This window comes from Nerophis ophidion, linkage group LG24 (assembly GCF_033978795.1).
Source record: "Nerophis ophidion isolate RoL-2023_Sa linkage group LG24, RoL_Noph_v1.0, whole genome shotgun sequence".
Lineage (NCBI taxonomy): Eukaryota > Metazoa > Chordata > Actinopteri > Syngnathiformes > Syngnathidae > Nerophis > Nerophis ophidion.
In genome coordinates, this window is record NC_084634.1 from 37,341,456 (window position 1) to 37,403,955 (window position 62,500).

At 41.8% G+C, this 62,500-nt stretch overlaps 2 protein-coding genes and 1 long non-coding RNA gene across 4 annotated transcripts in view; 2 read left to right on the top strand and 1 right to left on the bottom strand.

Annotated features, from left to right (window-relative positions):
* Positions 1–10,456, top strand: part of LOC133541917 (protein EFR3 homolog B) — a 126,800-nt gene extending 116,344 nt beyond the window's left edge. For both annotated transcript variants that reach the window (XM_061885640.1, XM_061885641.1), the window contains exons 21-23: positions 6,962–7,068; positions 7,150–7,199; positions 7,298–10,456. In XM_061885640.1, coding sequence (XP_061741624.1) covers positions 6,962–7,068; positions 7,150–7,199; positions 7,298–7,403 — 263 coding nt within the window. In that variant the 3' untranslated portion in view covers positions 7,404–10,456. The remainder of the gene's footprint in view (positions 1–6,961; positions 7,069–7,149; positions 7,200–7,297) is intronic.
* A 7,987-nt stretch (positions 10,457–18,443) lies between these two features.
* Positions 18,444–43,717, bottom strand: LOC133542125 (pro-opiomelanocortin-like). Its single transcript, XM_061885984.1, has 3 exons — positions 43,497–43,717; positions 19,419–19,551; positions 18,444–19,348 (listed from the first exon to the last, which is right to left on the bottom strand). Exons 2-3 carry the CDS (start codon positions 19,527–19,529, stop codon positions 18,686–18,688), a joined length of 774 nt encoding a protein of 257 aa, XP_061741968.1. The 5' UTR covers positions 19,530–19,551; positions 43,497–43,717; the 3' UTR covers positions 18,444–18,685.
* A 13,739-nt stretch (positions 43,718–57,456) lies between these two features.
* The window catches only part of LOC133542590 (uncharacterized), an 18,889-nt gene continuing 13,845 nt past the window's right edge, over positions 57,457–62,500 (top strand). The window contains exons 1-2 of the long non-coding RNA XR_009804193.1: positions 57,457–57,558; positions 61,982–62,052. This is a non-coding gene — a long non-coding RNA (uncharacterized LOC133542590). The remainder of the gene's footprint in view (positions 57,559–61,981; positions 62,053–62,500) is intronic.

Sequence of the window (62,500 nt, forward strand, 5' to 3'; positions counted from 1 at the left end):
CCTTCTGTGTGAAGCTGAAATGTTCCCACCATGAGACATTTGGTTTGAAATCATATTTTTAGAGATGTCCGATAATGGCTTTTTTGCCGATATTGTCCAACTCTTAATTACCGATACCGATATCAACCGATACCGATATACACAGTCGTGGAATGAACACATTATTATGCCTAATTTTGTCGTGATGCCCCGCTGGATGCATTAAACAATGTAACAAGGTTTTCCAAAATAAATCAACGCAAGTTATGGGGAAAAAAAATGCCAACATGGCACTGCCATATTTATTATTGAAGTCACAAAGTGCATTATTTTTTTTAACATGTCTCAAAACAGCAGCTTGAAATTTGGGACATGCATGAGGAGGTTGAGGGGCCGGGGTTGGGTAGGGGGTAGCGGGGGTTGTATATTGTAGCATCCCGGAAGAGTTAGTGTTGCAAGGGGTTCTGGGTATTTGTTCTGTTGTGTTACGGTGCGGATGTTCTCCCGAAATGTGTTTGTCATTCTTGTTTGGTGTGGGTTCACAGTGTGGCGCATATTTGTAACAGTGTTAAAGTTGTTCATACGGCCACCCTCAGTATGACCTGTATGGCTGTTGACCAAGTATGCGTTGCATTCTCTTGTGTGTGTGCAAAGCCGAACATATTATGTGACTGGGCCGGCACGCAAAGACAGTGCCTGTAAGGTTTAATGGCGCTCTGTACTTCTCCTTACGCCCGTGTACACAATGCCGTTTTAAAAAGTCAGAAATTTTACTTATTGAAACGGATACCGATAACTTTGAAACTGATACCGATCATTTCCGATATTACATTTTAAAGCATTTATCGGCCGATAATATCGGTAGACCGATATTGTCGGACATCTCTACTCATGACAGACTTCTCGAGAGCCAAAGACGACTACTCTGGGACAAAGATGATCCAGAACCTTATATATTTGTGGTGGCACAGCTCGGTTGGTAGAGCGGCCGTGCCAGCAACTTGAGGTTTTCAGTTTCAATTCCCACTTTCGCCATCTTCGTAGCTGCTGTTGTGTCCTTGGGCATGACACTTTACCCACCTGCTCCCAGTGCCACCCACACTGTTTTAAATGTTACTTAGATGTTGGGTTTCACTATGTAAAGCACTTTGAGTCACTAGAGAAAAGCACTATATAAATAGTGTCCGCATTGCCGGCAGTAAGTCAGACACGTTTCTAGTGAGGGTTGGACTCCGCCAAGGCTGCCCTTTGTCACCGGTTCTGTTCATAACTTTTATGGACAGAATTTCTAGGCGCAGTCAAGGCGTTGAGGGGATCTGGTTTGGTGGCTGCAGGATTAGGTCTCTGCTTTTTGCAGATGATGTGGTCCTGATGGCTTCATCTGACCGGGATCTTCAGCTCTCGCTGGATCGGTTCGCAGCCGAGTGTGAAGCGACCGGAATGAGAATCAGCACCTCCAAGTTTGAGTCTATGGTTCTCGTCCGGAAAAGGCCGGAGTGCCATCTACGGGTTGGGGAGGAGACCCTGCCCCAAGTGGAGGAGTTCAAGTACCTAGGAGTTTTGTTCGGTCCGGCGTCTTCAGTAATGCGGACACTGTATTGATCCGTTGTGGTGAAGAAGGAGCTGAGCCGGAAGGCAGAGCTCTCAATTTACCGGTCGATCTACGTTCCCATCCTCACCTATGGTCATGAGCTTTGGGTCATGACCGAAAAGACAGGATCATGGGTACAAGCGGCCCAAATGAGTTTCCTCCGGCGGGTGGCGGGGCTCTCCCTTCGAGAAGAGGCAGATAAGGTGGTTTGGGAATTAGGTCAGGATGCCACCCGAACGCCTCCCTAGGGAGGTGTTTCGGGCACGTCCGACTGGTAGGAGGCCACGGGGAAGACCCAGGACAGGTAGGGAAGACTATGTCTCCCGGCTGGACTGGGAACGCCTTGGGATCCCCCGGGAAGAGCTGGAAGAAGTTGTTGGGGAGAGGGAAGTCAGGGCTTTCCTGCTTAGGCTGCTGCCCCCGCGACCTGACCTCGGATAAGCGGAAGAAGATGGATGGATGGCATTTCACTTTTTGAGCCTGAATATAAGGGGGAAGAGCTCAAAGGACAATGTATTTCATCCATTCATTCATTCTCAAAATAATCTTACTTATCTCATCATATGTAATATAACTTAATTCTCCATGTATTATTTATTTATTTATTTATCTTCATTGTGATTAATTATGGAGTATATTGTGATTAAATTGAGAACAGGAAGTGAACACAAGTTTTAGCAACTGTTATGTAAAAGAAAAGAGGTAGTATTAAATAGGCTCTGCTTCTTCCTACTCCTTTTCGAACATGTTGAAAAGAGAAACTGGAAGTTGTGATGTATCATGTTGTATGCATGCAGGTTCCAAATCAACTCAAACTCAACTCAACAAGTTTTAGAAGCTGATTGATAAGCAGATCTAACAAGTTGCATTATTGCTAAGTGCTAAAGAAGAAATACAAACTACGAACATAATAGAACAATAACTTAACTGTCAGGGGTGTAACGGTATACAAAAATTTCGGTTCGGTACGTACCTCGGTTCAGAAGTCACGGTTCGGTTCATTTTCGGTACAGTAAGAAAACAACGAAATATAAATTTTTTGGTTATTTATTCAACAAATTTGCAAAATCTTCCACCAAAAATATTTTTCATAGTGGAATATTTGATGTGAAGTAATGGGAACCTTGGATAGGTCAATAATTCATAATAACATTGATTTTGATTCAATATTATGTTTTGAGCAATGACAGTTTGAAAGAAAAAAACAACAACTTTGTTTTATTAGTCAACATTGCAACTTTTTCTAAATTACATTTAACCTTTAAGCTTTTTTATTTCACTTTATTTTTTTTTAGTTTTTTATATTGTATTTTTAGAATGTGCCGTGGGCCTTTAAAACATTAGCTGTCGGCCGCAAATGGCCTCCGGGGCACACTTTTGACACCCCTGCTATAGATAATAAAAAATAAAATCTGATAAATCTATGGGTAAAAAGCAGAGCCTGGCGACGCATGCGCGTTTATCGTAACTCTCTCGCTCTCTCTGTCTCTGCCCCTCCCTCACGAATGCTGCTGCACACACAATTTGTTTTGTTTTTAATCCTTACTTAACCCTGAACGTACATTGAAAATACACGCAACCCTAACTTAAAATGACGGACATTTGAGGCATTTAAGAAACTCCACCCGGACAGCCCCGCAAAAGAGGATATATCTGGTAAAAAGAGGAGGTATGCTCAGTCTATCGTAGCCCGGTCGCTGCTAGCATGCCGTGTTTTGTGCCTCGGTGTGCATTGTTTACACAACGTGCGGTACGTGTGGAAACTTGTTCAGTACACATCCGAACCGAACCGAAACCCCCGTACCGAAACGGTTCAATACAAATACACGTGCCGTTACAACCCTTCTTACAGTACAATGTCTGCTCTCACTGGGATGCCGACTGATGGGATGTTTATGTTTTCCTGTTTAAATGTAGAATTAATCATAATTCTAAGACAGGGGAAACTAACTAATTTCTTTTTGTGTTTTTCTCGCCATTTCTGGGTCTGAAATGAATGTCAAAGTTGACCCAACTTCTCCGTTTATGGCAGGGGTGTCCAAAGTTTTTCCACTGAGAGCCGCACACTGAAAAATAGGAGCAAGCGGGGGCCATTGTCATAATTTTTATTTTTAAAACCAATACAATATATGTATAAAAAATATACATTTAGGCCTCCACTCAGTTATGATCCCGGGGACCCCAAAGGGTTTTGGTAAAAAAATATATAAAAAATATGTCATTATTCAGTATTATAATTGTTATTATTATGCAAGTTTTAAATCTCTAGATCAACATTAAAAAAAAAATGGAAAAAACACAAAATATGCAATATTTTCACCCAATAACTTTTTTAGTGGAATATTTGAGATCATATAATAATTGGAGCCTTAATTTTTGATTTTGGTTCATTATTATTTTTGAGCAATGACACTTAAAAACAAAAAACACTAAAATAATTGGGGATCCGAAAGTGTCCTACTTATTAAAGTATTAAAAAATAAATTATACATTTTTTAACTGTTTACTTTTAGCACAATAATCTCGAGATCAACTTCAGATACATCCGTCAATTTTAAGTGTTATTGTTGTTTATGTTTTGTTTGTTTGTTTTAGGCCCCTCTTAAAAAAAAACAGCTCAGTTTTTTATATGGCAAAACACAAAATATGCAACATTTCCCCCCAAAAAATATCTCAAAGTGGAATATTTAATGTGACGTAATCGAAGCTTTGAATAGGTCTATAGTTCAAATTGATTCATTATTATTTTTTAAAGAAAGAAACAGCCTGCATGGCAGCTTTGTGTTATAAGAGTAAGCATTGCAACAATTTATTGTTACATTTCATCTGTTTGCTCTTTTATACCACTTTTTATGTTTTTTTTTTTTTTTCAATTGTATTCTTAAAATGTGCCGTGGGGCCGTTAAAAAATTACCCGCAGGCCGCACTTTGGACAACCCTGGTTTATTCCAACAACCTCCTACTATCCAGTTGAGAGGTTCTTAAATGTAGAAATAACTTTCACCAACTCCAAGGCAATGCAGCAGCTCAGTGTGCTAATAGCTCCTGTGATCAATGGCGTCACTAATGATAGTCCCTCGGCACTAGCGTGTATGATAAATGGAGAATGATTGACAGTTTTTGGATGTTTTTAAGATAGGATAGGATAGGTCTTTATTGTCATTGCACGAGTACAACAAAACTGTGTTTCAGCACAGATTAGACAAACAAACAGTGTACAGCAGGGGTGTCCAAACTTTTTCCACTGAGGGCCGCACACTGAATAATAGAAGCAAGCAGGGGCCATTTTTTTAAAAAACAGATACAATATATGTATAAAAAATATACATTTAGGCCTCCACGCAGGATTGGTCCCGGGGACCCCAAAGGGTTTTGGTAAAAATAAAATGTTAAAAATGTGTCATTATTCAGTATTATTATTTGTATTATTATTTAAGTTTTAAATCTCTAGATCAACATTAGGTCTATCTGTCAATATGATGTTTTTAAAGATTTAAGTTGGATGCTCTTTTTGTCAAAGAAAACCATGTTTTTTTATTGAAAAAAAACACAAAATATACAATATTTCCACCCAATAAAATTAGAATATTTGAGATTATATAATAATTGGAGCCTGGTAAAAGGTCAACAACTCATAACACCATTGATTTTAATTCACTGTTATTTGTTGTACAATGACACTTAAAAACAAAACACATTGATCCAAAAGGGTCCTATAAAAATTAAAACATTTTTTTTTATTATATACTTTAAACACAATGGTCTCGAGATCAACTTCAGATCCATCCGAAAATTATATATATTTATTTTGTGTATGTTTTTTTTTTTGTTCGTTGTAGGCCAGGGGTGTCAAACTCAAATACAGAGTGGGCCAGAATTTAAAACTGAACGAAGCCGCGGGCCGAGGTTGAACAAATTAATCCTTTAATAGGGACTCAAACAAGTTTTGCATTGAATATTGACCAAGCGAAGCTTATATAACTTTATAGTGACATGCAAAATCGAGTTTAAAATAATAATAATTAAAAAATATCAATGGCATATCAAATAAAATAAAAATACAAATTGAATGCCTATTTTCAGTGGCGGGTTTGAGTTGGGGCGGGGTTTGGTGGTAGCGGGGGTGTATATTGTAGCGTCCCGGAAGAGTTAGTGATGCAAGGGGTTCTGGGTATTTATTCGGTTGTGTTTATGTTGTGTTACGGTGCGGATGTTCTCCCGAAATGTGTTTGTCATTCTTGTTTGCTGTGGGTTCACTGTGTGGCGTACATTTTTAACAGTGTTAAAGTTGTTTATACGGCCACCCTCAGTGTGACCTGTATGGCTGTTGACCAAGTATGTCTTGCATACACTTGTGTGTGTGTGTGTATGAGCCGGCACGCTGTTTGTATGGAGGAAAAGCGGACGTGGCGACATGTACAGAACGCCAAAGGCAGTGCTTTTACGGCCCGCCCCCAATATTATTGTCCAGGAGGAAATCGGGAGAAATTCGGGAGGGGCACTGAACTTTGGGAGTCTCCCGGGAAAATCGGGAGGGTTGACGAGTATGAGTATTAGTGGTGAATGCGGTGTTCTAGCGGCGGGCCAGCTCTAATGTTAATTTGATATTGCCTCAAGGCCCAAATTAAATTACAGGCCGGGCCAAATTTGGCCCGCGGGCCAGAGTTTGACACCCATGTTGTAGGCCATTCTTTAAGGAAAAAAAACAGTTCAGTTTTTTATATGGCAAATATAAAATATCCTACATTTGCCCCCGAAAATATCTCAAAGGGGATTATTTAAAGTGACGTAATTGGAGCTTTGAATTGGTCAATAATTCATAATTGATTTATTTTTGTGTTATTAGAGTAAACATTGCAACACATTCTTGTTACATTTCACCTGTTTGCTCTTTTATACCACTTTTTATGTTTTGAATTTTTTTCCATAGTATTTTTAAAATATTCCGTGGGGCCGTTAAAAAATGACCTGTGGGCGGCAAATGGCCCCCGCACTTTGGACACCCCTGGTGTACAGGGTTACAGAACAGGAATGCTGAAGGGTCGCCACAAGGCGCCCCGTAAAAGATGGGAAAAAGGTAAAACGCTGGGGAAGAAGATGAGTCAAAAAAATACGATCTAGACTGGGATCTAAGGGGGCCTAGTCTGGTGTGGGGGAAAACCTCCATGCCATGCACACATAAACATGTTACATTTAATCACAGCAACTCGTAGAAGGCTTTATGTGTGCAATGGAGTACTCCCATTAGTTGCATTGTCATTATTTGTCATACAATACGAATTAAAATGCATAAACAAAGGAAAAGCATATGTGTGCTAGTCTTACATAAGGACTGTGAATGATTTAAACGTGACGTCCCTCTGAGCTGATATTGTTTTTGAATCCCCCTAGTGGACAGTGTTGGCATGGAGGAGCAGGAGCGAGAGCGGAGGAGGCTGGTGGTGGAAAAGTTCCAGAAAGCTCCCTTCGAGGAGATTGCTGCCCACTGCGGTGCTCGGGTAAAGCAGGCGATCATTTCCTCGCTCGCCACAATCTCGTCGGCTTTTTAGTCGTTGATGTGTTGTTCCTGTCTTGTTTAGGCCACGCTGCTGCAGAGCAAGCTAAACCAAATTTTTGAGATCACAATCAGGTGGGAGACTGACAAAATGGCTTCATTGCATCAGTAAATCCAAAAGGATGCTGACAATGCAAAACATCTCTTTCTCTCTCTCTTTCTCTCTCTTCCAGACCCCCTCCGAGCCCATCTGGAACCATTTCATCCGGTTACGGCCAGAACCAGACTCGATCCGTGCCCATCTACGAGATGAAGTTTCCCGACCTTTGTGTGTATTAGACTGTTTGTTTATTCTCCTTGTCGGGGAGGGAAACGTCACAGCCAGAACTCTTAAGAACAGGACACATTTTTTTTGTTGACCCGAGAGTGTGATTACACCCGGCGAAGGGAGCTCTTCATTATGTAGAAACGTTCCTCGGACTGTCTTTTTTCCCGTCTGCACTGATTTTTGTTATGCTTTTTTTTTTTTGCCAAAAGTGCTTTCCTTCCCCAAATTCTTATTTTATTAGTCAGATAAAAAAAACTTACACTAAACAGTAGGTGTTCTTATCCTTTAACATTGTCCTTCCCATATAAATGTGTATATACAGAGGAGATATATATATAAATATTTAATATACAGTGGAGAGGTGTGTGTGTGTGTGTGTGTGTGTGTGTGTGTGTGTGTGTGTGTGTGTGTGTGTGTGTGTGTGTGTGTGTGTGTGTGTGTGTGTGTGTGTGTGTGTGTGTGTGTGTGTGTGTGTGTGTGTGCGCGCGCGTGTGTGTGTGGGGGGGGGTGTGTCGGTGTGTGTGTGTGTATGCAGATTGTATGTTTCAAATTTGGCCACTATTTAGCTTGTACATTTTCTTCAAATGAATAACCAGCAATGAATGACATTATCCAAATTACAAACCCCGTTTCCGTATGAGTTGGGAAATTGTGTTAGATGTAAATATAAACGGAATTCAATGATTTGCAAATCCTTTCCAACCCATATTCAGTTGAATGCACTACAAAGACAACATATTTGTTGTTCAAACTCAAAGTTGTTTTTTTTTGCAATTAATAATTAACTTAGAATTTCATGGCTGCAACAGGTGCCAAAGTAGTTGGGAAAGGGCATGTTCACCACTGTGTTACATCACCTTTTCTTTTAACAACACTCAATACACGTTTGGGAACTGAGGAAACTAATTGTTGAAGCTTTCAAAGTGGAATTCTTTCCCATTCTTGTTTTATGTAGAGCTTCAGTCGTTCAACAGTCCGGGGTCTCCGCTGTCGTATTTTACGTTTCATAAAGCTCCACACATTTTCGATGGGAGACAGGTTTGGACTGCAGGCGAGCCAGGAAAGTATACGCACTCTTTTTTTACGAAGCCACGCTGTTGTAGCACATACTGAATGTGGCTTGGCATTGTCTTGCTGAAATAAGAAGGGGCGTCCATGAAAAAGACGGCGCTTTGATGGCAGCATATGTTGTTCCAAAACCTGTATGTACCTTTCAGCATTAATGGTGCCTTCACAGATGTGTAAGTTACCCATGCCTTGGGCACTAATGCACCCCCATACCATCACAGATGCTGGCTTTTCAACTTTGCGTCTATAACAGTCTGGATGGGTGGCTTCCCCTTTGGTCCGGATGACACAATGTCGAATATTTCCAAAAACAATTTAAAATGTGGACTCGTCAGACCACAGAACACTTTTCCACTTTGCATCAGTCCATCTTAGATGATCTCGGGCCCAGAGAAGCTGGCAGCATTTCTGGATGTTGTTGATCAATGGCTTTCGCTTTGCATAGTAGAGCTTTAACTTGCACTTACAGATGTAGCGACCAACTGTATTTAGTGACAGTGGTTTTCTGAAGTGTTCCTGAGCCCATGTGGTGATATCCTTTAAAGATTGATGTCAGGTTTTGATATAGTGCCGTCTGAGGGATTGAAGGTCACGGTCATTCAATGTTGGTTTCCGGCCATGCCGCTTACGTGGAGTGATTTCTCCAGATTCTCTGAACCTTTTGATGATATTATGGACAGTAGATGTTGAAATCTCTAAATTTCTTTCAATTGCACTTTGAGAAACGTTGTTCTTAAACTGTTTGACTATTTGCTCACGCAGTTGTGGACATAGGGGTGTACCTCGCCCCATCCTTGGGAAGCTGTTTTTATACCCAATCATGGCACCCACCTGTTCCCAATTAGCCTGCGCACCTGTGGGATGTTCCAAATAAGTGTTTGATGAGCATTCCTCAACTTTATCAGTATTTATTGACACCTTTCCCAACTTCTTTGTCACATGTTGCTGGCATCAAATTCTAAAGTTGATGATTATTTGCAAAAAAAAAAATTGTTTTATCAGTTAGAACATCAAATATGTTGTCTTTGTAGCATATTCAACTGAATATGGGTTGAATTGTATTCCGTTTATATTTACATCTAACACAATTTCCCAACTCGTATGGAAACAGGGTTTGTATGGATTCATAACCATTTATAATCAAGCAGGTTTGGAGACCGGTCCTTTTCTTGTGTGGTTGCCATAGTAGCATTCTGAGGGACTGTGCCGTACTGGCGCTGCGGACCACCCCCCCCCCCCCCCCCCCGAACGAGGGCCTGCCTGGCTCAGCATCTACAGTATAAGCCATCTTGAGTACGTACAAAAACACACACTGGCATATTTACAGTTTGGGATTTTTAAAGAAAGCAATAAATTAGCACTTCCCCAGCCAACTACTGCCGGGAACAGTGGTTGCTTGTGTTTGGATCGGGTGTGTGTTAGTGTGTGTGTGTGTTCTCCGACGTTCAAACCACAGCCTCTTTGTTGTGATGCTCCCAACGTCTTATTATTCTGTGAATTTCACGGCGATGCGTTTTAAAAAAAAACACTGCTGTCCTAGATGCTTGGTCTCTACCACGTCAGCTTACGTCTTTTGACTTCATGCTAGTTTGCAAATGTCCTCACATGTCAGCGTCGTGTGCGTGAATCAAGCCCTTTGTTTTAATACTTTGTATGTCTTTGTTGTTATGACCCGAGACCAAACCCATCCGCTCATTAAGGTCATTCTCTATTTTTGGAGCACAGCTCCTTGAAACTTGTGAATCTTCTAGTGTCCCAATAAGTGGCGGCGATCCCATCTTACTTTTTGTCTGGTTCTAATTGTAGCTCAAAGATGCTTATTCTGTGAACTCTGCACTTTAAAAACAAAAGGATGATTTAGTGACAAAGGCAGCTTGTTTTTGGATTTTGGAATGAAAGGAATTTGAAAAAAAAAAAAAGCCTTACCGGTGTCCTCCATGATATTGCATGCATCGTGATGTTACCGTCTTGTACAATAAAGTTGCCCGTAAGTTTACATTTTCTTCATCATCTTCTTTGTCAGTCAAACCCACGCTCGTTAAGACGCCATTCCCAAAAGTTGCCAGAAACTACAAACCCCGAAACCAGTGAAGTTGGCATGTTGTGTAAATGGTAAATAAAAACACAATGCAATGATTTGAAAATTATTTTCAACTTACTGTATTTCCTTGAATTGACGCCGGGGCGCTAATTAATTTAAAACCCCTTCTCACTTCGGTGCTTACCAAAGGCATGCGGTAAATTAAGGCCTGCGCTTATAAATTTGAGTGTGATGTAAGGATACCATCATGAAAAGCACATTTAATAAAAAAACATTATTATGGTCTTACCTTTACTTATAAATTAAGTCCATGCGCAGCTCCTTCTGATCAAAAGCATTGATAACTTGTTTACAGAAGTCTTCCTTATCTTTCTTCAGTTTTAAAAGTCTCTCTGTCTCGATGGAGATCTTCCTTTATTACCTCCTGCTTCGATTGAAAGTCCAGTTTAGAAAACGGTTTTATTTTAGATATGTAATCCTCCATGTTAAAAGTGCAAGCGAGAGGAAAAAATAAACACATGCTGCTCACTCTTGCTGCTTGTTGTCACTTCTTCTGCAGCCGAGTAGTCGCAAGAAGGATCACTAGCGCCCTCTACCACCAGGAGGCGGGAATCATTTAATGACTCATATTTGACACACGCAGCTACGGTATATTAATAAAACATAGATGCTTACTGTTCTTTTTAGCATATTCAATAGCTTGGACCTCAAATCCTACTGAATAGCTCTTAATTTTCTTCCCTTTATGCAATTTCAAATTATTGAAATCAGCCTCCTCCGTTTTGAAAATGATGACAGGTGAAGTGTCACTCGTGACGTGACGAGTTTGACCCGGCGGAAATTCTAGGCATATGCTAATTATTTGGCGAAACGAGTTTGACCCGGCGGAAATTCGAGACATGCGCTAATAAAAAAAATATTTTGCGAAACGAGTTTGACCCGGCGTTAATCCTGAGCCGGCGGTAATGCTAAGCATACGCTAATTATTTTGCGAAACGAGTTTGACCCGGTAGTAATTCAAGGCAGGCGCATACTATATACCTGGCAGGAATTCAAGGAAATACGGTACATTCAATTGAATAGACTGCAAAGACAAAATACTTAATGAGCCAACCGGAAAACTTTATCTGTTGCAAATATTAGCTCATTTAGAATTTGATGTTTGCAACATGTTTCAAAAAAGACTGAGAAAGTTTGAGGAATGCTCATCAAACACTTATTTGGAGCATCCCACAGGTGAACAGACAAAGTGTAAATATGTTGGTGCCATGATTGGGTATAAAAGCAACTTCCATGAAAATGCTCAGCCATTCACAAACAAGGACGGGGTGTGGGTCACCACTTTGTGAAAAAATGTGTGAGCAAATTGTCAGCATTTCTCAACCAGCTATTGCAAGGAATTTAAGGATTTCACCATCAAAAGGTTCAGAGAATCTGTAGAAATCACTGCACGAAAGCGATGATATTACGGATCTTCGATCCCTCAGGCGTTACTGCATCAAAAAGCGACATCAGTGTGTAAAGGATATCACCACATGGACTCAGGAACACGTCAGAAAACCACTGTCAGTCACTACAGTTTGCCGCTACATCTGTAAGTGTAAGTGAAAACTCTACTATGCAAAGCGAAATCAACTTATCAACAACACCCAGAAACGCCGCCGGCTTCGCTGGGCCCGAGCTCATCTAAGATGAACTGATGCAAAGTGGACGCCCCTGCTTATTTCAGCAAGACAATGCCAAGCCACTTTCTGCACGTGTCATAGTAAAAGAGTGCGGGTACTAGACTGGCCTGCCTGTAGTCCAGACCTGTCCCCCATTGAAAATGTGCAGCACAAAATGAAACCTAAAATACCACGACGGAGACTCCGGACTATTGAACAACTTCAGCTGTATATTAATTAAGAATAAGAAATAATTCCACTTGAAAATCTTCAAAAGTTGGTCACCTCAGTTCCCAAACCTTTACTGAGTGTTGTTAAAAGGAAAGGCCATGCAACACAGTGGTAAAAATGCCTTTGTGGCAACTTTTATGCAATGTGTTGCTGCCATAAAATTCTAAGTTAATGATTATTTGCAAAAAAATATGTTTCTCAGTTTGAACATTAACTGTCTTGTCTTTGCAGTCTATTCAATTGAATATAAGTTGAAAAGGATGTGTATTCTGTTTTTAATTAGCATTCACACAACGTGCCAACTTCACTGGTTTTGGGATTTACACATCCTGCCGCTCGCTAATGCACGGCTTCAATGTGTCCTACCACAACTCTGCAGATAACACATAAATCTACAAACCCCGTTTCCATATGAGTTGGGGAATTGTGTTAGATGTAAATATAAACGGAATACAATTAACCCAGGGATCAATAAAGTACTTTCAATTCTATTCTATTTGCAAATCCTTTTCAAGCCATATTCAGTTGAATATGCTACAAAGACAACATATTTGATGTTCAAACTGAGAAACATATATATATTTTTTGCAAATAATCTTTAACTTTAGAATTTGATGCCTGCAACAAGTGACAAAGAAGTTGGGTAAGGCGGCAATAAAAACTGATAAATGCTCATCAAACTCTTATATGGAACATCCCACAGGTGTGCAGACTAATTGGGAACAGGTGGGTGCCATGATTGGGTATAAAAGCAGCTTCCATGAAATGCTAAGTAATTCACAAACAAGAATGGGGCGAGGGTCACCTTTTTGTAAGCAAATTGTCGAACAGTTTTAGAACAACATTTCTCAACGAGCTATTGCAAGGAATTTAGGGATTTTACCATCTACGGTCCGTAAAATCATCAAAAAGTTCAGAGAATCTGGAGAAATCACTGTACGTAAGCGATGATAGACATGCCCGCCGGACATTCCCAAATATTTTTTTTAGATTTTTAGGATCGACATTTTAGCCGCCATTATGATGTGCAGTGATTTTTTTTCTAAATGACCTTAAGTCTTGAACTATAGAAAGTATTTCAATGGTGGGAATCTGCGCTTTTGCATGATATACTAGTTACTATGGTCATCTAGTTAGTTACTATGGTCATCTAATTAGTTACTATGGTCATCTAATTAGTTACTATGGTCATTTAATTAGTTACTATGGTCATCTAATTAGTTACTATGGTCATTTAATTAGTTACTATGGTCATTTAATTAGTTACTATGGTCATCTAGCTAGTTACTATGGTCATCTAATTAGTTACTATGGTCATTTAATTAGTTACTATGGTCATATAATTAGTTACTATGGTCATCTAATTAGTTACTATGGTCATTTAATTAGTTACTATGGTCATCTAGCTAGTTACTATGGTCATCTAATTAGTTACTATGGTCATTTAATTAGTTACTATGGTCATCTAATTAGTTACTATGGTCATCTAATTAGTTACTATGGTCATTTAATTAGTTACTATGGTCATCTAATTAGTTACTATGGTCATCTAATTAGTTACTATGGTCATCTAATTAGTTAAAATGGTCATCTAATTAGTTACTATGGTCATCTAGTTAGTTACTATGGTCATCTAATTAGTTACTATGGTCATCTAATTAGTTACTATGGTCATCTAGTTAGTTACTATGGTCATCTAATTAGTTACTATGGTCATCTAAATAGTTAATATGGTCATCTAATTAGTTAATATGGTCATCTAATTAGTTACTATGGTCATCTAATTCGTTACTATGGTCATCTAATTAGTTACTATGGTCATTTAATTAGTTACTATGGTCCTCTAATTAGTTAATATGGTCATCTAATTACTTTCTATGATCATCTAATTAGTTAATATGGTCATCTAATTAGTTACTATGGTCATCTAATTAGTTACTATGGTCATTTAATTAGTTACTATGGTCATATAATTAGTTACTATGGTCATCTAATTAGTTACTATGGTCATTTAATTAGTTACTATGGTCATTTAATTAGTTACTATGGTCATATAATTAGTTACTATGGTCATCTAATTAGTTACTATGGTCATTTAATTAGTTACTATGGTCATTTAATTAGTTACTATGGTCATCTAGCTAGTTACTATGGTCATCTAATTAGTTACTATGGTCATTTAATTAGTTACTATGGTCATCTAATTAGTTACTATGGTCATCTAATTAGTTACTATGGTCATGTAATTAGTTACTATGGTCATCTAATTAGTTACTATGGTCATTTAATTAGTTACTATGGTCATATAATTAGTTACTATGGTCATCTAGCTAGTTACTATGGTCATCTAATTAGTTACTATGGTCATTTAATTAGTTACTATGGTCATATAATTAGTTACTATGGTCATCTAATTAGTTACTATGGTCATTTAATTAGTTACTATGGTCATTTAATTAGTTACTATGGTCATCTAGCTAGTTACTATGGTCATCTAATTAGTTACTATGGTCATCTAATTAGTTACTATGGTCATGTAATTAGTTACTATGGTCATCTAATTAGTTACTATGGTCATGTAATTAGTTACTATGGTCATCTAATTAGTTACTATGGTCATCTAATTAGTTACTATGGTCATCTAATTAGTTACTATGGTCATCTAATTAGTTACTATGGTCATTTAATTAGTTACTATGGTCATCTAATTAGTTACTATGGTCATCTAATTAGTTACTATGGTCATGTAATTAGTTACTATGGTCATCTAATTAGTTACTATGGTCATCTAATTAGTTACTATGGTCATCTAATTAGTTAAAATGGTCATCTAATTAGTTACTATGGTCATCTAGTTAGTTACTATGGTCATCTAATTAGTTACTATGGTCATCTAATTAGTTACTATGGTCATCTAGTTAGTTACTATGGTCATCTAATTAGTTACTATGGTCATCTAAATAGTTAATATGGTCATCTAATTAGTTACTATGGTCATCTAATTAGTTACTATGGTCATCTAATTCGTTACTATGGTCATCTAATTAGTTACTATGGTCATTTAATTAGTTACTATGGTCCTCTAATTAGTTAATATGGTCATCTAATTACTTTCTATGATCATCTAATTAGTTATTATGCTCATCTAATTAGTTACTATGGTCATCTAATTAGTTACTATGGTCATCTAATTAGTTACTATGGTCATCTAAGTAACAGCATCTTAGACGAGGCACCGAGCAGTGTGGGCGGGGAGCGTTTCCACAGAGTGTTTCCAGAGCGGTCAGGGACAGACGCGGAAGGAGATTTTTACAACAAAGTTATAAAGCTTAGTGATGTATCAGATATATCAGATTGCAGGTGGGTTTATATTTTACCATTTACCTATTTCGCTGTGTTTGTTGCATTTCGCTTGATTGTACAAACCCCGTTTCCATATGAGTTGGGAAATTGTGTTAGATAGCATTAATGGTGCCTTCACAGATGTGTAAGTTACCCATGCCTTGGGCACTAATGCACCCCCATACCATCACAGATGCTGGCTTTTCAACTTTGCGTCGATAACAGTCTGGATGGTTCGCTTCCCCTTTGGTCCGGATGACACTCAATCAATCAATCAATGTTTACTTATATAGCCCTAAATCACTAGTGTCTCAAAGGGCTGCACAAACCACCACGACATCCTCGGTAGGCCCACATAAGGGCAAGGAAAACTCACACCCAGTGGGACATTGGTGACAATAATGATCCAATAATGATTATGAGAACCTTAGAGAGGAGGAAAGCAATGGATGTCGAGCGGGTCTAACATGATACTGTGAAAGTTCAATCCACAATGGATCCAACATAGTCGCGAGAGTCTAGTCCAAAGCGGGTCCAACTCAGCAGCGAGAGTCCCGTTCACAGCGGAGCCAGCAGGAAACCATCCCAAGCGGAGGCGGATCAGTGGCGCAGAGATGTCGAGGCGGATCAGCAGCGCAGAGATGTCCCCAGCCGATACACAGGCAAGCAGTACATGGCCACCGGATCGGACCGGACCCCCTCCACAGGGGAGAGTGGGACATAGAAGAAAAAGAAAAGAAACAGCAGATCAACTGGTCTAAAAAGGGAGTCTATTTAAAGGCTACAGTATACAAATGAGTTTTAAGGTGAGACTTAAATGCTTCTACTGAGGTGGCATCTCGAACTGTTACCGGGAGGGCATTCCAGAGTACTGGAGCCCGAACGGAAAACGCTCTATAGCCCGCAGACTTTTTTTGGGCTTTGGGAATCACTAACAAGCCGGAGTCCTTTGAACGCAGATTTCTTGCCGGGACATATGGTACAATACAATCGGCAAGATAGGATGGAGCTAGACCGTGTAGTATTTTATACGTAAGTAGTAAAACCTTAAAGTCACATCTTAAGTGCACAGGAAGCCAGTGCAGGTGAGCCAGTACAGGCGTAATGTGATCAAACTTTCTTGTTCTTGTCAAAAGTCTAGCAGCCGCATTTTGTACCAACTGTAATCTTTTAATGCTAGACATGGGGAGACCCGAAAATAATACGTTACAGTAGTCGAGACGAGACGTAACAAACGCATGGATAATGATCTCAGCGTCTTTAGTGGACAGAATGGAGCGAATTTTAGCGATATTACGGAGATGAAAGAAGGCCGTTTTAGTAACGCTTTTAATGTGTGCCTCAAAGGAGAGAGTTGGGTCAAAGATAATACCCAGATTCTTTACCGTGTCGCCTTGTTTAATTGTTTGGTTGTCAAATGTTAGAGTTGTATTATTAAATAGAGTTCGGTGTCTAGCAGGACCGATAATCAGCATTTCCGTTTTTTTGGCGTTGAGTTGCAAAAAGTTAGCGGACATCCATTGTTTAATTTCATTAAGACACGCCTCCAGCTGACTACAATCCGGCGTGTTGGTCAGCTTTAGGGGCATGTAGAGTTGGGTGTCATCAGCATAACAGTGAAAGCTAACACCGTATTTGCGTATGATGTCACCTAGCGGCAGCATGTAGACACGATGTCAAATATGTCCAAAAACAATTTGAAATGTGGACTCGTCAGACCACAGAACACTTTTCCTCTTTGCATCAGTCCATCTTAGATTATCTCGGGTCCAGAGAAGCCGGCGGCGTTTCTGGATGTTGTTGATAAATGCCTTTCACTTTGCATAGTAGAGGTTTAACTTGCACTTACAGATGTAGCGACAAACTGTATTTAGTGACAGTGGTTTTCTGAAGTGTTCCTGAGCCCATGTGGTGATATCCTTTAGACATTGATGTCAGTTTTTGATACAGTGCTGTCCTAGGGATGGAAGGTCACGGTCATTCAATGTTGGTTTCCGACCATGCCGCTTACACGGAGTAATTTCTCCGGATTCACTGAATCTTTTGATGATATTATGAACCGTAGATGTTCAAATCCCTAAATTTTTTGCAAATGCACTTTGAGAAACGTTGTTCTTAAACTGTTTGACTATTTGCTCACACAGTTGTGGACAAAGGGGTGTACCTCGCCCCATCCTTTCTTGTGAAAGATTGAACATTTTTTGGGAAGCTGTTTTTATACCCAATCATGGCACCCACCTGTTCCCAATTACCCTGTTCCAAATAAATGTTTGATGAGCATTCCTCAACTTTATCAGTATTTATTGCCACCTTTCCCAACTTCTTTGTCACGTGTTGCTGGCATCAAATTCTAAAGTTAATGATTATTTGCACAAAAAAAAAATGTTTATCAGTTTGAACATCAAATATGTTGTCTTTGTAGCATATTCAACTGAATATGGGTTGAAAAGGATTTGCAAATCATTGTATTCTGTTTATATTTACATCTAACACCATTTCCCAACTCATATGGAAACAGGGTTTGTAGTTTGAATTATAAGTGTTTTATGATTCGTTTATTTTTTTCCTTCTTTTGTGTACAAATTGTGCTCTATAAAAAAAACATATAATATTAATCTTTTTTCCCTCCTCCACTCTCCGGGCAAGAGCCCCATGTGGCTTATATCTAAAACTGTTAGTGCTAAAACAAAAACAGTACTACCATCCATTTGCCACGCACGAAACCATCTTTTTAATATTTGTCATTTACCACAGCATATTCTGCCAATAATCAATCTTTGAAAGAACATTTACAACATAAAATATGATATATAACCAATGCAGTCAAGGTGGAGGTGGGGGGGGGGCACAGCAACCAACCACTCCTTCACATGCTGATGACAAAGTGAGTTATTGGTGGTAACATGCAGTGGATACAAACATAAACACCCCCTTTCCACTCCCAAGCTCAACCCACTATTCTCTCCACGTCTTTTAGAAGAATGTCCCTGAAGATGTCGGCCAGCACCTCCTGAGGTTTCTCCTCGTTTATGTCGGTAGCGGCGAGCGGACTTCCCCTTTGAAGTGGCGAGCCTGTCTTTGTTTCCGAAGCCTGGATCTGATTGGGGTTTAAATCCTCACCTTTACTGTTCAGATGCCTGCGAGCCTGAGGGAGGAAAACCAGCTCGGAAGAGACCGGGGGTTCCTTCATGGGGAAGGCAAAGATCTTGACGGGTCTGCGTTTGCGGCCGGAGGGTTTCCCCCAGCGGAAATGCTCCATGGCATAGGGGCTTCTCTTGGACCCTTTGTGTCCCAGCTTTAGTCCGGGTGTCATGTTCCCGGGCGGTTTCCCCCAGCGAAAGTGCTCCATCGAATAAGAGCTCCGTTTGTTGCCTTTAGTGACCGGCCTGGCGTCCTTCGACTTGTTCCCGGAGGGTTTACTCCAACGGAAGTGCTCGATCAAGTAAGAGCGCCGCTTGTCCTTGCCGGCCTTCGATGCGGGGGGCTTGTGTTTGGTCCTGTCCCGGGAAGGGTTGGCTAAGAGCTTGTTGTCATCGCTGATGTTGACGACCGAAGTGCTTGGATCTGGACGCTCAGTTTGGCTGGCCGACCTGCAGAGCTCAATGCAAACCTGCGTGGAAAGGAAAGATGGATGTCAAAATGTCCGGTTTTTAGGAAGCTTTCCAAACACGGGCACCCACCAGTATCCTCCCCTTGTTGCTGAGGTTTTTGCAGATGGAGCATTCCGATCCAAACACTGGGGTGGAAATGCACACCATCAGTGCTATGGAGACCCAACACGGAAACACCATGGTCAGTCAGCCTGCTGCTCAGCTGAAAGGAAAGCAAACCATGCAGCGTTTAGGAAAAATATTTTTTGGCCGTTTTATGTTTTTTCTGTACTTTTTGGCTGTGGGATGAGCCCCTACTGCCTTCTCGCGAAGCATTAAAGGTCCCCTGCGAACAAAGCATACTTTAAAAAGAATGTTCTAGCTACGATTTTAAACGAAAGCCACTGGTGGTTGCTTCAAAAATCCGGTGGTTACAGTGAGCGGGGGAGAGCATAATACTACATATTGATGGTCAATGACTTCAAGTACTTGGGTTCCTGGATGAACTCCACAAAACAAGACCTTAAGGTCAGGAAGGCACTAGCCTGGAGGGCCCTGAACGGTATGTCAAGAGTGTGGTGCTCTAATCTCCCCCGATACTTAAAGCTGAGTCCATTCCACACCACTGTGGAGTCTGTCCTCCTGTATGGCTGCGAAAGCTGGACCCTGACACCCAACCTGCACAATTCCCTGGATGGGTGCTACACCAGAATGATACGAGCTGTTCTGAATGTGGACCAGAACATCCACATCACCAACAAGGACCGGAACGGGCAACTGCCGAGGCTCAGCAAGAAGGTAACAGCTAGTAGGATGAGGCTGGCAGGCCACTGCCACAGACATCGGGAGCTCCCGGCCAGCAGGCTGGTCCTATGGGAACCAGCGCACGGGCATCGATCACGAGGGCGTTCCGCGCTAACGTATGTGGACATCCTGAAGAAAGATGCGGGAGCTGAAAGCCCTACAGAGCCGGCCGGGTGTATGGAGAACCGGAATGATTGGAGACCTCGATGGAAGGTCGTCTGAGGACGACTGAGAGAGAGATGTATGTATACCTCCGCGGAATAGATAGATAGATGGATGGATAGAATTTTATTTATTCCTTCAGGAGAGTTCCTTTAGGAAAATTAACATTTTCAGCACAATCCTAATCAAGATCAGACAAACATTACAGGGAGACAGAACAGGATCGCTGACGGGTCTGCTGGCTTCCAGCGCTCCTTACAAAAAAGGTGAGATACAGGTAAACAAGTGGGGGGATAGAAAAATAAAATAAAGTAAAAAAATCGGTCTAAGCCTGAGCCCTGGAGAGGGGGTCCAGACTGAGGCCAAGGGGAAAAAACAACAATTCATAGCCATAGTACACATCCCTCTCTCATGTGTGTAAGAGGGAAACATCAAAGAACACAAAGGACATTAAAGCAGCGGATACAACCAGACACTTCTACATACAGCTATGAATAAAAAGTAAATGAAACATATACACTGTGGTGGCCTCTGCGGTGTTCCACGCCATCGTCCGCTGGGGTGGAGGGAGCATGGCCAGAGACAGGAGCAGACCCAACAAAGCAACCAAGAGAGCCGACTCCACTATGGCCGCCGACCAACTCCCGGCCAGTGTCCAGTCCGCATGGATACGTCCAAGGAGACTGAGGTGTCCGAACCTGCTCAGCCAGCCAAGACACCGCGAAGCTTCTCCGTCCCGGCGTTTAGTGCCAGCTCCGCAGTCCTGTCCCCTCATCCGCATCTCCTCCAGTCCCTCCAAACAGACTCCGGTGTGGCAGACACCCAGCAGCTGGTCTCCATGGCCAAAAGGCTCCCGGGAGGTAGATGCAGAAGTCCACAAAAAAAGCACCGCAGAGGTCACGAAAGTGCCACCCCTTGTCACACAGTCCCAAAGGGTCCCGGACCAAAAGGCACAAAAATCACAATAACACATGAAAACAAGAGGGAAACACAAAAGGATGACACAAGAGCACAGAGCTCCTGCCTACAGCAGCCACTACAGCAGCGCCATCTTGGGGGAAGGCAAATGAATCCAACCGCAAATGACTGAGCATGTATCCATGAAAATATACAGAAGCTGCAGGTCCTGTGTTCGACGTGTTTCAGTTTGATCCTTCTTGTCCGGACTCGAAGAACAGTTTTGGTTTGTATTTGTTTATGTCCGTGTGCAAAGTAAACAACAATTTCCTAGTTCAGTTCATTTATTTATATATATCCATTCATCCACCCATCTTCTTCCGCTTATCCGAGGTTGGGTCGCTGGGGCAGCAGCCACTTAGTCTAGCTCTTGTCGGGGAATCCTGAGGCGTTCCCAGGCCAACTGGGAGACATAGTCTTTCCAACGTGTCCTGGGTCTTCCCTGTGGCCTCCTACCGGTTGGACGTGCCCTAAACACCTCCCTAGGGAGGCGTTCGGGTGGCATCCTGACCAGATGCCCGAACCACCTCATCTGGCTCCTCTCCATGTGGAGGAGCAGCGGCTTTACTTTGAGTTCCTCCCGGATGGCAGAGCTTCTCACCCTATCTCTAAGGGAGAGACCCGCCACACGCCGGAGGAAACTCATTTCGGCCGCTTGTACCCGTGATCTTGTCCTTTCGCTCATGACCCAAAGCTCATGACCATAGGTGAGGATGGGAACGTAGATTGAGCGGTAAATTAAGAGCTTTGCCTTCCGGCTCAGCTCCTTCTTCACCACAATTGATCGATACAACGTCCGCATTACAGAAGACGCCGCACCGATCCGCCTGTCGACCTCAAAATCCACTCTTCCCTCACTCGTGAAGAAGACTCCTAGGTACTTGAACTCCTCCACTTGGGGCAAAATCTCCTCCCCAACCCGGAGCTGGCACTCCACCCTTTTCTGGGCGAGAGCCACAGACTTTTACTTGGAGGTGCTGATTCTCATCCCGGTCGCTTCACACTCTTCCGCGAACCGATCCAGTGAGAGCTAAAGATGAAGCCATCAGGACCACATCATCTGCCACCAAACCGGATCCCCTCAACGCCTTGACTGCGCCTAGAAATTCTGTCCATAAAAGTTATGAACAGAATGGGTAACAAAGGACAGCCTTGGCGGAGTCCAACCCTCACTGGAAACGTATCCGACTAACTGCCGGCAATGCGGACCAAGCTCTGACACTGATCATACAGGGAGCGGACCGCCACAATTAGACAGTCCGGTACCCCATACTCTCTGAGCACTCCCCACAGGACTTCCCGAGGGACACGGTCAAATGCCTTCTCCAAGTCCACAAAGCACATGTAGACTGGTTGGGCAAACTCCCATGCACCCTCAAAGACCCTGCCCAGAGTATAGAGCTGGTCCACAGTTCCACGACGAAAACCACACTGTTCCTCCTGAATCCGAGGTTGGACTATCCGGCGTAGCCTCCTCTCCAGTACACCTGAATAGACCATGGATAAAACAAGAAATCCTAACATGTGTTTTTAGCCTAGATTTAAATCGGCTCAGAGACTGAAAGGATCTAATACACCGATGTCAAACCCAAGGCCCGGGGGCCAGTTCTGGCCCGCCACATCATTCTGTGTGGCCCGCGAAAGTCTGCAAAAAAATGGGTTTCAATAAAATATTTGTTTTTTACTAAAAGCATTCGTTCTTCAATTTGGACAGAAAAAAAAAATGCATATTTTAATTTTTAATGTTATCTGACCGTGCCAATTATATTATTATATACTGTGTAGCAAAACTATTTTTGTGAGATAGTCCTGGGTGTACCCCGCCTTCCGCCCGAATGCACCCCTCGCCAGCCCAAAGGGGACAAGCGGTAGAAAATGTACGGAAAAACTCAAACTTAAATATCTGCTTGTCACCTTTATTTATGATTTTAAAGCAAATTATACATAAAAATATCTAATATTCAAATACATATGGATTTTGATGAATCATAATTCAGTGGCCTTGTGGTTTAAGTGTCCGCCCTGAGATCGGTAGGTCGTGAGTTCAAACCCCGGGCCGAGTCATACCAAAGACTATAAAAATGCGACCCATTACCTCCCTGCTTGGCACTCAGCATCAAGGGTTGGAATTGGGGGTTAAATCAACAGAAATGATTCCCGGGCGCGGCCACCGCTGCTGCTCACTGCTCCCCTCACCTCCCAGGGGGTGATCAAGGGTGATGGGTCAAATGCAGAGAAATATTTCACCACACTTAGTGTGTGTGTGTGACAATCATTGGTTCTTTATCTTTACTAATTAGTTACAATGGTATGTGGACAGTGTCAGCAACCTGAGGGTTCCTGGTTCAATCCCCACTTCCTACCGACCTCGTCATAGAGCCATAGTGGATCTAACATAATAGTGAGAGTCCAGTCCATAGTGGATCTAACATAATAGTGAGAGTCCAGTCCATAGTGGATCTAACATAATAGTGAGAGTCCGGTCCATAATGGATCTAACATAATAGTGGGAGTCCGGTCCATAGTGGATCTAACATAATAGTGAGAGTCCGGTCCATAGTGGATCTAACATAATAGTGAGAGTCTGGTCCATAGTGGATCTAACATAATTGTGAGAGTCCAGTCCATAGTGGATCTAACATAATAGTGAGAGTCCAGTCCATAATGGATCTAACATAATAGTGGGAGTCCGGTCGATAGTGGATCCAACATAATAGTGAGAGTCCAGTCCATAGTGGATCTAACATAATAGTGAGAGTCCAGTCCATAGTGGATCTAACATAATAGTAAGAGTCCAGTCCTTAGTGGATCCAACATAATAGTGAGAGTCCAGTCCTTAGTAGAGCCAACATAATAGTGAGACTCCAGTCCATAGTGGATCTAACATAATAGTGAGAGTCCAGTCCATAGTGGATCTAACATAATAGTGAGAGTCCAGTCCATAGTGGATCTAACATAATAGTGATGAGTCCAGTCCATAGTGGATCTAACATAATAAGGAGAGTCCAGTCCATAGTGGATCCAACATAATAATGAGAGTCCAGTCCATAGTGGATCTAACATAATAGTGGATCTAACATAATAGTGATGAGTCCAGTCCATAGTGGATCTATCATAATAGTGGATCTAACATAATAGTGATGAGTCCAGTCCATAGTGGATCTAACATAATAGGGAGAGTCCAGTCCATAGTGGATCCATCATAATAGTGAGAGTCCAGTCCATAGTGGATCTAACATAATAGTGATGAGTCCAGTCCATAGTGGATCTAACATAACAGTGAGTCCAGTCCAAAGTGGATTTAACATAATAGTGTGAGAGTCCAGTCCATAGTGGATCTAACATAATAATGAGAGTCCAGTCCATAGTGGATCTAACATAATAGTGATGAGTCCAGTCCATAGTGGATCTAACATAATAGTGATGAGTCCAGTCCATAGTGGATCTAACATAATAGTGATGAGTCCAATCCATAGTGGATCTAACATAATAGGGAGAGTCCAGTCCATAGTGGATCAAACATAATAGTGATAGTCCAGTCCATAGTGGATCTAACATAATAGTGATGAGTCCAGTCCATAGTGGATCTAACATAATAGTAAGAGTCCGGTCCATAGTGGATCTTACATAATTGTGAGAGTCCGGTCCATAATGGATCCAACATAATAGTGATGAGTCCAGTCCATAGTGGATCTAACAAAATAGTAAGAGTCCAGTCCATAGTGGATCTAACATAATAGTAAGAGTCCGGCCCATAGTGGATCTTACATAATTGTGAGAGTCCGGTCCATAATGGATCCAACAAAATAGTGAGAGTCCGGTCCATAGCTCCCAAGCGGAAACAGGTCAGCAGAGCAGAGATGTCCCCAACCGAGGAACAGACTCTGGACAGCCAGCACTTCATCTGTGGCCACCCAACCAGTGCAGAGGAGAATAAAAAAGATACGGCAGATCAACTGGTCTAAAAAGGGAGTCTATTTAAAGGCTAGAGTATACAAATGAGTTTTAAGGTGAGACTTAAATGCTTCTACTGAAGTAGCATCTCGAACTGTTACCGGGAGGGCATTCCAGAGTATTGGAGCCCCAATAGAAAACGCTCTATAGCACGCAGACTTTTTTTGGGCTCTGGGAATCACTAATAAGACGGAGTTTTTTGAACTCAGTCGTCATTATAAGGAGAGAAAAACTTGATAACTTACTTGCAGCACGAGCTTTCCTGCCAAAGCAAACATTGAACGTGACATCTGTTCACTTATAGAGGATTAAGGAAACAATCGGCTGCACAAGTGAAGGCTCAGATTTTATTAGGGTGCATAAATCCTACTGACGGGCAGGTTCCGAGTGACCTGTTTAAGTGGAGATGATTTCATTTGCGAACACAAAAACTGCGTCTAAAGCGTACAAATATAAAGTCCTTTGAAGTCGGACTTTATCAGACGCTTTCATGCAGGAAGCAAGAATTTACGAGGGTTCCACGTGAAAAGCAACGGTCGTTAGAAGCTGTTCTTCATACGCTAAGACCAGGCAATGTCTGATAAAATACAGCTTGTTGGAGGAGCATTTGTGGACTCAAACTGTGGTAAATCAGGCGACTTTTGCCAGAAAAATGCCTGTAAATATGTCATTGGTTATGTTTACGGCCGACTCTTCTGGGTGCTGTTGACTTTTTACGGTGGTTAACTTCTTTTTCGGGGCTAAATTGAGGTCTTTAGCAGAATGAAATTAAACAATGGATGTCCACTAACTTTTTGCAACTTAATGCCAAAAAAACGGAAATGCTGATTATCGGTCCTGCTAGACACCGACCTCTATTTAATAATACAACTTTAACATTTGACAACCAAACAATTAAACAAGGCGACACGGTAAAGAATCTGGGTATTATCTTCGACCCAACTCTCTCCTTTGAGTCACACATTAAAAGCGTTACTAAAACGGCCTTCTTTCATCTCCGTAATATCGCTAAAATTCGCTCCATTTTGTCCACTAAAGACGCCCAGATCATTATCCATGCGTTTGTTACGTCTCGTCTCGATTACTGTAACTTATTATTTTCGGGTCTCCCCATGTCTAGCATTAAAAGATTACAGTTGGTACAAAATGCGGCTGCTAGACTTTTGACAAGAACAAGAAAGTTTGATCACATTACGCCTGTACTGTATATACCTTTATATACATATATACATACATATATACCTGTACTGTATATACCTTTATATACATATATACATACATATATACCTGTACTGGCTCACCTGCACTGGCTTCCTGTGCACTTAAGATGTGACTTTAAGGTTTTACTACTTACGTATAAAATACTACACGGTCTAGCTCCATCCTATCTTGCCGATTGTATTGTACCATATGTCCCGGCAAGAAATCTGCGTTCAAAGGACTCCGGCTTATTAGTGATTCCCAAAGCCCAAAAAAAGTCTGCGGGCTATAGAGCGTTTTCATTTCGGGCTCCAGTACTCTGGAATGCCCTCCCGGTAACAGTTCGAGATGCCACCTCAGTAGAAGCATTTAAGTCTCACCTTAAAACTCATTTGTATACTCTAGCCTTTCAATAGACTCCCTTTTTAGACCAGTTGATCTGCCGTTTCTTTTCTTTTTCTCGTATGTCCCACTCTCCCTTGTGGAGGGGGTCCGGTCCGATCCGGTGGCCATGAACTGCTCCGCTTGGGATGGTTTCCTGCTGGCTCCGCTGTGAGCGGGACTCTGGCTGATGTGTTGGATCCGCTTTGGACTGGACTCTCGCGACTGTGTTAGATCCAATATGGATTGAACTTTCACAGTATCATGTTGGACCCGCTTGACATCCATTGCTTTCGGTCCCCTAGAGGGGTGGAGTGGGGTGGGGATGTGGGGGCGGGGGGTCCTCTCCAAGGTTTCTCATAGTCATTATTGTCACCGACGTCCCACTGGGTGTGAGTTTTCCTTGCCCTTATGTGGGCCTACCGAGGATGTCGTAGTGGTTTGTGCAGCCCTTTGAGACACTAGTGATTTAGGGCTATATAAGTAAACATTGATTGATAGATCAGGCCTGGGCAATTATTTTGACTCCGGGGGCCAAATTTAGAGAAAAAAATGTGTCTGAGGGCCAGTATAAATATTTTTAGGAAAACCAATACAAAACCTCACAATAAAGTCTGATTAAATGCTAAAAATGTTATTTTTTCTATGAAGGATAAAACACTGAATATTCAATCAATCAATCAATGTTTACTTATATAGCCCTAAATCACTAGTGTCTCAAAGGGCTGCACAAACCACTACGACATCCTCGGTAGGCCCACATAAGGGCAAGGAAAAACTCACACCCAGTGGGATGTCGGTGACAATGATGACTATGAGAACCTTGGAGAGGAGGAAAGCAATGGATGTCGAGCGGGTCTAACATGATACTGTGAAAGTTCAATCCATAATGGATCCAACACAGTCGCGAGAGTCCAGTCCAAAGCGGATCCAACACAGCAGCGAGAGTCCCGTTCACAGCGGAGCCAGCAGGAAACCATCCCAAGCGGAGGCGGATCAGCAGCGCAGAGATGTCCCCAGCCGATACACAGGCGAGCAGTACATGGCCACCGGATCGGACCGGACCCCCTCCACAAGGGAGAGTGGGTCCTAGTAGGGTTGTACGGTATACGGGTATTAGTATAATACTGCGATACTACCGCAGTACCATACCACCTCTGAAAAGTACCGGTCCGCCACACCCTAAGATTTTTTTGTTAAAACAAAGCCATTATTGCATTTTTTTCTGGTCCCCCTTATTTAGAAACGTATCAAAATAATATTGCAAAAGTGCAGATTCCAAGCATTGAAATACTTAGTATAGTTGAAGACTTCCGGTCATTAGAAAACATGACTTCACATCATAATGGCAGCTACACTTTCCATCTCAAAGATGTAGAAAAAAAATATTTGGGAATGTCCGGCGGGCCAGATTGAAAAGCTTAACGGGCCTCATGTGGCGCCCAGGTTCTTGATTTTGCCCAGGTCTGTTCTAGAACATGTTTTGCTGTATTCATTCATTGACGTGTTTCTTGCGACTGTTGGATTTGGTTGTCTTTTTATTTCCTAGTCAGATTTTAGAACAGCTAAAGTGTGAGCCTTTGACATAGACCTTGAATTTGGAATGTCACAATGAAGCCATAACAATCTGTTATCTCAACTGTCCGAGGTAGGGAGGAGAAGAAGAGGGGCGGGTGAGAGTGAGTGAGGAGGGAGAAACTGCCATTTTTAGGTTAGACCAATTTGGACCGTGCCTTTGAAATGTTGTATCTAGATTGATCTCCCAAAGCGCTTTGGTTATGAAATATCAAAATGAGCAACCTCTGTCTCTGATTGATTTAAAACCAGGTTATGTGTCATAAAAGAACCTGGGGGCGTTGACCGAAGGAAGAACGGGTCAGAACGCAACACTACTTTATGTTTTATATTTGTTCACACTGTCATGAGGGGGAGTGTCGCAGCTTTACGCGGGGTTTGTTCTCCCGGGATGCAAACGGACTACTCTGGACCAGGCGTGAAGGTAGGAACATTTTTTAATTAATAACTATCAAAATATTGAGTCAAAGATACCGAAATTCCACGACATAATGAAATTGCAAACAGCTAAAATTATACACAAAGCAAACTATAACTATAGCTTACCAAAGTAACTAGTAGGGTTGTACGGTATACGGGTATTAGTATAATACTGCCATACTACCGCGGTACCATACCACCTCTGAAAAGTACCGCTCCGCCACACCCTAAGATTTTTTTTGTTAAAACAAAGCCATTATTGCATTTTTTTCTGGTCTCCCTTATTTAGAAACATATCAAAATATCAAAATAATATTGCAAAAGTGCAGATTCCAAGCATTGAAATACTTAGTATAGTTGAAGACTTCCGGTCATTAGAAAACATGAGTACACATCATAATGGCAGCTACATTTTCCATCTTAAAGATGTAGAAAAAAATATTCATTAATAAAGATCGAAAAGCTTAACGGGCCGCATGTGGCGCCCAGGTTCTTGATTTTGCCCAGGTCTGTTCTAGAACATGTTTTGCTTTATTCATTCATTGACGTGTTTCTTGCTACTTTATGTTTTATATTTTTTCACAATGTCATGAGGGGGAGTGTCGCAGCTTTCCTCGAGGTTTGTTCTCCCGGGATGCAAACGGACTACTCTGGACCAGGCGTGAAGGTAGGAACATTTTTTAATTAATAACTATCAAAATATTGAGTCAAAGATACTGAAATTCCACGACATAATGAAATTGCAAACAGCTAAAATTAAACACAAAGCAAACTATAACTATAGCTTACCAAGAATACACAACAATTCTTTTCAACAAAAGAGGAGAAATATAATCTTAGAGAAAAATGTAATTTAGAACATTTGTATGCACGTACATGGAATTAAATGATGGAATGGATCAAGCAAAACAATCAATGCACTAATATGATCCACTTCAAGAAACTCTTCAAACTTTAAGTGTTTACAAAGTACAAAGAAGAACCATCATAAACTTTCTGAATGTATTTCATCCATTCATTCTCCAAATAATCTTATTTATCGTATGGAATATAACTTACTTCACCGAGTATTATTTATTTATTTTTACTGTGATACTTATGGAGTATATTGTGAATACATTGAAAACAGGAAGTGAACAAAAGTTTTAGCAACTGTTATGTAAACGAAAAGGGTTATAATTAAATCAACTCTGGTTCTTCCTACTCCTTTTCCAACATGTTGAAAAAAGAAACTGGAAATTTTAATGTATCATGTTGTATGCATGCATGTTCCAAATAAACTCAAACTCAACTCAACTCAACAATACCCAGCAATATGTTTGGAGGATAAAAGGTGAGGCCTTAAATCACAGGAACACCACACCTACCGTCAAGCATGGTGGTGGTAGTATAATGCTCTGGGCCTGTTTTGTTGCCAATGGAACTGGTGCTTTACAGAGAGTAAATGGGACAATTAAAAAGGAGGCTTACCACCAAATTTTTCAGGACAAGCTAAAATCATCAGCCCCGGAGGTTGGGTCTTGGGAGTAGACCCCAAAACACACCACAAAAGTGGTAAAGGAAACAAGCTAGAATGAAATTTTTAGAACAGCCTTCCCAAAGTCCTGACTTAAACGTGTGGACAATGCTGAAGAAACAAGTCCATGTCAGAAAACCAACACATTTAGCTGGACTGCACCGATTTTGTCAAGAGGAGTGGTCAAAAAATTCGAGCAGAAGCTTGTGGAAGGCTACCAAAAGCGCTTTATTGCAGTGAAACTTGCCAAGGGACATGTAACCCTGAGTAACACTATGGTTTTTTAAGTAATAGTTTCTTGCGGCCCAGACTCTGCGTCCAGGGGCCCCCGGGTAAATTGAGTTTGAGACCCCTGCTCTAGAACATGTTTTGCTTTATTCATTATTTATTACATGATCAGTCAATCAATCATTGTTTATTTATGTAGCCCTAAATCACAAGTGTCTCAGAGCCCACATAAGGGCAAGGAAAAACTCGATGAGAATGACTATGAGAAACCTTGGAGGACCGCATGAGTACATGAGTTTCCCAGCTCATGTTATCTATTATCACACCCAAAAAATTGCTTTCTTTTACACTTGCAATTAGGGACCGAATGTCCCTTTGGGACCGAGGACCCTATTGAATTCAAGCGTTTAATTCTTTCTTTATTATTATTCCGCAGTTTGAGCTGTAATTTGACCCCCTTAACATGCTTCAAAACTCACCAAATTGAACACACACGCCAGGACTGGCGAACATTGCGATTTGATCAAAAAACCTAACCCCAAAACTAAAAATTGCGCTCTAGCGCCCCCTAGTAAGAAAACACAGACAAAACTGCCTGTAACTTCCAGTAGGAATGTTGTAGAGACATGAAACAAAAACCTCTATGTAGGTCTCACTTAGACCTAGATGTCATACACTGACATCCTTCAGCAAAAATCAACAGAAAGTGTTCAATTCCCCCTTCAAAACAAAAGTTTTGTAAAAAAAAACTCACCTTTTGCCTCTTTGAGCTGTAATTTGACCCCCTTAACATGCTTCAAAACTCACCAAATTGGACACACACGCCAGGACTGGCAAACATTGCGATTTAATCAAGAAACCTAACCCCAAAACTAAAAATTGCGCTCTAGCGGCCCCTAGGAAGAAAACACAGACACAACTGCCTGTAACTTCCAGTAGGAATGTCGTAGAGACATGAAACAAAAACCTCTATGTAGGTCTCACTTAGACCTAGATTTCACCCACTGACATCCTTCAGCAAAAATCAACAGGAAGTTTGCAATTCCCCTTTCAAAACAAAAGTTTTGTAAAAAAAAACAACTCACCTTTGCCTCTTTGAGCTGTAATTCGACCCCCTTAACATGCTTCAAAACTCACCAAATTGGACACACACGTCAGGACTGGCGAACATTGCGATTTAATCAAAAAATCTAACCCCAAAACTAAAAATTGCGCTCTAGCGGCCCCTAGGAATAAAATACAGACTAAACTGCCTGTAACTTCCAGTAGGAATGTCGTAGAGACATGAAACAAAAACCTCTATGTAGGTCTCACTTAGACCTAGATTTCATTCCCTGAAATCCTTCAGCAAAAATTGATGGGAAGTTTGCAATTCCCCCCTCAAAACAAAAGTTTTGTAAAAACACTTACCTTTGCCCCTTTGAGCTGTAATTTGACCCCCTTAACATGCTTCAAAACTCACCAAATTGGACACACACATCAGGACTAGCGAACATTGCGATTTAATCCAAAAACCTAACCCCAAAACTAAAAATTGCGCTCTAGTGCCCCCTAGGAATAAAACACAGACTAAACTGCCTGTAACTTCCAGTAGGAATGTCGTAGAGACATGAAACAAAAACCTCTATGTAGGTCTCACTTAGACCTGGATTTCACCCACTGACATCCTTCAGCAAAAATCAACATGAAGTATGCAATTCCCCTTTCAAAACAAAAGTTTTGTAAAAAAAACAAACAACTAACCTTTGCCTCTTTGAGCTGTAATTTGACCCCCTTAACATGCTTCAAAACTCACCAAATTGGACACACACATCAGGACTAGCGAACATTGCGATTTAATCCAAAAACCTAACCCCAAAACTAAAAATTGCGCTCTAGTGCCCCCTAGGAATAAAACACAGACAAAACTGCTTCAAGGAAGAAAACACAAACAAAACTGCCTGTAACTTCCAGTAGGAATGTCGTAGATACATGAAACAAAAACCTCTATGTAAAAGTTTTGTAAAAACCGGTCACCTTTTTTCAAACATTATCTCCTCTGAGCGTGTTTGTCGTGTCAGCTTCCAACTACCACAGGAGGGAGATTGAACCCTTCTGAATCAAAGTTGATGAAAGAGTTTTAATTACTGCTACGTTTCTGATTTTATCAGCCTTCAAAGAACCGCTGCGTTAAAAACCATTTCAAAGATGGCCGCCGTGCCATCTTTTTCCCGTTTTTTTCCGTACCGTCTGCTGCTGGTGCACATGCACCAACATTCGTGAGGGAGGGGCTGTGATCGTCTATACCAAGATGGCTGCCAGATGCCGTAGCTAAGCCGGTATGTTTTAAAGTTGTCACACATGGACTTGGATTTGTTTTGCTTCTTCCATGCAAAGGATGATTGGCACGACCCAGATGAGAATTCAGGTACATATTTGTTTATTTAGACCCTATAATGAAAAATAAGCAAACTAAGGGCGCTCACAAGGAGGTACAAAACTTGGCTAGAAAAATACAAACAGGAAAACAAAAACACTTGCACGATGGCATGAATGAACTATGGACATAAAAGGACTTAGCACAAAAGCATTTAACTATGACTATATACAACAACTTACATGACATGGAACTATGGACGAGGGCATGAAGGAGATGCAGCAAGGATAGGGTGCGTGCGTGAAGGCATGAAGGCAAGCAAGCAAGCAAAGTTCCCAGAACGATGAACAGAAAGCAAATGACTTAAGTACTAGCAGTGGTAATGAGAAACAGGTGTGAGAGCTGAGGGACGGGGCGTGACTAGGATGGCAAGGTGAAAATCAATGAGTTGGCATGGAAACAAACAAAACCAGGAAATGCAAAACGTGAAGCAAGAGTCCAAAAACAAAACAAAACATAAACCTTGCTTAACGGGCATGACAAAAGTTGTCGTTAGCCTGCATATTGTAAAAACAACCGTCCAACATTTTACAACTACTTGTAAACTTACATGTGCCGACCATCAGGGCCGAGTTGCGACGAGAGAGTGTGTCGATGTTAAGATATTACGCCGAGTTGGTAAGTCTATCTGTTTGCTAATAGTAGCTACTAGCCGTACCCATGTATTTTCAATGGGCGGTTAGCATCGGGTTTTAATCCCGTTTCCTCCTATGTTTCTGCTCCGATTGAATTTCTTTGTATGTCGAGTCTTTATTTTGGGTACTTACATTTGGTGCCTGATTGTTGTGGCGTTTTAAGGCCAGCTGCACTCTTTATGCGCCGAGTTGGTAGGTCTATCTGTTTGCTAATAGTAGCTAATAGCCGTACCCATGTATTTTCAATGGGCGGTTAGCATCGGGTTTTAATCCCGTTTCCTCCTATGTTTCTGCTCCGATTGAATTTCTTTGTATGTCGAGTCTTTATTTTGGGTACTTACATGTGGTGTCTGACTGTTTTAAGGCCAGCTGCACTTTTTATGCGCCAAGTTGGCAGGTTTATCGATCTGTTTGCTAATAGTAGCTACTAGCCGTACCCATGTATTTTCAATGGCCGGTTAGCATCGGGTTTTAATCCCGTTTCCTCCTATGTTTCTGCTCCGATTGAATTTCTTTTTATGTCGAGTCTTTATTTTGGGTACTTACATGTGGTGCCTGACTGTTTTAAGGCCAGCTGCACTTTTTATGCGCCAAGTTGGTAGGTTTATCGATCTGTTTGCTAATAGTAGCTACTAGCCGTACCCATGTATTTTCAATGGCCGGTTAGCATCGGGTTTTTCTAACTTATATATGTCAGTAGACATGTTATGGAAGGTAAAAACTACATTTATAATAAAAAGTAGTGTATAGTTCTAACTTATATCTGCCAGTAGACACGTTATGGAAGGTAAAAACTACAATATAATACAAAGTAGTGTGTTGTTCTAACTTATATCTGGGAAGCCCAGACTTCTCTCTCCTCAGCCACTTCCATACATACTCGGTCCCGTCCATCGCCACTTGCAGCTTTAATTCCTATTTGTATTTGTTTGACTGTTACTGAATTGCATTATTTCAGTTTGACTGAGCTTCAAAGATAGTCTGTTGTAGTTAAGCCATCTTTTTAATTTGTTCCTTTCTCCTGTTATTATACCAGATCAAATAGGAATGCATGCGGGATTATTTATTCCAGACATATGACAGCTTAATTACAAGCTTTCTAGTTGTTGCCAAAGCAAAGAAAAACTAACTGAACGTGACATCTGTTCACTTCTTCAATTTCAAGTTCAATTGGCCGCACAAGCGTTGGGGCCCGGGTCCCCAACTTATCAGATTTTATTAGGGTGGATAAATCCTGTTTACGGGCAGGTTCAGAGTGACCTGTGGTGCAACAAACCAAGTTCACGGAGATGATTTAATTTGCGAACACAAGAACTGCGTCTAAAGCGTACAAATATAAAGTCCTTTGAAGTCGGACTATGTTTATCAGATGCTTTCATGCAGGAAACAAGACTTTACGAGGGTTTCACATGAAAATCAACGGTCGTTAGAAGCTGTTCTTCATATGCTAAGACCAGGCAAATCAGGCTTGTTGGAGGTGGAACAAAACATTTTAGCATTTGTGGACTTCACTCTCAAACTGTGGTAAATCATCCGACTTTTGCCAGAAAAATGCCTATAAATAAGTCACTTGCTAAGTTTACGGCCAACTTTTCTGGGTGCTGTCGTCTTTTTACCGTGGTTAACTTCTTTTTCAGGGCTAAATTGAGGTCTTTAGCAGAATATAAATTGGTTGGTTTGTATTAAACTGTTTCAAACATGTATACAGTTCCATTTTCGGAGCTGAACCGAGGATGTTGTTGTGGCTTGTGCAGCCCTTTGAGACACTTGTGATTTAGGGCTATATAAATACACAACGATTGATGGTTGATGCATCACATACTACATACAGTCCTGGTCAACTGCGCCCAAGACCCAACCTCGGGGCTGATGATTTTACGTTGTCCTGAAGAATTTGGAGGTAATCCTCCTTTTTCATTGTCTCATTTACTCTCTGTAAAGCACCAGTTCCATTGGCAGCAAAACAAGCCCAGAGCATAACACTACCACCACCATGCTTGACAGTAGGTATGGTGTTCCTGGGATTAAAGGTATCACCTCTTCTGAGTATTGTGGCCAAACAGCAACATTTTGTGTTTCATCTGACATCACATTGACAAAGATAAAACCTAATGGAGGAAAGTTCTGTGGTCAGGTGAAACAAAAATTGAGCTGTTTGACCACAATACCCCGGAATATGTTTGGAGGAGAAAAGGTGAGGCCTTAAATTCCAGGAATACCATTCCTACATATATATAAATATACATATATATATATATATATATATATATATATATATATATATATATATATATGTACACACATACAAATATATACATATACACACACACGTATATATGTGTATATATATATGTATCTATATATATATATATATATATACATATACATACATATGTATGTATATATAGATAGATATATATAGAAATATAAATGTGTGTGTATATATATATGTATGTATATATATATATATATTTATAGACACATATATATGTATGTATATGTATGTGTATGCATATATATGTGTATATATATTTATATATATGTATACACACATATATGTAAATATATATATATGTATATATATATACGTATACATATACATACACAAATATATATACATAGATATACACACATTATATATACACATATATATACACACATATATATATATACATATATATGTATACATATATATGTATATATATATATATGTATATATACACATATATATATATATACACACATAGAACATGAATGTGTGTATATATATATATATATATATATATATATATATATATGTATGTATGTATGTATGTTATAATTTTCTTTAAAATTATATTTGTACAAATTTGGAGGGGGGGGGGGGGGGTGACAAAAAGTGTCCTCCCCAACCCGGAGATGGCACTCCACCCTTTTCCGGGCGAGAATCATGGACTCGGACTTGGAGGTGGTGATTCTCATTCCGGTCGCTTCACACTCGGCTGCGAACCGATCCATCGAGAGCTGAAGATCCCGGCCAGATGAAGCCATCAGGACCACATCATCTGCAAAAAGCAGAGACCTAATCCCGCGGCCACCAAACCGGAACCCTTCAACGCCTTGGCTGTGCCTAGAAATTCTGTCCATAAAAGTTATGAACAGAATCGGTGACAAAGGACAGCCTTGGCGGAGTCCAACCCTCACTTGAAACGTGTCCGACTTACTGCCAGCAATGCGGACCAAGCTCTGACACTGATCATACAGGGAGCGGACCACCACAATCAGACAGTCCCATACCCCATACTCTCTGAGCACTCCCCACAGGACTTCCCGAGGGACACGGTCGAATGCCTTCTCCAAGTCCACAAAGCACATGTAGACTGGTTGGGCAAACTCCCATGCACCCTCAAGAACCCTGCCCAGAGTATAGACCTGGTCCACAGTTCCACGACCAGGACGAAAACCACACTGGTCCTCCTGAATCCGAGGTTCGACTATCCGACGTAGCCTCCTCTCCAGTACACCTGAATAAACCTTACCGGGAAGGCTGAGGAGTGTGATCCCACGATAGTTGGAACACACCCTCCGGTCCCCCTTCTTAAAGAGAGGAACCACCACCCCGGTCTGCCAATCCAGAGGTACCGCCCCCGATGTCCACGCGATGCTGCAGAGTCTTGTCAACCAAGACAGCCCCACAGCATCCAGAGCCTTAAGGAACTCCGGGCGGATCTCGTCCACCCCTGGGGCCTTGCCGCCGAGGAGCTTTTTAACTACCTCAGCGACCTCAGCCCCAGAAATAGGAGAGTCCGCCACAGATTCCCCCGCACCGCTTTCTCAAAGGAAGACGTGTTGGTGGGATTGAGGAGGTCTTCGAAGTATTCCCTCCACCTATCCACAACATCCGCAGTCGAGGTCAGCAGAACACCATCCGCACCATACACGGTGTTGATAGTGCACTGCTTCCCCTTCCTGAGGCGCCGTATGGTGGTCCAGAATCGCTTCGAAGCCGTCCGGAAGTCGTTTTCCATGGCTTCCCCGAACTCTTCCCATGTCCGAGTTTTTGCCTCCGCGACCGCTAAAGCTGCACACCGCTTGGCCCGTCGGTACCTGTCCACTGCCTCCGGAGTCCTATGAGCCAAAAGAACCCGATAGGACTCCTTCTTCAGCTTGACGGCATCCCTCACTGCTGGTGTCCACCAACGGGTTCTGGGATTACCGCCACGACAAGCACCAACTACGTTGCGGCCACAGCTCCGATCTGCCGCCTCGACAATAGAGGTGCGGAACATGGTCCACTCGGACTCAATGTCCAGCACCTCCCTCGTGACATGTTCAAAGTTCTTCCGGAGGTGGGAATTGAAACTTTGTCTGACAGGAGACTCTGCCAGACGTTCCCAGCAGACCCTCACAATGCGTTTGGGCCTCCCAGGTCTGTCCGGCATCCTCCCCCACCATCGCAGCCAACTCACCACCAGGTGGTGATCGGTAGAAAGCTCCGCCCCTCTCTTCACCCGAGTGTCCAAAACATGAGGCCGAAAATCCGATGACACAACTACAAAGTCGATCATGGAACTGCGGCCTAGGGTGTCCTGGTGCCAAGTGCACATATGGACACCCTTATGTTTGAACATGGTGTTTGTTATCGACAAACTGTGACGAGCACAAAAGTCCAATAACAAAACACCACTCGGGTTTAGATCCGGGCGACCATTCTTCCCAATCACGCCTCTCCAGGTTTCACTGTCGTTGCCAACGTGAGCGTTGAAGTCCCCCAGTAGGACAAGGGAATCACCCGGAGGAGCACTTTCCAGTACTCCCTCGAGTGTACCCAAAAAGGGTGGGTATTCTGAACTTTGGTGCGTAAGCACAAACAACAGTCAGGACCCGTCCCCCCACCCGAAGGCGAAGGGAGGCTACCCTCTCGTCCACTGGGTTGAACTCAAACGTGCAGGCTTTGAGCCGGGGGGCAACAAGAATTGCCACCCCAGCCCGTCGCCTCTCACTGCCGGCAACGCCAGAGTGGAAGAGGGTCCAATCCCTCTCGAGAGAACTGGTTCCAGAGCCCTTGCTGTGCGTCGACTCCTAAAACGCGAAATAAAACTCCTAAAACACGTAAAAAGACTCCTGAAACACGAAATAAGACTCCTAAAACATGAAATAAAACTCCTAAAATACGAAATAAGACTCCTAAAACTTGTAAAAAGACCCCTAAAACATGAAATAAGACTCCTAAAACACGTAACAAGACTCCTAAAACACATAAAAAGACTCTTAATACACGCAAAAAGAGTCCTAAAACACGAAATAAGACTCCTCAAACACAAAATAAGACTCCTGAAACACGAAATAAGACCCCTAAAACATGAAATAAGACTCCTAAAACATGAAATAAGACTCCTAAAACATGAAATAAGACTCCTAAAACACGTAAAAAGACTCCTAAAACATGAAATAAAACTCCTAAAACATGAAATAAGACTCCTAAAATACGAAATAAGACTACTAAAACACGAAATAAGACTCCTAAAACACGAAATAAGACTCCTCAAACACAAAATAAGACTTCTAAAACACGAAATAAGACCCCTAAAACATGAAATAAGACTTCTAAAACATGTAAAAAGACTACTAAAAGATGAAATAAGACTCCTAAAACACGGAATAAGACTCCTAAACACGAAATAAGACTCTTAAAACACGGAATAAGACTCCTAAACACGAAATAAGACCCCTAAAACATTAAATAAGACTCCTAAAACATGAAATAAAACTCCTAAAATACGAAATAAGACTCCTAAAACTTGTAAAAAGACTCCTAAAACATGAAATAAGACTCCTAAAACACATAACAAGACTCCTAAAACACATAAAAAGACTCATAATACACGTAAAAAGAGTCCTAAAACACGAAATAAGACTCCTCAAACACAAAATAAGACTCCTGAAACACGAAATAAGACCCCTAAAACATGGAATAAGACTCCTAAAACATGAAATAAGACTCCTAAAACACGTAAAAAGACTCCTGGGGTACTTGAAGGTATGCCAAGGGGTACAGGAGATTTTGAAAAAATCCTCTAAAAATAGCAACAATTCAAAAATCCTTTATAAATATATTTATTGAATAATACTTCAACAAAATATGAATGTAAGTTCATAAACTGTGAAAAGAAATGCAACAATGCAATATTCAGTGTTGACAGCTAGATTTTTTTCATAAATATTGATGTTAAAGATTTCTTTTTTTCTGAAGAAATGTTTAGAATGAAGTTGATGAATCCAGATGGATCTCTGTTACAATCCCCAAAGAGGACACTTTAAGTTGATGGTTACTTCTATGTGTAGAAATCTTTATTATTAATTGAATCACTTGTTTATTTTTCAACAAGTTTTTAGTTATTTTTATATATTTTTTTAAATTACTACTAAAACACATAACAAGACTCCTAAAACCCAAAATAAGACTCCTAAAACCCAAAATAAGACTCCTAAAAGACGTAAAAAAGACTCCTAAAACACGTAAAAAGACTCCTAAAACGGATAAAATGTTTCTTAAGAGATGCCCAGTGACATCTAAAACATAAATTACTCCTAAAAACCGAAACAAGACTCCTAGAACACGAAATAAGACTCCTAAAACACGTAAAAAGACTCCTAAAACATGTAAAAAGACTCATAATGCACATAGAGTCCTACAACACGAAATAAGACTCCTCAAACACAAAATAAGACTCCTAAAACACGAAATAAGACTCCTAAAACACGTAAAAAGACTCCTAAAACACGTAACAAGACTCCTAATACACGTAAAAAGACTCCTAATACACGTAAAAAGACTCCTAAAACACGAAATAAGACTCCTAAAACACGTAAAAAGAGTCCTAAAACACGTAACAAGACTCCTAATACACGTTAAATGTTTCCTAAGAGATGCACAGTGACACCTAAAACATAAATTACTCCTAAAAACCGAAACAAGACTCCTAATACACGAAATAAGACTCCTCAAACACAAAATAAGACTTCTAAAACACGAAATAAGACTCCTCAAACACAAAATAAGACTCCTAAAACACGAAATAAGACCCCTAAAACATGAAATAAGACTTCTAAAACATGTAAAAAGACTACTAAAAGATGAAATAAGACTCCTAAAACACGGAATAAGACTCCTAAACACGAAATAAGACTCCTAAACACGAAATAAGACTCCTAAAACATGAAATAAAACTCCTAAAATACGAAATAAGACTCCTAAAACTTGTAAAAAGACTCCTAAAACATGAAATAAGACTCCTAAAACACGTAACAAGACTCCTAAAACACATAAAAAGACTCTTAATACACGCAAAAAGAGTCCTAAAACACGAAATAAGACTCCTCAAACACAAAATAAGACTCCTGAAACACGAAATAAGACCCCTAAAACATGAAATAAGACTCCTAAAACATGAAATAAGACTCCTAAAACACGTAAAAAGACTCCTAAAACATGAAATAAAACTCCTAAAACATGAAATAAGACTCCTAAAATACGAAATAAGACTACTAAAACACGAAATAAGACTCCTAAAACACGAAATAAGACTCCTCAAACACAAAATAAGACTTCTAAAACACGAAATAAGACCCCTAAAACATGAAATAAGACTTCTAAAACATGTAAAAAGACTACTAAAAGATGAAATAAGACTCCTAAAACACGGAATAAGACTCCTAAACACGAAATAAGACTCTTAAAACACGGAATAAGACTCCTAAACACGAAATAAGACCCCTAAAACATTAAATAAGACTCCTAAAACATGAAATAAAACTCCTAAAATACGAAATAAGACTCCTAAAACTTGTAAAAAGACTCCTAAAACATGAAATAAGACTCCTAAAACACGTAACAAGACTCCTAAAACACATAAAAAGACTCATAATACACGTAAAAAGAGTCCTAAAACACGAAATAAGACTCCTCAAACACAAAATAAGACTCCTGAAACACGAAATAAGACCCCTAAAACATGGAATAAGACTCCTAAAACATGAAATAAGACTCCTAAAACACGTAAAAAGACTCCTGGGGTACTTGAAGGTATGCCAAGGGGTACAGGAGATTTTGAAAAAATCCTCTAAAAATAGCAACAATTCAAAAATCCTTTATAAATATATTTATTGAATAATACTTCAACAAAATATGAATGTAAGTTCATAAACTGTGAAAAGAAATACAACAATGCAATATTCAGTGTTGACAGCTAGATTTTTTTCATAAATATTGATGTTAAAGATTTCTTTTTTTCTGAAGAAATGTTTAGAATGAAGTTGATGAATCCAGATGGATCTCTGTTACAATCCCCAAAGAGGACACTTTAAGTTGATGGTTACTTCTATGTGTAGAAATCTTTATTATTAATTGAATCACTTGTTTATTTTTCAACAAGTTTTTAGTTATTTTTATATATTTTTTTAAATTACTACTAAAACACATAACAAGACTCCTAAAACCCAAAATAAGACTCCTAAAACCCAAAATAAGACTCCTAAAAGACGTAAAAAAGACTCCTAAAACACGTAAAAAGACTCCTAAAACGGATAAAATGTTTCTTAAGAGATGCCCAGTGACATCTAAAACATAAATTACTCCTAAAAACCGAAACAAGACTCCTAGAACACGAAATAAGACTCCTCAAACACAAAATAAGACTCCTAAAACACGAAATAAGACTCCTAAAACATGTAATAAGACTTCTAAAACATGTAAAAAGACTACTAAAACACGAAATAAGACCCCTAAAACATGAAATAAGACTCCCAAAACACGAAATAAGACTCCTAAAAGACGTAAAGACTCCTGAAACATGAAATAAGACTCCTAAAACACGAAATAAGACCCCTAAAACATGAAATAAGACTCCTAAAACACATAAAAAGACTACTAAAACATGAAATAAGACTCCTAAAACACGAAATAAGACCCCTAAAACATGAAATAAGACTCCTAAAACACGTAAAAAGACTACTAAAACATGAAATAAGACTCCTAAATCACGGAAGAAGACTCCCAAAACACGAAATAAGACTCCCAAAACACGAAATAAGACTCCCTAAACACGAAATAAGACCCCTAAAACATGAAATAAGACTCCTAAAACACGTAAAAAGACTACTAAAACATGAAATAAGACTCCTAAAACACGAAATAAGACCCCTAAAACATGAAATAAGACTCCTAAAACACGTAAAAAGACTACTAAAACATGAAATAAGACTCCTAAAACATGAAATAAGACTCCCAAAACACGAAATAAGACTCCCTAAACACGAAATGAGACTCCTTGATGATTACTTCTATGTGTAGAAATCTTCATTTAGAATTGAATCACTTGTTTATTTTTCAATAAGTTTTTGGTTATTTTTATATCTTTTTTCCCAAATAAGAAAGACCACTACAAATGAGCAATATTTTGCACTGTTATACAATTTAAAAATCAGAAACTGATGACATAGTTCTGTATTTTACATTTTTTTATCCATTTTTTTCCAACCAAAAATGCTTTGCTCTGATTAGGTGGTACTTGAATAAAAAAAATGTTCAACAAAGGTTGACACCCACTGCTTTAAAGTATGACATCCATCATAAGTTGTGTCTATCCCAGCCTTTTGCTGTCTTCTTGTGTCATTCCCTACTAAAAATGTGTGTTTTCTCGCCTTCTCCCAGGAATGCACTGGTGTTATCTTCATGATGCCTCCTTTTGTTTTTTGTGAAAGTCCAAGAGCCGTATTATCTACACCGTGACTCACTCCCGCTCCCAATCTGCCAGCAACATTTACAGTAATGTTCAGTCAATTCACTTTTTGATGCCCTGACATGCAAACACACACAAGACACCAGCATGCATCATGCAGAGAAACCCCGTTCCTGTCAATGTCCAAACAAGTTCCTTTACCTTGTGTAAAACCCAAGTCCCGCTTTGCGTTTGTTCCTTCTCCTCAGATTGCGTCGCGGCTGCTCTGCCTCCTCGAGCTTTATGCAAGGAGGGTGCGCTCAAAAATGGTTCTGCTGCCAAGTCTTCTGGGAAGAAAAGCTCTTTTTATAGACTCATGGAGCTTTGGAGTCTCAAGGCCTCGGGGTGTGATGGAAGAAGTAAGGGATCTCCTACTCGCTGTGGGCGGGGAAGAATGTATCAGTGTGTGTGTGTGTGTGTGTGTGTGTGTGTGTGTGTGTGTGCTAGAAGTCCATCCCACGTCCTTTTTTTTTTTCTTTTTTCTTTTCTTAATTCAATGGTGCAGCCCACGTCACAAAACAGGTGAGGAGGATTAACCTTCAGCTTCCGGTAGCCCTTTAAAAGCTTTTAAGCATCCCATTTTTGGAGTGCGTGGCGTCTTATCGTAGAGAAGAAATTAAATTCTGTAGGATTTTTTTTGTTTGTTTGTTTTTTTTAAAACCGCAATTGTATTCCCAGCCCCTTCCTGCTCCGTCATTGGTGAAAATATAATGGCATATTTTATCTTAAAGGCCTACTGAAAACCACCACACAGTCTGATAGTTTATATATCAATGATGAAATATTAACATTGCAACACATGCCAATACGGCCTTTTTAGTTTAATAAATTACAATTTTAAATTAAATGTGTCTAATAACATTTGAATCGCTCCCACTGCTGTCGCCTTTATTTTTTTTTTTTTTAGTGCTTCACTCTCACTTTCCTCATCCACGAATCTTTCATCCTCGCTTAAAATAATGTTGACGCGTGCTTGTGACGTTATTGGTTGGAGGAGACATTTTATCCCAGCACCACTCACGGCTAAAAGTTGTCTCTTTTCATCACATAATTACACAGTAATTTGGACAACTGTGTTGCTGAATCTTTTGCAATTTGTTCAATAAATAATGGAGACGTCAAAGAAGAATGCTGTTGGTGGAAAGCGGTAGCAACCGAAACACAGCTGGTGTTTCTTTGTTTGTTGTGAAGCTTTAATATGGAACAGAGAGGTCAAGCGAACATGTTTCTCTACCACATGTCCACTGGCAAGTTTCGGTGAGAAATTTGTGGTAATAAGTCGGCTCTTACCGGATATATGACAGAGCTTGTGTCCTCCTGCAGCTGTCAAAGAGGCAGATGCGACTTTATTGGCTCCTCCATGGCTTCCATCAGAGACACTGGCGGTCACCACACCCCTCCGACTTTCAGGTATGATTTCATAATCTCACTAAAACACTAGTAACACAATAGAATTCCAGAATTATCCTAGTAAATGTGTCTAATAACATCTGAATCGCTCCCACTGCCGTCGCCTTTTTTCCTTTTTCTTTCTAGTGCTTCACTCTCACTTTCCTCATCCACGAATCTTTCATCCTCGCTCAAATTAATGGGGAAATTGTCGCTTTCTCGGTCTGAATCGCTTTTGCTGCTGGTGTCCATGATTGTAAACAATGTTCAGATGTGAGGAGCTCCACAACCCGTGACGTCACGCGCACATCGTCTGCTACTTCCGGTACATGCAAGGCTTTTTTATTAGCGACCAAAAGTTGCGAACTTTATCGTGGATGTTCTCTACTAAATCCTTTCAGCAAAAATATGGCAATATCGGGAAATGATCAAGTATGACACATAGAATGGACCTGCTATCCCCGTTTAAATAAGAACATCTCATTTCAGTAGGCCTTTAATGATTCACTTGTCCTTGCACTAAATTAGTCTGATTTCTCAAATATTTTTTCTGGACCATAGGGCGCACCGGATTATAAGACGCTGTGGAAGACTCTCGACTCTAGGTTCCTTGGACCACCAATCACTGGCATGACAGCGGCGTTCATGGTTGTGAACAATGATTTATTTTGTAATAAGAGTCTCTTTGTAATCCATTGAGCACACAAATGGTTTTTCTTCCAGTGTGTCGTCTGTCGGGGGTTAGTGCATGTGCCTCACAATACGAAGGTCCTGAGTTGCCCTGGTTTCAATCCAGGGTTCTGGATCTTTCCGTGAGGAGTTTGCATGTTTTCCCCGCGACTGCGTGAGTTCCCTCCGGGTACTCCGGCTTACTTCCACCTCCAAAGACATGCACCTGGGAATAGGTCCCTCCCACTTCCAAAGACATGCACCTGGGGATAGGCCCCTCCCACTTCCAAAGACATGCACCTATGGATAGGCTCCTCCCACTTCCAAAGGCATGCACCTGGGGATAGGCCCCTCCCACTTCCAAATACATGCACCTATGGATAGGCTCCTCCCACTTCCAAAGGCATGCACCTGGGGATAGGCCCCTCCCACTTCCAAAGACATGCACCTGGGGAGAGGCCCCTCCCACCTCCAAGGACATGCACCTGGGGATAGGCCCCTCCTACTTCCAAAGACATGCACCTGGGGATAGGCCCCTCCCACTTCCAAAGACATGCACCTGGGGATAGGCCCCTCCCACCTCCAAGGACATGCACCTGGGGATAGGCTCCTCCCACTTCCAAAGACATGCACCTGGGGATAGGCCCCTCCCACCTCCAAAGACATGCACCTGGGGATAGGCTCCTCCCACCTCCAAAGACATGCACCTGGGGATAGGTTGATTGGCAACACTAAATTGGCCGTAGTGTGTGAATGTGAGTGTGAATAGGCTCCAGCGACACCAAAAGGGACAAGCGGTAGAAAATGGACAGATGGATGTTGTCTGTCTATCTGTGTTGGCCCTGTGATGAGGTGGCGACTTGTCCAGGGTGTACGCCGCCTTCCCCCCGAATGCAGCTGAGATAGGCTCCAGCGACCCCGAACGGGACAAGCGGTAGAAACCAACTGGCCTCTCCTTCCCGGCTGCTGCTCTTTAACAGAGCACCTGTCGCTAATCTCGAAGCAGGTCAACGCACCCCGCCTCGCTGCAGGTCTGCAGGCCACGCCGCCCCACAGACGCACTGCCCAAGAATGGCCTATTTTCGATCTTTTTCCATATATAAGGCGCACCCGATTATAAGGCGCATTAAAATAGTCATATTATTATAAAGTTACAGTTAAAGTACCAATGATTGTCACACACACACTAGGTGTGGCGAAATTATCCTCTACATTTGACCCAATCGCCCTTGATCACCCCCTGGGAGGTGAGAGGAGCAGTGAGCAGCAGCGGGGGACGCGCCCGGGAATCATTTATGGTGATTCAACCCCCAATTCCAACCCTTGTTGCTGAGTGCCAAGCAGGGAGGTATTGGGTCCCATTTTTATAGTCTTTGGTTTGAACTCACAACCTACCCATCTCAGGGCGGACACTAAAACCCCTCGGCCACTATTATGATTTGGTTTCTCAAAGTAAAAGACTTCATTGTGGTCTACATAGCATTTAATTGTTGTTCTTGGGTCAAAATGTTGCATAGATGATGTTTTAAAGTCGCTTCCGGATGCACCATTTTGTGGGCGGTTTTATTTCTCCGTCGTCTTTGTTGTAGCGGTGTAGCGTGCAAGGACGGGAGTGGAAGAAGTGTCAAAAGATGACGCTAACTGTTTTAATGACATTCAAACTTTACTTCAATCAATAACGGAGCAGCATCCCCTCAGGTGAAGCACCCCTGGAAATGTGTCACGTGAAAAACCGTCCGACCAGCACTCTCTAGTGACTAAAGTTCCTTGGGTGAATAATGTCAACTCACTACACCGGTATGTTTTAGGGCTTTCATGACCAGTTTACTGACAGATATAAGTAACAACTTTACAGGTCTTTTTTATATCCGTCAGTAAACTCGCCATGAAAGCGCTAAAACATACCGGTGTAGTGAGTTGACATTATTCACCCAAGGAACTTTACTTATTAGAGTTCCGGTTGGAGGGCTTTTCACGGGACACATTCCCTACGTTGTTGTTGTTTCCGGATGAGGACATGCAGCTACGTTATTGATTGAAGTCTGAATGTCATTGGAGAGGTTGCCCTCTAGTGGGTTCTTCAGACCAACAAACTGCCAGGAGAGCCCGGAATTCTGGGTATAACTGTTTTATTTTCATCAAACGATGCAAAGTCTTTTGTTTTCAGCTCAGTGTCTCTCTCCGTCTCTCTCTAAGCAGCACCTCCATCTCCAACTACTCATCTCATCACGGCTGCTGCTAATAAAGGCAACAGGTGATTAGATAACAAGGCCCACCTAGGCCATCTACGCACCTGCCGCTGTCTTCGAGGCCGGCCCTGGCATACCCCATTCCACAGTCATTAAAATAGTTAGCTCCAACTTTAGACACTTCTTCCACTCCCGTCCTTGCACGCTACACCGCTACAACAAAGATGACTGGGAGAAGACGCTGTTGAAGGTGAGCCACGTAAATAAGACCTCCCACAAAACGGCACATCCAGAACCGACTGTCAGAGAGCGGCTTGAAGATGATGTGTAAAACATCATCCATGCAACATTTAGACCAAAGAACCACCTTTACATGTTATGTAGACCAGTGTTTTTCAACCTTTTTTGAGCACATTTTTTGCGTTGAGAAAATCCGGAAGCACACGTCCAGCAGACATCATTAAAAAAATTAAACTCAGTTGACAGTAAAAAGTTGTTGTCGCAATTGTTGGATATGACTTTAAAGCATAAGCAAGCATGCATCACTATAGCTCTTGTCTCAAAGTAGGTGTACTGTCACCACCTGTCACATCACACCCTGACTTATTTTGCTGTTTTCCTGTGTGTAGTGTTTTACTTTTTGTCCTGCGCTCCTATTTTAATGGCTTTTACTCTTTTTTTTTGGTATTTTCCTGTAACAGTTTCATGTCCTCCTTTGTGAGTGATATTTCCTGCATCTACTTCGTTTTAGCAGTCAAGAATATTTCAGTTGTTTTTATCCTTCTTTGTGGGGACATTGTTGATTGTCATGTCATGTTCTGATGTACATTGTCTTTGCTCCACTGTAAGTCTTTGCTGTCGTCCAGCATTCTGTTTTTGTTTACTTTGCAGCCAGTTCAGTTTTAGTCTCGTTCTGCATAGCCTTCCCTAAGCTTCAATGCCTTTTCTTAGGGGCACTCACCTTTTGTTTATTTTGGTTTAAGCATTAACAAACTTTTTACCTGCATTCTGTCTCCCGCTGTTTCCGACATCTACAAAGCAATTAGCCACCGGCTGCCACCTACTGATATGGAAGAGTATTACACGGTTAGACAGCACCAACACTCAACAACAACACAGCACTTGCAGACAATAATTACAAGTTTGCAATAAATACTTTTAACCCGACTAGGTGAAATTAGATAATTTCCCATGACACACCAGACTGTAGCTCACGGCACACTAGTTGAAAAACACCGATGTAGACCACAAAGAAGTTTTTTACATTTAGAAAAAAATAATACTAAAATGGCTACTTTAATGCGCGCTATGAGCCGGTGCGCCTTACATATGAAAAAAGATTGAAAATAGAGCATTCATTGGCAGTGCGCCTTATAATCCGGTGAGCCCTATGGTCCGGAAAATACGGTACTTGTTTTGCCTGAGCAAAGATACGGACATCACTGTTGGGCATCAATGATTTATTTATTGCACAGTCCAATGTACAAAAAAAAACCAATACAGTATGAACGGAAAGTGAACCGCATCCACTTCCTTTTAAAAAAAAATATATATATATATTATTTTTGTCTACGAGTCTAAATGCAGCCTCACATTAGTTTCTCCCTCCTCTCGATCCCTTAAAGGTCATGTTCTTCCTGGCACATGTCAGGTGTGCAAATCGATTGGATGTTATTGGTTTTTGGGAAGGTGCTCATCCCCAAGTGGAAACTTCATCAGACCTGACTCATCCACCCACCCACCCACACACACACACACACACACACACACTGGTTATCATTTGGAATGGGGACCAAGTTTTTGATCCGGACTTGTGGGGACCACCTTTTCTACAGGTTGTAGAGGCATAATTTTTGGGGGGTAAAATTTCCTCTACCCAGTTAGCTCATACACGTCTTTAAATCCCTGGATTGATGAAGTAATGTGCTGTTCATACTTACTGGGGATCCTGGGGAAAAAGAGTTAATATGGTTCATGGGGACCAAATTTAAAATAATTGTGCATAAATCACGCACGCACGCACACACACACACACACACACACACACACACACACACACACGCACACTGGTTATCATCTGGAATGGGGACCAAGTTTTAAATCCGGACTTGTGGGGACCACCTTTTCTACAAGTTGTGGAGGCATAAAAAAATTAGGTAAAATGGCCACTGTCCAGTTGGCTCATTCACGTCTTTAAATCTCTGGATTGATGAAGTAATGTGCTGTTCATACTTATTGGGGACCCTGGGGAAAAAGAGTCAAATGGTTCATGGGGATCAAATTTAAAATAATTGTGCATAAATCACACACCCACACACACACACTGGTTATCATTTGGAATGGGGACCAAGTTTTAAATCCGGACTTGTGGGGACCACCTTTTCTACAAGTTGTGGAGGCATAAAAAAATTAGGTAAAATGGCCACTGTCCAGTTGGCTCATTCACGTCTTTAAATCTATGCATTGATGAAGTAATGTGCTGTTCATACTTACTGGGGACCCGGGGGAAAAAGAGTTAATATGGTTCATGGGGACCAAATTTAAAATAATTGTGCATAAATCACGCACGCACGCACACACACACACACACACACACACACACACACACACACACACACACACACACACACACACGCACACTGGTTATCATCTGGAATGGGGACCAAGTTTTAAATCCGGACTTGTGGGGACCACCTTTTCTACAAGTTGTGGAGGCATAAAAAAATTTGGTAAAATGGCCACTGTCCAGTTGGCTCATTCACGTCTTTAAATCTCTGGATTGATGAAGTAATGTGCTGTTCATACTTATTGGGGACCCTGGGGAAAAAGAGTCAAATGGTTCATGGGGATCAAATTTAAAATAATTGTGCATAAATCACACACCCACACACACACACTGGTTATCATTTGGAATGGGGACCAAGTTTTAAATCCGGACTTGTGGGGACCACCTTTTCTACAGGTTGTAGAGGCATAAAAAATGTTTGGTAAAATGGCCACTGTCCAGTTGGCTCATACACGTCTTTAAATCTATGCATTGATGAAGTAATGTGCTGTTCATACTTACTGGGGACTCTGGGGAAAAAGAGTTAATATGGTTCATGGGGACCAAATTTAAATAATTGTGCATAAATCACACAAATTTGTACGTGACTGTTGAGGACCATTTTTTTTTTAAAAGTTCAAATGAAATATGACATGATCCTCAGAATACAGCACTACAGCTGTCCTCTTAGAGGAAGTTTCACCACTTAAATGGGCCAGCTACAGCCGGATGAGGGGGCTGCTGTGCAAATGTCTCACACCCAGTAAACATGTTTTATGGGCCAAAGCTTAAAAATCACTTAAGCATCTTCAGAATAGATCTGACTATCAGTTAGAAAGGTTTCCCTATAGGGGACCTGTTTTTTGGTCCTCATACCGTCAGAGGTCCCCTAAAGTTGACTGTGTCAACAGAGCGATGTCCCCATTAAGTTAGCATTGCCAGAACACACACACACACACACACACACACACACACACACACACACACACACACATACTAGTTATCATTCGGAATGGGGACCAAGTTTTTGATCCGGACTTGTGGGGACCACCCTTTCTACAGGTTGTAGAGGCATAAAAAAATTAGGTAAAATGGCCACTGTCCAGTTACCTCATACACGTCTTTAAATCTCCGGATTGATGAAGTAATGTGCTGTTTGTACTTACTGGGGACCCTGGGGGAAAAGAATTAATATGGTTCATGGGGACCAAATTTAAAATAATTGTGCATAAATCACGCACACACACACACACACACACACACACACACACACACACAGAGACACACACTTGCACACACACACACACACACACACACTGGTTATCATTTGGAATGGGGACCAAGTTTTTGATCCGGACTTGTGGGGACCACCCTTTCTACAGGTTGTAGAGGCATAAAAAAATTAGGTAAAATGGCCACTGTCCAGTTACCTCATACACGTCTTTAAATCTCTGGATTGATGAAGTAATGTGCTGTTTGTACTTACTGGGGACCCTGGGGGAAAAGAATTAATATGGTTCATGGGGACCAAATTTAAAATAATTGTGCATAAATCACGCACACACACACACACACACACACACACACACACACACACACACACACACACACACACACACACACACACAGACACACACTTGCACACACACACACACACACACACACACACACTGGTTATCATTTGGAATGGGGACCAAGTTTTTGATCCGGACTTGTGGGGACCACCCTTTCTACAGGTTGTAGAGGCATAAAAAAATTAGGTAAAATGGCCACTGCCCAGTTGTGGAGGCATAAAAAAATTAGGTAAAATGGCCACTGTCCAGTTACCTCATACACGTCTTTAAATCTCTGGATTGATGAAGTAATGTGCTGTTTGTACTTACTGGGGACCCTGGGGGAAAAGAATTAATATGGTTCATGGGGACCAAATTTAAAATAATTGTGCATAAATCACGCACACACACACACACACACACACAGACACACACTTGCACACACACACACACACACTGGTTATCATTTGGAATGGGGACCAAGTTTTTGATCCGGACTTGTGGGGACCACCCTTTCTACAGGTTGTAGAGGCATAAAAAAATTAGGTAAAATGGCCACTGCCCAGTTAGCTCATTCGCGTCTTTAAATCTATGCATTGATGAAGTAATGTGCTGTTCATACTTACTGAGGACCCTGGGGAAAAAGAGTTAATATGGTTCATGGGGACCAAATTTGAAATAATTGTGCATAAATCACATGCACACACACACACACACACACACACACACGCACACACACAGTGGTTATCATTTGGAATGGGGACCAAGTTTTTGATCCGGACTTGTGGGGACCACCTTTTCTACAGGTTGTAGAGGCATAATTTTTGGGGGGTAAAATGGCCACTGCCCAGTTAGCTCATACACGTCTTTAAATCTCTGGATTGATGAAGTAATGTGCTGTTCATACTTACTGGGGACCCGGGGGAAAAGGGGTTAATATGGTGCATGGGGACCAAATTTAAATTGATGTACATAAATCACGCACGCACGCACACACACACACACACACACACACACACACACACACACACACACACACACACACACACACACACACACACACACACACGCACACTGGTTATCATTTGGAATGGGGACCAAGTTTTAAATCCGGACTTGTGGGGACCACCTTTTCTACAAGTTGTGGAGGCATAAAAAAATTAGGTAAAATGGCCACTGTCCAGTTGGCTCATTCACGTCTTTAAATCTATGCATTGATGAAGTAATGTGCTGTTCATACTTACTGGGGACCCGGGGGAAAAAAGAGTCAAATTGTTCATGGGGACCAAATTTAAATAATTGTGCATAAATCACACAAATTTGTAGGTGACTACTGAGGACCACTTCTTTTTTTAAAAAAAGTTCTAATCAAATATGACATGATCCTCAGAAGTTTCACCACTTAAATGTGCCAGCTACAGCCCGATGAGGGGGCTGCTGTGCAAATGTCTCGCACTCAAACTATCCAGTAAACATGTCTTATGGGCCAAAGCTTAAAAATCACTTAGGCATCTTCAGAATGGATCTGACTATCAGTTAAAAAAGCTTCCTTCTAGGGAACCTGTTTTTATGTCCCCATACCGTCAGAGGTCCCCTAAAAGTGTGTAAACAGAGCGATGTCCCCATTATGTCAGCATTGCCAGAACACACACACACACACACACACACACGCTCTTTGAAGAGGTTATTTTATTGAGAGGTTCCGCCTCATTCTTTTGTGAAACGTAACACATCGTTTCCTTCAATAAATTAATCTTGTAACATAATATATCCTCTTTTCCATTTCATAGCAATTGCTAACACATGTATACATACTCCCTGTTCTCCATTTATACACACATCTAGTAGTAGTCCAATGCTGTAGAGTATAGTTTGAAGTAATATCAGTCAATAGACTCGCTATGGAAGCACTTAAAAGAACAACACGGCTGACGGGCAGAATAAGTAATAAAACATGACCCAGTGAAAATGTCAACCTCAAACTGTGTGAGTGGGACTGGACCACTGTGCTCACGGGCAACATGGTCGACGATGCATGGAATTTCTTTAAAACGGAGTTCCGAGCAGTACTAAACGACATGGCTCCCGTGAGAACAGTCAGGATCAAAGGCCGCTCCGAACTGTTAAAGACTGACAACAAATACTCAGAATGCTGAGGCACATAAACAACCTAATAATCACCTCAAATTACTCTTTGCAACACTTAAACGGCAATACAATAGATAAAAACATAAGCCAAACATCCATCCATCCATCCATCATCTTCCGCTTATCCAAGGTCGGGTCGCGGGGGCAGCAGCCTAAGCAAAGAAGCCCAGACTTCCCTCTCCCCAGCCACTTCGTCCAGCTCTTCCCGGGGGATCCCGAGGCGTTCCCAGGCCAGCCGGGAGACATAGTCTTCCCAACATGTCCTGGGTCTTCCCCGTGGCCTCCTACCGGTTGGACGTGCCCTAAACACCTCCCTAGGGAGGCGTTCGGGTGGCATCCTGACCAGATGCCCGAACCACCTCATCTGGCTCCTCTCCATGTGAAGGAGCAGCGGCTTTACTTTGAGTTCCTCCCGGATGGCAGAGCTTCTCACCCTATCTCTAAGGGAGAGACCCGGAAACTCATTTCGGCCGCTTGTACCCGTGATCTTATCCTTTCGGTCATGACCCAAAGCTCATGACCATAGGTGAGGATGGGAACGTAGATCGACCGGTAAATTGAGAGCTTTGCCTTCCGGCTCAGCTCCTTCTTCACCACAACGGATCGGTACAACGTCCGCATTACTGAAGACGCCGCACCGATCCGCCTGTCGATCTCACGATCCACTCTTCCCTCACTCGTGAACAAGACTCCTAGGTACTTGAACTCCTCCACTTGGGGCAGGGTCTCCTCCCCAGCCCGGAGATGGCATTCCACCCTTTTCCGGGCGAGAACCATGGACTCGGACTTGGAGGTGCTGATTCTCATTCCGGTCGCTTCACACTCGGCTGCGAACCGATCCAAACAACCTGACTTAAATTTTTTTTTACCAAATTGAGGAAAACACACATAAACCGCGCGAGAGCTGCAGCCAGAAACTTAAAATTAGACTCACCGTGGGAAATTATCTAATTTCACCTATTTGAGTTGAAAATATTTTTTGCACACTAGTGATTATAGTCTGCCAACGATGTTGTTGTTGAGTGTCTGTGCTGTCTGGAGATCGTCAGAGTAACCGTGTAATACTCTTCCATATTAGCAGGTGGCAGCCGCTAGCTCTGTCAGTGGTATTTGTTGTTGACGAACCCCAAGATGCAGAGACGGGGGCAGGCATAGAATATGAAAACATGATTTAAGTAAAACTAAACAAGAACAAACAAAAAACATGCACGTGGGGGGAATAACAAACTAAGGGAGCTAGCACTGGAAGCTAGAAAACAATAAAGGAACTTTAGCATGGAAGCTAGTGGATGCAAACAGAAAAATTGTAAATAACTAATGCTAACAGAAACAGCTTACTACTACGACGGCCAGGACAAAATGCAGCATGATAGGTAGTAGCTGTTACAAAATGACACGACAGGTAGCACGACAAGAGTGATATGTGGCAACGACAATACAATGATCCAGCAACTGACACAAGACAAAGCAGGTACAAATAGGAGCAGGCTGATTGGCAACAGGTGTGGCCAGGTGCCAATCAGCCACAGCTGAGGAGGAACAAGACAGGAACCTGACAAAATAGGAGCACTAGACAGGAACTAAAGACAGGAGATACTAAACACAGAGGAAACAAAGACAAATGCAGAGGAAAAAACTAAAACATAGACAAACTGTCAGGGGAAAGCCTGACAAGCTCATTGCTTTGTCAAACAAAATATGACACGGTCTAGCTCCATCCTATCTTGCCGATTGTATTGTAATCTATATTCTGGCAAGAAATCTGTGTTCAAAGAACTCCGGCTTATTAGTGATTCCCAAAGCCCAAAAAAAGTCTGCGGGCTATAGAGCGTTTTCTATTGGAGCTCCAGTACTCTGGAATGCCCTCCCGGTAACAGTTAGAGATGCTACCTCAGTAGAAGCATTAAAGTCTCATCTTAAAACTCTTTTGCACAAAACCCCGTTTCCATATGAGTTGGGAAATGGTGTTCGATGTAAATATAAACAGAATACAATGATTTGCAAATCCTTTTCAACCCATATTCAGTTGAAAATGCTACAAAGACAACATATTTGATGTTCAAACTCATAAACTTTATTTTTTTTTGGCAAATAATAATTAACTTAGAATTTCATGGCTGCAACACTCGCCAAAGTAGTTGGGAAAGAGCATGTTCACCACTGTGTTACATCACCTTTTCTTAAACGTTTGGGAACGGAGGAAACTAATTGTTGAAGCTTTGAAAGTGGAATTCTTTCCCATTCTTGTTTTATGTAAAGCTTCAGTCGTTCAACAGTCCGGGGTCTTCGCTGTCGTATTTTACGCTTCATAATGCGCCACACATTTTCCATGTGAGACAGGTCTGGACTGCAGGCGGGCCAGGAAAGTACCCGCACTCTTTTACTACGAAGCCACGCTGTTGTAACACTTGGCTTGGCATTATCTTGCTGAAATAAACAGGGGCGTCCATGATAACTTTGCCCGGATGACAACGTATGTTGCTCCAAAACCTGTATGGACCTTTTAGCATTAATGGTGCCTTCACAGATGTGTAAGTTACCCATGCCTTGGGCACTAATACACCCCCATACCATCACAGATGCTGGCTTTTCAACTTTGCGCCTATAACAATCTGGATGGTTATTTTCCTCTTTGTTCCGGAGGACATCCCCAACAGTTTCCAAATATGATTTGAAATGTGGACTCATCAGACCACAGAACACTTTTCCACTTTGCATCAGTCCATCTTAGATGATCTCTGGCCCAGCGAAGCCAGCGGCGTTCCTGGGTGTTGTTGATAAATGGCTTTTGCTTTGCATAGCAGAGTTTTAACTTGCACTTACAGATGTAGCGACCAACTGTAGTTACTGACAGTGGTTTTCTGAAGTGTTCCTGAGCCCATGTGGTGATATCCTTTACAAACTGATGTTGGTTTTTGATGCAGTACTTCCTGAGGGCTCAAAGGTCCATAATATCACCGCTTACGTGCAGTGATTTCTCCAGATTCTCTGAACCTTTTGATGATATTACGGACCGTAGATGGTAAAATCCCTAAATTCCTTGCAATGGCTCGTTGAGAAATGTTGTTCTAAAACTGTTTGACAATTATTTACAAATTGGTGACCCTCACCCCATCCTTGTTTGTGAATTACTTGGCATTTTTTGGGAAGCTGCTTTTATACCCAATCATGGCACCCACCCGTTCCCAATTAGCCTGCACACCTTTATCAGTATTTATTGCTACCTTTCCCAACTTCTTTGTCATTTGTTGCTGCCTAAATTACTAAATTGCTATTTAGTGAACTAAAAAGGCCGTATTGGCATGTGTTGCAATGTTAATATTTCATCATTGATATATAAACTATCAGACTGCGTGGTCGCTAGTAGTGGCTTTCAGTAGGCCTTTAAAATTAGATAAGGGTGATATTTGTTTATTTTTTGTCTGATAAGATCATTCTTCTCACTGTGATTCTTATCAGGAAAACACCGAACACCATCTTCGTTTTCTACCCGTCAACAGTCAGTTTATACTGCTCACCGGCTCCTCATCACCACTCCAAGATGGCGACCCAATTTCTCGCCTCACAGCAGCTAATGCTGCATCTACTTATACGACGTCAATCGGGCCACCTGTCCACAATTACCGTTTCGAAATTGGAGTCGCTGGAAATCTTCTAAACTGACTCCGCCATGGATGAAAATGGAAGTGCTTTTTCGAGCATGAATCTTACAAGAGTTGCAGTGTTGAAAGGTAAGGCTAACTTGCTTTTATATGTCTTTACACGCCAAGTTAGTTCTCACATACTCATTTTAACAAACCGGGCTTCTAGCCAAAGTTTGGCCATAAACATGTTACAGCTGCGGGAAAAGTCTCGTCTTTAAAATGATATGACGATGAATGACACTGTTTTATCAGCAGAAACTGTTTGAAGGGACAACTTTTAGGCTGTTAGCTTACTTAAAATTAAGTATACGTATTTTATTGAATTGCCGCCAAGGCGCTAACTAATTTAAAACCTCTTCTCACTCCTGCGCTTACCAAAGGCATGCGGTAAAAGTATGCATGCGCTAATTATTTTAAAACCTCTTCTCACTCCGGCACTTACCGAAGGCACGCAGTAAAAAATTGAGTGTGATGTAAGCGTGGACCTTAAATCTTACTGAATAGCTCTGACCTACTCAGTGGCCTAGTGCAGTGGTTCTCAACCTTTTTTTCAGTGATGTACCCCCTGTGAACATTTTTTAAATTCAAGTACCCCCTAATCAGAGCAAAGCACTTTTGGTTGAAAAAAAAGAGACAAAGAAGTAAAATACAGCACTATGTCATCAGTTTCTGATTTATTAAATTGTATAACAGTGCAAAATATTGCTCATTTGTAGTGGTCTTTCTTGAACTATTTTGAAAGAAATATATAAAAATGACTAAAAATTGTTGAAAAATAAACAAGTGATTCAATTATTAATAAAGATTTCTACACATAGAAGTAATCATCAACTTAAAGTGCCCTCTTTGGGGATTGTAATAGAGATCCATCTGGATTCATCAACTTCATTCTAAACATTTCTTCACAAAAAAAGAAATATTTAACATCAATATTTATGGAACATGTCCACAAAAAGTCTAGCTGTCAACACTGCATTTCTTTTCACAGTTTATGAACTTACATTCATACTTCATTGAAGTATTTTTCATTAAACATATTTTTTAAGTATTTATGGATTACTGCAATTTCTTAGAATGTTTTTATTAAATCTCACTTGTCCCTTGGCATACCTTCAGGTATCTCCAGGGGTCCGCGCACCCCTAAAGGAAGACTACTGCCCCCGCTTTTACATCATACAACCGATATGTTATGTGAGCCTTGTGCACAACGTCGGTGGCTGCAAGACGTACTTGGTCAACGGTCATACAGGTCACACTGAAGGTGGCCGTAAAATAACTTTTAACACTGTTACAAATATGTGTCACACTGTGAACCCACACCAAACAAAAATGACAAACCCTTTTTGGGAGAATTTCCGCACCCTAACACAACTTAAACACATGAGAACAAATACCCAGAACACTTTGCAAGGCTACAATATACAACACCTCAACCGACGCAAGTAGGGAGGGTGGTAGCAGGGGGGTGTATATCGTAGCCCGAAAGTGATAGGTCTGCATGGGATTCTGGGTATCTGTTCTAGTGTGTTTATGTTGTGTTACGATGCGGATGTTCTCCCAAAATGTGTTTGTCATTCTTGTTTGGTGTGGGTTCCAGTCTGGCACATATTTGTAACAGTCTTAGAGACCCCTGCTCTAGAGCCAGATGTGGCCCTTTTGATGACTGCTTCTGGCTCTCAGATACATCTTAGCTGACATTGCTCAACACGATTAGTAATGAATAATTCCGCTGGTAATCCCAGTGTTAAAAGTAACGTTCAACATATAAAACATTCTCATGCAATGTAATCCATCCATCCGTTTTTCTACCGCACCTGTTCAAGAAGTCACATCAATGGTAAGAAGTCCATCCATCCATTGCCTACCGCTTGTCCCTTTTGGAGTGGCGGGGGTTGCTGGAGCCTTTCTCAGCTGCATTTGGGCGGAAGGTGTTGTACACCCTGGACAAGTCGCCACCTCATCACAGGGCCAACACAGATAGACAGACAACATTCACACACTTTAGTCAAGTAAAATGACGACTTTTTTCATAAAATCGCGCAAATTTTAAGCTATTCTTGTAAAACTGCGACTGTTACTGATAAAATTTACAACTTATCATAACATTTCACAAATGTTCAGTTAGGGACACACGGTAGAAAATGGATGGAGGGATTGATGTTAAAATTTTTTTAAATAAACTCAAGACTTCCCGCCTTTTGTGGACCCCTGGTCTATATTGACAATATAAAGTCCATCCATCCATCCATTTCCTACCCCTTGTCCCTTTTGGAGTGGGGGGGGGGGGGGTTGCTGGAGCCTATTTCAGCTGCATTTGGGCGGAAGGCGGGGTACACCCTGGACAAGTCGCCACCTCATCGCAGGGCCAACACAGATAGACAGACAACATTCACACTAGGGCCAATTTAGTGTTGCCAAAGAAGTATTTTATTTATTATTGGTTAGCTTCAGAATAAAAGTTATATAAAAAAATAAGACTTACACTCTAAAAAAAGTAGGTCTTCCTTAAAAATGCACACATTTAGTTGTATTCGGTGTTAAAAAATACGATATGGCTCTCACGGTAATACACTTTTTAAAATATTTGGCTTTCATGACTCTCCCAGCCAAAAAGGTTCCCGGCCCCTGTGTTACTGCATGGGCAGCACGGTGGTAGAGGGGTTAGTGCGTCTGCCTCACAATACGAAGGTCCTGAGAAGTCCTGGGTTCAATCCCGGGCTCGGGATCTTTCTGTGTGGAGTTTGCATGTTTGCGTGGGTTCCCTCCGGGTACTTCGGCTTCCTCCCACCTCCAAAGACATGCACCTGGGGATAGGCCCCTCCCACCTCCAAAGACATGCACCTGGGGATAGGCCCCTCCCACTTCCAAAGACATGCACCTGGGGATAGGCCCCTCCCACCTCCAAAGACATGCACCATGCGATAGGCCCCTCCCACCTCCAAAGGCATGCACCTGGGGATAGGCCCCTCCCACCTCCAAAGACATGCACCTGGGGATAGGCCCCTCCCACCTCCAAAGACATGCACCTGGGGATAGGCTCCTCCCACCTCCAAAGACATGCACCTGGGGATAGGCCCCTCCCACCTCCAAAGACATGGACCTGGTGATAGGCTCCTCCCACCTCCAAAGACATGCACCTGGTGAAAGGCTCCTCCCACCTCCAAAGACATGCACCTGGGGATAGGCCCCTCCTACCTCCAAAGACATGCACCTGGGGATAGGCTCCTCCCACCTCCAAAGACATGCACCTGGGGATAGGCTCCTCCCACCTCCAAAGACATGCACCTGGGGATAGGCCCCTCCCACCTCCAAAGACATGGACCTGGTGATAGGCTCCTCCCACCTCCAAAGACATGCACCTGGGGATAGGCCCCTCCCACCTCCAAAGACATGCACCTGGGGATAGGCCCCTCCCACTTCCAAAGACATGCACCTGGGGATAGGCCCCTCCCACCTCCAAAGACATGCACCATGCGATAGGCCCCTCCCACCTCCAAAGGCATGCACCTGGGGATAGGCCCCTCCCACCTCCAAAGACATGCACCTGGGGATAGGCCCCTCCCACCTCCAAAGACATGCACCTGGGGATAGGCTCCTCCCACCTCCAAAGACATGCACCTGGGGATAGGCCCCTCCCACCTCCAAAGACATGGACCTGGTGATAGGCTCCTCCCACCTCCAAAGACATGCACCTGGTGAAAGGCTCCTCCCACCTCCAAAGACATGCACCTGGGGATAGGCCCCTCCCACCTCCAAAGACATGCACCTGGGGATAGGCTCCTCCCACCTCCAAAGACATGCACCTGGGGATAGGCTCCTCCCACCTCCAAAGACATGCACCTGGGGATAGGCCCCTCCCACCTCCAAAGACATGCACCTGGGGATAGGCCCCTCCCACCTCCAAAGACATGGACCTGGTGATAGGCTCCTCCCACCTCCAAAGACATGCACCTGGTGAAAGGCTCCTCCCACCTCCAAAGACATGCACCTGGGGATAGGCCCCTCCCACCTCCAAAGACATGCACCTGGGGATAGGCCCCTCCCACTTCCAAAGACATGCACCTGGGGATAGGCCCCTCCCACTTCCAAAGACATGCACCTGGGGATAGGTTTATTGGCAACACTAAATGGTCCCTAGTGTGCGACTTGTCCAGGGTGTACACCACCTTCCGCCCGATTATAGCTGAGATATGCACCAGCGCCCCCTGTGACCCCAAACGGGACAAGCGGTAGAAAATGGATGGATGGAAATTACTATTTCAAATTAAAATCAGAATTTTTTTTTTTTTTACATAAAAATAAATGTAATTATCCATCCATCCATTTACTACCGCTTATTCCTTTCGGGGTCGCGGGGTGCCCTGGTGCCTATCTCAGCTGCAATCGGGCGGAGGGTGGGGTACACCCTGGACAAGTCGCCACCTCATCGCAGAAATGTAATGTAATTAACTAGAATTTAAATCAACCGAATACTGTCGATAAAATATTTTCAGTTGTCATCTGTTTTCAGGCTGGATTTGAACATTGTGGTGCGGGTTCGTTCCCTCAATTGATGCAGTCGGACTTGGACACAGCGTGAAGGTAAGAAAGTATGATTTATTAATACTAACAAAAAAAAAACTAAGAACAGAAAACACTTGCACAAGGCACTAAAGGCAAAACAAACAGAACTAGCATGGGAGCTAGAGAGAACAAAAAGCGCTAGCATGTGAGCTAGGGAAAAGCAAAGGAATAGTACAAAAGGTCTTTTACCAAAATCAAGGATCAGCGACGTCACTTGTTGCATCGAATAAAAACTAAACTGCGAGAAAGAATGAACAAAGAAGGCAGGCTTAAATACAGGAACGTAGTCACAAGGCAGGTGCGCGTAAAAAACAAGATGCAGGTGACACTAATACGTGACTATGGCAACGGAAACAAAACAGGAAGTGCCACCAGGAACTAAGGAAGTCAAATAACCAAACACGATACAAAGACGGAACAAAAACAGAATATGACGTGATCCAAGTAGCGGATCATGACAGAACAT

What these genes read in the sequence shown, in the direction of transcription:
- LOC133542125 (XM_061885984.1), bottom strand. Translation starts at nt 19,529, where the DNA reads ATGGTGTTTCCGTGTTGGGTCTCCATAGCACTGATGGTGTGCATTTCC. An exon ending in GCAACAAGGGGAGGATACTG is followed by an intron (nt 19,349 to 19,418) that starts GTGGGTGCCCGT and finishes CTTTCCACGCAG; the next exon opens with GTTTGCATTGAGCTCTGCAG.